The following is a 56449-nucleotide window of genomic DNA, read 5'->3' as shown; positions in this document are numbered from 1 at the left end:
AAGAGCAGAGAGATCTTTCCATTGGACTGCTTCCCATAGCAGTCAGAAAGAAATGGGTGCAAGAACAGAGAAGTGAAATCCTCCAGACATCTCAGAAGGAGGCAGTGCAGAAAGCTGAAGAACAAAAGGAGTAAGAGATGCAAGATGCAGAATGAACAGATGAGGAGCACACATAGAAACTCAGAGACAAAGTTAAGAGACAGGTAGACATCAGCCATACAAGGGGACTGCATCCATGGAAGAGTTTCAGTTCTTTGCCACCCAGTCAAGTATGTGAAATCTACTAGAAAACTGGAACCTTGCTTGACTATTTTAAAGAGGATGACAGGCTTCTACCACTGTAAATTACTCCACAGGGGAACAGACCCATGCCTCTAAGGCCAGAATATCAAAAATATGGACACTACTCAACTTACAGCCACCCAAGAGAAGGGTTAGCAGGAAGCATCTTTCAACTCATTCTTTGCTATATGACTTGAAGTACCTCCATTTTGTAACTGCAACAGGAGTAGCCCCATCATGTGGTATCTGATCACATTACCAAAACTACACTTCGTTTATGACTGCTTGATGCCCTACTGCAACTGAAAAAAAACAAACAATTTATGCTGTAGATGCCTAGGAAGAAGACTTTGAAATGAATTACCCTGCTACCTCCATGGAAAAAACCAAACCAAACCAAAAAAAATCAATCCTCAAGTTGGGCATCTAAAGGCTCCACGACTTTCCCATTTAGCCCAGTGAAATCACAAAAGGCTTCTGTACAATGGCATTTTCCTTCTGCTTATTACTAAGAGCTTGTACTAAGTCAAAAGAAGGCTGCAAATTTGCAAAGTTTACCCTTCTGTGAACCTCTATGAAAACCAGTCCTATACCAACTTGATAAGCTATTTCTTCCTCAGAGAGGGTCTGCCTCCCTCAGCATACAGCATCAAGAACTGCAATTCCCTCCCTGACAAATGACGTCGCAAACAGACTGTGCGTAGACCCCTGGCACGCTTACAGAGGAAGCAGGAAGACAGATGGAAAATGATGCCTACAGGAAGAAGATTCTCTCAATAAGGCCAACTTAAAGAAATACTGGTACAAGCTAGATCAGACCAGGTTTAACTGTCAAACAAGCAAAGCAATCAACTGTAGGTTACATTCTGTGCAAAACACTTAGCATTTTTATGGCACTTGAATTAAGTGTTTGAAGAAAAAAAAACAATTTCAAAAGCATTCCAAACCTTTGAATACTTGAGAAACTGGGGCCAAAATTAATGTCACTTTACAGACTAACATCACAACTTAAGAAAGCAAACTCAGACAAGCTTGTGAAGCATTCAAGCAATACACAATGTATCACAGCACTGTCCATAAGGACATTGAGATTGTATTTCTTAGAAGATATGAAAGTTTGCTGGAATTTTTATAACGTGACTACACATAAATGAAGATAAAAAAATACTGAACAGGTTGTTTTTGTAAGCACAGTCCATCCTGAATAAGGCAGGATCCTGAGGGATAAAATTTCATACTCATGTAAATTTAGATACCACTACATATATAAACAGAAGACAAGTTAGAGCTGCAAAGACAACTTTAACTGACCTTGCGATTTCCTTTTCAGGATACCATTCCTCCATCTCTGCACTAAGAACAAAACCTCCTTCCTCCCACATGGAACCTCTCAGTCCACTTCCACCTTCAGTAACATTTACAATTATATTACATCACACACATGCACACACATTGCATAATATTGCTACAGTGTATGCTGTATAAATTAGGTAAATACACTCCACTTTGTTTCAAAGTAATTCATCCGGATTTACACTTCTCTTATACAGTACACACAGTACCACATTCAAGGATATGCAGCAAATGAACAATGTATGTCTCACATACCCAAAAGCAAGTAGGTCACTCAACTGTTCATATTGTTTGAAGCAGTTATTTAAGCATCCAACTATATAACACAAGAGTATTTTATTTCTTAACAGTTGCTATAAAAAACGTCAACAACTTCTCAGCTCTTATGTTCTTTCTGTGTTATGAAGTTGCCAATCATGATTCCATAATTAACTTCCATGTTATCATGCAGCTCTGTAATGACTCCTACAAGCTTGATGTGGCAAGGCTTTTTAAATAGCAACCAGGGGTTAATATTTTGCTTTGGACATCAAGAGTGATAACTTGCTTCAGATATGATAGACAGATGGGAAATGTCAGGGTAGGTTTATTTTAGGAATGAACCAGCCATGCTGCTTTCATTTTCAATAATGGTTTTATCATGAAAGTTCAATGCACTGGTTGCAAAGTCTTTCCCAGATAATCCATCTTTGGCACATTTTTCAATGTTACGCATCCTCAAAAGGCATTCCAAGATTTTTTGATGGTCTGTACAGTGTAACAATCACTTCTTTTTTGACATTTTTTTGTAGATCAGGAAGAAAAGTGGAAAATGTAGAGTATGCAGAATAGTTTTAATAAACAGTTTTACATACAGTACCTTACATATAGAACAGTGTGTTTGCAAATTTAAATAATTTTTGAATGTACAGTGGCTTGTACTTTTATCAAAAGGTAAATTCAAGTTTACTGTCTATCGGTTCTAAAATGCATTTATACAGATAACTAGAACTGATAAACAGATGTGAGGCATAAAATGTTCAAGTATCTTAATGTCATCAGTTAAATAGCCTCCTTTTAACAGTCGTATTTTACAAATTTCAAAACCTGTACATACATTATTTTCAATTTTAGAAACTGCTTGTTAAAAGGTAACATTTCATGTTAACCACCACTTCGTATTGTCTATTGCAACAAAACTAGCCGTGTGTGGTTAGAAATGTATATAGTATGCATATATGCACATGCATCCCTATACACATATACACACACATACAAACATGGATGTAGCACTGAGTACAGCGGCAACTTAGAAGCACAGGGAAAGTCCTGGGCTCAAAATCCAGCAAGAGCTAACAGAGAAAGAAGGTTGCCTTTGGTTTTGTGACATTTTCTTCACTGAAGCTGAAAGATTTTTATAAAAACATTTTGGAGAAGGTATCATGTGATATTTATTCTAGTGGTTTACTATATTCACAGCCACAGAGATTTTTGCTGCTTTTGTCATTCCTCAACCCAGCTGAGGATGGTAAAATTCCAGAGGGCCAACAACAGAACAGAACTACCCAGGATAAAAATTGTACCTTGAATCCTGAATACTGCAATAGAACATAAAAAATATAAACCAGATACAGTTTTGGATGGATTGCTGGCACTAAGTAGGACTTTGGAAAAAAAAATACAAACCTTCATGTAAATCATAATCAAACTCTCATTCCAGTGTTTTTAATGCTATTTGGCACATCTGACTACTATTTGCCACTTGTGTTTTAAAGGAGCCTAAGGGTGCTGCAATAAGGATATCTATTTTAAAAAATATCTTAAAACGGAGACTGTGATAAGCAATTTCTTTCAAAAATCAAAGCTAGTATGCTCGTTTTCCTGAACATTCTTGAGAAGGAAACACCTAAAAAAACTTTCCTTGTAGAGAGAATACAGATCAATCTGGGTCTACCTTTTGCTAGCAAGACAAGAGGAAATCATTAAAAAAGCAGTTCCCAAGAATTTTTAGTCAGCTGAATTCTGCTGATTTATAATTTGTTGCCAAAGGCTTCAAAATAGTAGCATTTTTCTTCATAGTTTTTGTTTGTTCAGCTATCTTGTATGCGGGGATTTTCTTGTTTATCATCTTAAAACCATATCAACACTTCTCAGAATGCAGTGGTACATTTTGAAGCTTGGACACTGAATATACAGTAAAGAATCTGTTACATTGAAAATCCGAGAGTTTTCCCCTCCTCCCTCTAAAGCTTCAGGCTATTAATGTAATCAGAAATTAACCAGATAAATGCTCAGCTTTTTGATGTCTTCCTGTCAGTCTTGTGGCTAGTAAGAAAATTCACTGTAAAGAACCTATTTTTATTTCTTTATTCTTCTTTGTCATACAGAGCAAAGTGTTGCTATTTGCTGTACTTTCCCCATGTCAATTAAGAGCTGTTTGATACGTCGCTTGAGCTGAGGTAACCTTGCCAGAGGATCTGGTGGTTCCAGTTCTCCAGTGAAATCAAGCCAGCTTTCCAGCACTACAGAAGCAAAAGGAAGGAGTCAGTTAGAGTAAGTGTTCAATAAACAGTTTTCACAAAAATTAAACATTTGTTTCTTACTCTGACATTTATAAGAGGATGAAACACACTGAGGCTGTGACTTTTATTTAACAGAAGGAATTTTTAGTAGGAAAACACCAACTAATTCCATGTTTCACTCAAACAGTTGTTGCTATAAAGAAGTACCTGAGAGAAAAGTATATCCTTGGCTAACAATTTTCACAGTCTTTTGTCTGCTACAGTTCTGCAACAGAAAGGGCAATCCCTAAATGCAACGCTTGCTTCTGTCACTTTAACAGGCTCCTGTTTACAAGGTCCAGATTACAGAATGGTTTTACAATCTTTACAAATGTTTTCAAGAAATGTCTATGCTCATAGAGACAGAGAAGGGCAAAGGTCAATCCTGCTAGACTAGAAATATTGCCTAGTGCAAGCAGGAATACTGTCTATTACTAGAACAATCAGGTCAAACCCATTCCAAGTGCAGAAAAAAAATCCAGTGATTATCTGTATCTGGACCAAGACTAGACAAATTATCTAAGCTTTCTGAAGTCTGTCTAATATCAGAAACTTGAGTTAAATTTTCAGGGTTCCTGAGTGCTTAAGCTACTTCATTGGGCATTCAAAACTTGTGGAGTGGGGTGATGGGGTCAAGGCTGCAAGCTTTGGGGTACCCAAATTTGAATACAATACTGTAGAAAAAAAAAATCCATCTTTGGTGTCTCAGATGACCTTCAACACAATGGCTATGAAAGATGCTGTTACAGGTGTATTAATAAGTATTTGGCAATGCAGTTACCATCAACTTCTTTTTCTATCAGGTCCATTCTGCTGGTGACTTCATTCTGTACATTCTCTATGTGGGTAAGGAGATTTAGCTGCCATTGAAGATGTGTATCCACTTGTTCTTCTGAACCTCTTCTTTCATTACAAACAAACACAGTGTTTCCTTCAGCAGAATTCTTCTTCATAGGAGCAACAGAAAGAAAAAACAATTGCCATTTAAGAGGGTTTTATTGTTTTGGTTTAGGTTCTGGTGTTAATTTCAACACTTGAGTCACATGTTAGACTATGCTAGTTTTGAATTGTACTTCTGTCTACTTGACCCAAAGCATACTGAAAAAGCCATGTACCGTGACACAACAATAGACAGAACCAAACAAAATGCAAATTCCATACAATTGAGCATGTATCACACTGGAGGAGTGAGGCAAGAAGTAAAGTTTACCAGCTCAAGCACCTTAATGCAGTAAGACTGACTGCATTTCTATGCCCATTTTATATAAATTGTAACTTAAATCCTAAAGTGTTGAGCTGCATAGGAATACCACCACCACAAATGTGCAAGGTTTGTTTCCACTTTAGAGAAAGAATGAAGGAAAACTCCCCAAAACACATAAATATCCAAGATGTCAAAAGTCACTATTTTACACAAGTAAGCTGACTATTCTATTTGATTAAGACAAAAGACTTCTCTTCCTACCACTGCCACAGTCCCATGTAACTCCAAAGCTTGAGTTTCAGACAGAACTGAACATGTTTTCCACTTGAAAGAATTCCATGATTCTATGTTTGGGGATAGTTATCAAGGCAGTAACAAGCACAGTTATACAAACATAGTCTCTGAGGAAGAATGAATCAGTACCTTCGTAGCAAGTCAAACATAATAAATAAGGCTCCTGATATTTCTGTGACATTTCAACTAATGGGAATGACCAAAGAAAGTATACCAGATTTAATGAATTAGAACATTCAGCATCTCCAGTAATTAGAAGGATTCATAGTTCCCGTTTTGTATCAACTGTGACTTCATATCTAAGTTATTTCACTACTGATGACACTATTTTAGGGACTAGAATGCTGGGCACCTGTGCTCACATAGTGTCAGTTCATGGCCAGTACCTAAGCAAGGACTGAATTTTATCATATTAATACAGTTCTCTGCCTAAGTGCTCAGCTTATTTTTTTTCCAAGTCATGTAATAACAGACTTAACACTATTCCTTTCTTATTTCTTCCTCCAGACAAGAATGGAAGAGAGAGGAAGAAGAAAAGAGGGACTTCTTAAGTTAAACCCCCTAACTTTAAGACTTAAAATTAGTTTAAAAAACAAATCATACTGGAACCAACATGCTGGGAGCTTTATGATCAAGTTCTGGAGGACAAGCACTGTTGGTACAATGGTCAATAAAGGAGTTACAGTTATTTATCAAAACCAGAATACGTGATGCTTGAGCTGCTAGAGGGAAGAATCCAAAGCCTCCATCAAAAATTTGACAAGGAGAGGTAAAGGTGGCACCTTACAGAGAATTCAGTTCATGTAGAAGTGGGACTTCAGTGTCAGTGTAATCACGGTTTTAAGGCAAGTACAAACAGGTTCATGAAGAAATCAAGGACATTTTTCATTAAGTCTAGTCAGAAAGCCTTACTTGAGGTATCATGGCTCCCTACTGCCAATAAGGTGTCCCAAAGCAGAGTACCCTGACAATTCCCCAAACAAATCTCTTCACAGAATCACACAAAATGGTAGGGGTTGGAAAGGACCTCTGTAGACCATGTAGTCCAACCCTTCCACCAAAGCAGGATCACCTAAGGCAGACCACACAGGAACATGTCCAGATGGGTTTTAAGAGTCTCCAGAGAAGGAGACTTCACAACCTCTCTGGGCAGCTTGTTCAAGTGCTCTGTCACCCTCACAGTACAGTTTTCCTGGTTTAAAACAGAGAACACACAGCTTTTTAGACATACGCTTTACTTTCTAAAGGAATCATCAAGTTTTCTTTCACTGCTCACATATTTTAATTCTAAATGTACTCATACTGTGTATGATGACAATTTAAGCTACTGTTGGAAGGTAAGTGTATTTTACACTGCTGAGCATTTCCTTACTATACAAACTGTATATAATCAACATTTATTTCTAATTAGAAGAAGCTCAAATTTCCCATTCAGACTATAAAGGTTACATGCCACATTTAAAACTAAAATTAAAAAAGACGTGTCTTACTCATTTCTTCCACACCAGAAACAGTACATCAAAAGGGGGATGAGTTGGGCGATTTATTCTCAGACAGTTGGTATTGCAGAAAACAGAAAGGTTTGTTTCGCTTTTTTTTTTTGGTCAAGAGGACTCTTCACTAAAACCAGACTAAAAAGTTTCAGACATTTTCCACAAAGTAATAGATTTAAATTATTAATTAAACCCGAGAAACAGTTGTTTAAATAGCCAAATACAATCCTGACTGAAAACCTGTGAAACATTTAATTAGAAGAAATAAGCAATATAAAAGACTCAAAAGAAGTTGCACATGAAGACAAATTAGTTGTTAGTAAATCATTACTTGTGGACAGAATTCTAGATTCTATTCAAAGAATAATATGGTACAATAAAAAACACCATTACAAATCTCAGTTTAACGAACAACAACAAAACCACACAGATTAAAAAAACAGAATTGAGAGAGAAAAAAAGAAAACTTGTTCCTATTTTCTCACCTTGCAAAAAACCAAACCAAACAAAAAAACCTCAACCAAACCAACCAATCCATATGTTTTTTATCGAGGTCTAGCAATTTTAAACATAGGAATTTTTTTTTTTGCCTTTAAACACTGGATTGAGCATAAACAGTTTTAGTACAGACAGTACTTTAACCATGCTTTGCATTTCATCTACCAGCTGAAATGGGCTTACTTTACCTGAAATCATTTCAGTGATCAGCTTTGCTTCCAGTGATTTCTGCTAACTTACAACAATGAACATTTTTAAATATTTGTATGTGCTTATCACACTGAAGATACTTTTCCACTTAAGAAGCTTCCCAGATGAAGACAGACACTTACCTGCTCATTCATGCCACCATCTTTAAAAGAATATTGTAAACAGTTTTTATTCTCTGTGTGAAATTCCTGATCTTCCTCAAAACTACTTGAATCTTCATCATCTGAGCTCATAGGATCAGTGACTGTTTTGCAGTCTTGACCAAAACTCTGTGGTTTTTGATAACTGTGCTCACTTGTGATGTATGTTTCTTCCATCTTCTGGGGTATACTGGGTAGCTCTTTATGGTTTTGACTGTGACATGTCCTTTCAGTTGAATTAACAGAATCTGGCAAAGTCATTAATTTTTTCTCTACCCCAACAGTTACTTGTTCTTGCTCTTTTCGCATCCCTGAATAAGCCCAGAGATGAAGGTCTGGGTGATGCTTATTTCTGCAACAAAGGGGAACAAAGTAAGCAAGTTATAAAAGAGTATCACTTACAGCACTTAACTAACTCCTACTGAATCTGAGCATACTCTACATATTGCACTTGAATTATTTGAACAAGTAAGAACTTTAATGTGAGAGAATAATGCATATGGAATATTGCTAGTCTCTGCTACCTAACTATATAAAGATGGAGAATAAATGCTGGGCTGATACTTACTTTAATATCCCAATCTTCAACTGCAGTCCATGCAATATTTCAGTTACACCATATACATCTGCCAATAGGTGATGTGTTGACACAATCTTTTTGGCATTAAGATGAGAGTAGTTTTCTTTCAAAAATGATAATCCACACATATGTCCATTGTTTAGCCATTCTTTATCATAAAGATATTTGGCACTCCACCTCTGACCTGAGGAAAGCAATAAACAAACTGAGGTCCAGCTAAAGACACCGCAAAATTGCTTTTAAAAGTAGAGTGCTATAATTATGTGCTGTACTCTCCTAAATAACTCCTAACATCCATGAAAGAATGATCAAAGATTTTGCTATTAATATCTCAAAACCTAGTTTTTACAGATTAAAAGGAAATTTAAGACTTACAAAACCAAAAGTAAATGTGAAATCTCAAGATCTTTAGAAACAGCATTAGGAAAGAAAATCTAATCACCTTTGCAATCAAAATACAGGATATTAGGAACTGCACTATTGCAATCTTGTAGTAAAAGTGTTAAAATTGGTATTTATCTAAAAACTGCAGCTTACTTCTAAAAAAAAAAAAAGACAGAAAAGAAAACCCTGAGTTACCATGAGAAATGCTAGAAAGTGGGTTTTATATGGACATATCCAAAACACCTAGTTTGTTTCTAAAAGACAAATATTTTGCTTTAACACTGAAGTAAATAGAAATAGAGTCCTTAGACTATCCTTTGATACACCTTTTACCAGACACTACTAGATAGGATATTGATGTTAGTGGGCCATAGGGCTTCCATGCTATGGCAACATCTACGATCCTGACCCACAGGCATGAACGTGTATTTAGCTAACACTTCTATAGCAACTTCATTAAGTGTTTCAAAAAAAACCCCAACCAACCAAAAAAACAAAACAACAAAAAAAATCACAACCAAAAAACTAAAATGAAACAACATAAAAAAACTAAACAAAAAACAAAACTAGAAATGTACAATGCTAATTATTCCAATATTCTTGTTTACAGTGAGGGACCCAGACAAACAGACTGACTAAGACTGCAATATCTTACACTCAATGTCATATCAGACTATCATCATATACAGAACAAAGAATGGGTTGATGGAAGCCCTCCATACCTTTCAGGAGAATACCCTGTCTATCTCCTTTCTGCCCATTATCCCAATACACTTTAAAATACTGACATTGTGAATGACCTTTTTCTCCTGACATAGAAAGAAAAGAAGTAATGGTTAGGAAGGGAGAGAAGAGGAAAATTAGGGACACAGTCTCTGCACAGCAGGGGATAACAAAGTACCTAGTACAGTGCAGGAAAGAACACAAGACAGATTAGTTGGTTTTAATAAGAAAAAGCTTGACTGCTCAAAGAGTACACCACACAGAAGTACCGAATGAGACTACACCATCAATTTAAATTCAGGTTGGGGCAAATGGAAGAAGTCACATCTTTCCACCTCTATTTTCTTAAATTTTCTTCTTGAAAATAACTAATAAATACTGTGATATCTTACACCTCTACAGATTTTCAATTTCATTTTGTAAGTTCAGAATAAAATAAGCCTTTTGGAAACAGCTGGACTGTTGGATATTTCACCAGAAGACAGTTATGTTTGTTTGCATCAACTGTCAGGAAAAAATACTCAAAACTTTTTTAGTTTTGCTCCAAATAACTGCTAAGAAAAATGGGTTTATGGACAGAATGATTTTAAAATCAGTATCTTCTTAATCAAACATATTCACTTTAAAAGTAAACAGACATCTCCCAATTCTTGCAATATCCAACATCCTAATATAGCCTGTACACTATCATTTACCATAAAAAGTGCTGAGATTTTTTTTTTGTTATTTTACATATTCAGTTCCACATCTTCATCTACACAGTTCTGGACAAATGCAAACATAAAATTGCAATTAATATAAAATGACATCCACAGCATATTTGAGTGTACTGTAGTAATGAATCCTTTTTCTCAAAAAAAAAAAAAAAAAAGAACAGATGTGATTCCAAGTGTAGGCAAAATACATTGCTGAACAAGAATGATTTGCTTAGAAAGGCTTTTCAGATTACATCAACATAGAAAAGCACTAAGGTTCTGGGGGAATTAAATTTCAACAACTAAAGTGATGGTAATTAAGATTATTAATAAAATTTAGCATAGCTAACAGGAAAGTAAGTTTACACTCAGAGTCAAAGTTCAAATCACTTGCCCCGAAGAAGCGTAACAGACAACACAAAACACACAAAACTTTAACCACTTAAGCAATGCATAGTATCTCTGCTCAAAAATCCTAAGCAGACAGCTGCAGATTAAAGTGGTTCACCCGTACCTGGTGGATCTCTGCAGATGTAACAGATGTACTGGTCTGGAATACTGTCCTCTAACAGCCCCATGCATACACTGTGTTGCCAACACAGGCACTCTTCACACTGACATCAGAAAAAAACAAACACAAAAGCAAAAACTAGAACTGAGATAAGTAGATTAAAAAAAACAGAAGCTATTTCTTGTATCATCAAAATGAAGAGAATAGCAGTTTAACTTCAACAGCTGGTCTGAGTAAGATTATTTTAGTTGGGCAATTTGTGTTTGGGTAGACAAAGACATCAAGCTAAAAAAAGAACTCTGATGGTTACCTCGACCACAAATTCCAGACTGGGGAAAAAAATTGAAGATATAATTTTCAACAATATTTATTACAACATTCAGTATTTTAACACCTAAATATTTAGTAGTGAAACATAAGACAGGAGTATAATATTACAGTAAAGTAGAAAGATAATGTAATACATTACAGCATAACAGTGAAAAGTAGAAAACTCTTCAGTTTAATTATTTATATTTACAAAGCATCTCTCCAGTGCGCTAGAAAGATGTGCTTTTTATATCGCACCAATGGAAAATCTAAAAGAAAAAGAAAATGAAGAGAAAAAGAAAGATGAGAAACAAGAGAATGGGAGAGCAAAATAGAAGTGGTAAGATATAAGGACCTAGAAACAGCAAACTGCTTGCTCTCAGTGAAGCTAGGCAGCAAACAGAAAAATCAGGCTGACTTTGGATATTAGAAATGGGCAGGAAACTACCACTTAAAAATATCATTCCCTTTCTCAACTCAGTATTCACCTGTGTTCCAAATATTTGCTGGTTTAGTACTGTAAGTCTCTCCTCTCTGCTTTGAGAGCATCATCCTATTCAAAACACTGAGGTCACCTTTCCTCTTGTTACACTAGGAAATTGTAGCCATATTCTCTCTCCAAAGATTTCTACACCAGTTCATTGTTTTCATATTATTATCACAGCTGAACTCCTTCTTAGTTCCTCCAACACAGCATTGCATTCTAATATATTCCCAGAGACAGTCTTTGGGTCCTTAATTTTCAGGTCTTTCTGTCATTTCCAAAAGACTTTCAGTCTATTAACACAGAATAGTCATAACTGCTTCCTTCAAATATCAACTAGAAAGGTCTCCATATATTCCACAGAAACCGTATCTCATTAATAGTTGAATACAAATGTGGTTTTAGAGTGGGAAAAAAACAAAACAAAACAAAAAAAACACATAGGAAGTTCATGACTTTTAGAGTTATTGACAACTGAGTTCTTCCTCTCCGTTGCCTGCATCTGACCTAATCACTTTATTATGAATTACTTGAGACAAAGACTTCAAATTCTTCATCACTACATGGGAAATGCTCCCCTTGTTGGAATACAAATAAATAAGCAACAGGAGTGGCAATCCATCATTTAATGGCAATAGCAATCCATGATTTAAATTCTTAGGGCTGTTCAAAAGATGAAGCATGCACATCACACACACAGTTACTGACAAGATTTGCATACAGCTGAGGCACATTTACAGGAAGCAGAGTGGTTTCTATAACTGGTACTGCTAAGCACAAGGACCAAACCAAAAGGGTTGGTACAATCAGGACTGTCTGTGGACAGAAGCAACAATTTGTATGTGTGAGAAGAAACTGCACCCCAAATTTGTCAACTGGCTATAAAGAAAAAGATTATCTTTCCTTACAAACCTGTTCTACATATTGAGTTGTTAGAGAAACCCCATCCGAGAGCAACAGTTCTGCATACAAGAAATACTTTACTATTGCTCACTTCCACATGCTCTCTGCATAATTTAGTCTTCCGCACATCAGAAGTGCACCATGTCAAGCAAGACATTCACATGGAAAAAATAACCTGCTCCCCAAATTTCTTTACCTGAATCATAAAGCCATTTTCTTCATCCAGTTCACAGATGCATCTAACAATTTCATTGAGAGCATCGTCTTCATCCTGAGACTCTTCAAAGTTAGTTGAATCAAAATCCTGATTGTATTCATCACCACTAAGTAACAAACTCTCTGTAGAGGAATCATCCAAGAACTCCACATCTGAAAGGTCTAGTAAAAACAAATACATATGAAATGGTGCGTGCAGAGACAACAGTTTACAGAAATGTAGGGATTTTTGGCAGTTACAACTCTTAATTTGCATATAGCAAATGAAAAAAATTGCTCTCATAGACTGCTGGTAGATTTCTTGAGCAATTCTGCAAAATGCCTTTAATGGGACCCCCTCAGAAGCAGAGTAGCAACACTTAACCAAAGCAAGTACAATGCAGAACAGCGTGAGAATGTAAGCATTCTGACTTAAATAGATGAAGTATAAATCAATAATCACATTTATAGCTGCAATCTCAAACACAGACCAAATTATTTCTTTTAAAATTATCTTTGACGAATTAAACCTACAAACTGAAAGCTACTGTTCAGTCAACCTACTTTCTCCACTAAGGTCAACAGACAAGATAGCTCTTGGATACTGGTATGATGCATTCTTCTCTGAGAACATGCTGCGCAAAGTTAGAGAGCTCCCCGAAGACCGTGTTAATGGGGAGGAGCACCTGTCCAAGTATTCAACAGAACTATCTTCATAATCTGAATAATCTGGAAAATTAGAAGAAAACAAGTCAGTGCTACAAAAGACAACTACAGAAAAAAAAAGGTATACTTCAATATTAGGGAATCAACATTTTGGTATTGGGATGATGAAACTGTAAATATGAAATGGCAAAAGCTTTTCATAACATATTTCAGAAACATAATGAAGTCCACTCAGGGCATGAGTGTCTCTCTAAAGGTGAGAACCAGGAAGGCTATGGAGACCAGGGAAGTCCTGGCCAACTCCAGGAGTGTGCAAGACTATTGTTACAAGTGAGATGGGGCCACAGCTCCAGGGGCTCTTATCTCCAGATGCCAACAACTGGGAGGACTGGGATTCAGAGGCAACTACTGGGCAGACAGTCTGAGCCCAGCTGCTGGAGGGATCCACACTGTACATATATAAATCTCTATATTCTCAGTAGTGCATGCCAGAGTGGAGAGCAGGATGAGGCTGCCAGAGCATGCATACAAGCACAGATAGCAGTAAGGTAATGCATCAGTATAGACACTGACCACCAGCATCACGTATTTTCCTCTATCCTACACTATTTGCAACAATCTCAAGGAAAACATTTTGCAAGCCTGTTCTTATTCACAGTGACTGGAGAGCTTATCCCAACTAAGTCATGGAATCACAAAGTAGTTTGAGTTGGAAGGGACCTTGAAGATGATCTAGTTCGAACCCCCATGCCACAGGCAGGCACACCTTCCACTAGATAGGTTCCTCAAGGCCTTGAGCACTTCCAGGAAGGGGGCATCCACAACTTCCCTGGGCAACCAGGTTTTGACAAGAAAAGACAGAATGAGTCTGCATTTACCCAAGCTGTTATTTTTACTGACACAATGCTGCAACTAAGACAGCACTGGATACAAAAAAACAGGCAAACCAAGAACCTTCTAATGTAATTTTGAGGAAGGCTAAAATAACCAAAGAAACAGCACTGCTGCTGTCCGCAGGATCTTTTTATTAAAAAAACTGAAATATTGAAAAAAAGTGATCTGAAAGGTGTTTTTATTTTGTTAAAAAAACCCACAAGCTACCTAGAGCCTCATATCTAAAGACAATTTTTTTTTGTCCCTCTAGGGAATGGAAAGAACAGAAAAAAGATGAGAAATATGATTGAAGAATCAAAACAGGGAAGTGAGGCAAAGACAAATCTGTCAAGACAACAGACAAGCTTGTTGCAACAGAGACACAAACCTCAGCTGTTAAGAACTAACTGTTAAGGAGGGCTACATTTTATACAGTAAACCAGCAAAATTTAGCAGACTAAATACTAGAATAATTTTAATATCCAAGCAAAATAGTTAGGACGTATATATGGAACTTCAGTTGACGAATTTGAAGAGATGAGGGAACGTATCTTTTGAAGGAAGAAAAATCACCTACGAAGTTTCTGTGTTTATCACATAGAAACAGGCTACAAACACAAAAAGTAGGTCATAGACCTAAGTATCTTTCAACATTTAAGGCCAAAATGTACTCTCAGAAATTTCTAATATTTGACATTTGTATTGTTTAGAAACAAGTTTTAATATCTAATGCCAGAAATATCCTGAGTGATTTTGCTTATTGAAAACAGTAAACTGAATTTACCATGCTGTTTAGATTTCTTCTTTTTCTTCTTCTTCTTTTTCTGTTTTGATTTATGATCTTTCTCCTTTTTTTCTTTTTTCTCCTTTTCTTTTTCTTTCTTTTTACCTGAAATAAAAATCCAGCATTTTGAAACAGCAATACCATTCTAAATTGCTCACTTCAATTGACTTAAACATCACATCCCAAATTAAATATTTCAGTTGCCTAGACAAATAAAAATTATTCAGTCAATTTACTTGATATCTTGGATATGTCTCTCACTAATTGCTACTTCAAAGAAATCTCTCTCCACAAGTAACATTTTACTATTTTAAGTATCCCCAAATGAGGTATCATAGCAAAAGATATAGTAAAGCACACAAAACAAGTGACAGCATTTAAATAGCTTCGAGAATCTATTTTACTTACAGTTTACAAAACAAAACAAACAAAAGAGTTTGGGCAAGAGAAAAAGCTTTCAACATTTAGACAATTCAAACTAAAAAGATATTGTCTTAAAAACATCTGTTAGCCCTACAGAAAGTCATTTGAAGGACATTTCAGTATCACAAAAAAAGTGCTGATGCTGTCAGCACTTTCTACTACACAGCAACATCCTCAGAGCAAAATGATTCTGACTAAAATTTATGATACATATTTAATACTGAAGCACACTTCTAAGCACTAATGGTAATGCATGAGGACGAGTACTCTGTCTCAAATATTCTATGTATCCTGTTAATTCTCCTCAGACAAATTACATCCTTTAAAATTTTCACTCCATAATATTCTAGGTAATAAGCAGTGAGATAAATAATGAGGAAATTGACTTGTCACATGGGATAAATCCTTAAAGTCATTATTTAAGCATTGTTTCCTGCACACAGATTGGCATCTTATCATCTTCAGGGAGAATACAGAAACAGAACTTTTACCTCCTGGAAAAACAAGGCAGAATCACTTATGAATTCTTGTCCATCTCTAATAATCATTTTTGTGTTTTATATTTAAACGCTTGCTAGTAACACTTGACTACTTTCTTCTCCCCACTCCAATTAGTCAGTACAAGAAAATAAAAGCAGTATTCACTACTTCCACTACCAAAACAAGAAAGTTTTGTTGTTTTCTGTTTCTTTGTTTGTGGGCTTTTGTTTGGGTTTTTTTGTTTTGTTCCTTCATCTTCCAGGCATCTCACAAGTACTTTTTTTTTTGATCCTTCAAAACCCTTGCTATGGGCACTTGCCCTGTCTTTTATAAAATTATTCTTCTATTATAAACTTTTCATATATATATAAATTGTTTCTAAGACCTAAATAAACCAAACTGAAGAAGCACAGCTGGGCCCAGGAAATATGTTATGCTTTTACATTTGTTCTTTAGAGATATCAAGTGTTAGAGATTTTTTCCTTTTTTTCTAAAAAAATTGTTGCTCTTTACATACCATATGTTGAAGAAATTTTCTCTTCCAGTTTTCCTTTTCTTTCCATTCTCACTGCACCTGCAAATGAAGAAGACATGGCATCAGTGGAATGTCTGGCTGATGACCCATTTTCTCTAAAAAGTCATTAGACCGTAAAAAGTCCTAATGGTGCATAATAATAAGAAACATACAAACAAAATTATTATATAATGTCACTTTACAATTATTTTTATTGTTTAAAGCACTGGAAACAAAAAGTATTGTAGTTTACCAACTTCTGAATGCTTGTCCTTCTCAATCACGTTCTTTAATATTTTCTCCTTCAGACTCTCAAAACACTTCTCCTTTATGGGCACAGAGTACTGTATCTCTGTCCCTTCAGAGCTCACTGATGTGGAAGACCTCTTTTTTCTACTATTCCCTTTGGGCAACCTTAGACTATTGGTTAAAGGCATTTCCAGATGTAAGGCATGTACATGGGACGTGGGTGCTGAAAACAAGAAGACAGATTTACTAGGCATTCCATAAGGACTGCAGCCAGATCACTGGCTGGGTCAGATTACTGAAATGTCAAATACTGGTAATAACATCACCACATTTAACATACAATTATGGCATATGAATGCCTAGATCTTACATACAAGACAATACATGCCACAGAAGGTTTCTTTGTTTTGGAATTTGCACTCATTTTTAAACTGTTTGAACTGTTTAAACTTTTTGCTGCTACTCTTAAACCTTTTTGTTTCCTTTTTATTTCACTGTAATGGAAACCCAGAACAGCAGTAGCGGTTAGAAGGCACTGACATCATCAATATTGTTTAAGTTCATGTTTCATTGGGTAAACAGAGAAACCAAAGCCCTGGTACATTTTTAGTGCTATGCATAAAGTTTACACTTCTTATTGAATTTATTTTAATAATATTTAAATAATTCACCATCTTTCAAGTACTTATTTAATCCACATTTGAATTACATGTAAAATACTGTGATCATTTGTTAGAATTCAGCATCACATACTGACAATTATCTTGTACATTTCTTATCAGAAAAGGTTATTCAGTGAAATACTCAATAATTTTTTAATCTTGATCTGATGTAAATTAAAGAAATAACACGACAAAACTCAAATTGTAATTCTCATTGCTAATATCACAATCAAATTGGACAACAGAATTTTCAAACTATACGTTTTTTGCAAAGAATATTATTGAGGTAATTAAAAATTCCCCTATTAATGTTTTCATCAATATTGTAAGAGCATTAAGTTTCATTTAAATGTAATTAGGAAAGCCTAATTTTCATCAGACCACTGAAGACATTTCAGGACCATGCTGAGGACATACTGTACAAAAACGCAGCTCTGCAAAGTCCAAGGGGTTTAGATTTTTCAATGCCAGCTCTTAACACTTGGAGGCACCAATTGCCTTTGATGTCTATCAACTTGTATCCAAAGAAACTATTAGCATGTAAAAAACACTTGTGGATTACAGTGCTGAACTGATATCAAGATCAGATACAAAGCTGATCTAGAATGGGTTCTTTCAGCACTCAAAAAAAAACCACCCCAAAACAAACAAACAAACAAAACCCATCACCCACACAGTAATAAAACAACAAAAAACATTTAAATAAGCAATGTTGCAACAGTTTAGAAAATTCATCGTTCCTAGAAGGATTCTGGTGAAAAAGGCAGGAATGCCTCAGGTCTGACTCTCCAAGGCAGCCCCCCAGGTTTGGACAAACCAACCCAATACTACTATAATCTACTACGCTGCAGAGTGAGAAAGCTGCAGTGGTAGCAAGAGCAATAGAAATTGGTACATCACTTACTATAGTTCACAGTACTTTTAAATGCCAGATGTTACCAGCTGCAAGATGTAAGATATTACCATAGCATGCAATATACCCAGCACCTGGAAGTATCTACTCAGCTCTGCATGCTGGCTGCTAAACAAGACATAAGCTCCCTGACCATGGCTACCTGAGCCCTTCCCCTAGCTCAAATCAACCTTGTCATCTAATCCTGTCAAGACTGGTCCTCTATACAGGCTCTCGTCTTTGCATTTTGAGTGGACTTAATTTGTGGAGTACTTATCAACAAAAAATCTACCCAGATTATTATTGTCTTGGGTTTCTCAATTAACATTTCTCTCTGCTACAGGACTAAGCTGCTTTGCCATCTGTGAAGCAATGAGTATATTTTAGCACCTCAGTAAAAGAAAAAAGTGACACTTCTCCACATCATCATGCTATCAACATCTTGTCTAGTTTCTAAAAAGAGCACAAAAAGATCACCCAAATGCACTTAATTTGGTTAGGTCACCGCTGTTTGGATGAAATATGTGAGAATGCTCTATCCAAAGAATTTCAAGAGAAATTTAGTCTCAATGTTAAATGAGTTAGTATTTAAACATCATTACACAGAAGAAATCTCTACGTTAGACATTCTAATGTGCTCTGATACTGATAGCCACAACACAACAAACTTGAGCATCTCCACAGTTTTTAATGCAAGCATATCTGACAAAGCAATCAGCTAGTCACTATATAAGTGCTTGAAGGAGAGTTTATGATGGGCAGAAGTGTGCTACAGTCACACAAATACCCATCTCAGTGATAGAGCTCTCCAGACTGCTTTTCTATAGTAACCTGAGAAGAGAAATCGCTATTATGCCTTTATACACTGCAATGTTATTCTTGGCTTCTATTAATCAGAAATCATTCTAGATTGAGAATCCTCAATTCTCAAATCCTCAAATAAAGTGTTAAGGTTTGCAACATCTAATTTTTAACTGTGCAGTTGCTATGCCTTACAAGTAACCCCAAAATCAGTCAAAGTAGACAATGACAGGCTGAAGGTTAAGTAACAAATACAGCATGAAAAATATTAGTTTATAAAAAGTTTCCTTCATGGAAATACTATCTTTTATTTTTAACTGCTACTTTGAATTGCAATGTTACTCCTTCTGAGGAGTCTAGTCAGCCACCTCCCACACAGTGAAGCCTAGGAGGTCTGCAATTAATGTTCAGCAGAAAGATGCTTAGAGATTAGACTTGATAAACTGATTATGTGATTGTTCTAAGATCAATTTTATCACCAGAAGACTGATTTCAGATTAAAAGGAAATGCAAATCACAGCACTTTCCAGTCCAGTTCATGCCATGTTTCCAATGCCACATCTCCTAGTCTGGTGTGGAGAAATGACAGAAACTACAGAACACAAGAGGATGCTGTGCTAGGAGTGCAGCAGCACAGACAGACTTTTAGTGGCACTGCTTATTGCAGTTGAGCAAATTAAAACAAATTGTACCAATGTGAAGTGACTTATTTTGAAGCAAGATAGTCTGTTCCAAGGCTCTTGATGTTTCAACTTTCCTAAATAAGAGAAATATCATCATCTGTATTAATATACAAATTAAACCATAACATGACCAGCATAATTCATAGTTCTATAGTAACTAATTTTGTGTTTTCAATTCCCAGTGCACAGAATGAATTTTATCCCTTAATGCCCTTTAAATACATACTATAGATTAGTATCAGATTCTCCACAAAATATCTTTAAGCAGGATGAGGACTTGCTTTCCTTCACCTAACTATCCCAACCCAAAAACCTCGTGGCAACATCAGGGCAGAGATAGAATGGCAGACAGTCAAACTGGGGAGTAAACCTGACTGTCAACAGATGGGCTGAGTGAAGCAAACAGGTCCAAACTAACAATCTTGCATTCACTAGAGCAAAGATATTTCTTAAAAGCAGGGTAACCAATAGCACCAGGAAGAGTTTAAGAAAAGACTGATCTAATTTTCTGAAAAATTTTTACATCAGCCATTTCTTTTTTCTGATGCAGTAAACTGATATCAATAAAATTATGCAAAAGTATATAATGTTTCTTCTTTTAGCATAAGTACAAATTTCTCCCATATACTTAACCTAATGTTACCCTGCTAGCAAAATCATCTAGACTGAGCTAGAACAGGGAATAACAGATAATTATAATATTGCTATTACTTTTATAAATATCTTATTAATATTCCTGCATTAGTAAATGTAACAATATAAGTAAAATCCAGATTGTTTGCTGAAATTGTTTGCTCAATATGTACCAGTTAAACCAACAAAAGTGGTGCAGAGCTACAGAAATCAAGAAAAATAGCACGAACTTAAAGAAAATGGTAGCTGCAAAACTATTTGAACTTCATGCAGTCAGAACTGGAAACTGCAGTGTTTTGCATGTATTCAGATCAACTGCAAATTTAATGTCTGTGAAAATCTAAATGACAAAAAGGTCAATTATCTACATTTTAAGCAGTTTGACAAATAAAAGCAAGGATTCTTAGTTGTGTGTGCAGTATCAGGTGATCACAAGTAGCTCCATGCACCTATTCAGGCGAAAACAGCACCACTGTTCAATAATTAACTGGTAGTGTACCAGTGTCTACCAAAGTGCATAGTATTTCCTTGTAGGCTGTGGGCTGAAGGAATTAATCACAGTGCTTCTGTGCTGCACTTAAGAAATAAACTGTTCACTTTGAGCAATGATTTTTGAGAAGGAATCTACATGTTATTGAGTTACCATTATGCTTCTGCACCTCACCACACCCCATCCCTCCCCTCTGACAAACACCAAGTTAGTTAGTTTTTAGTAAAGAAGTCATTAAAAGCTTCATTAAGCTTCAAATAACACTATAAACTGTATCTTCCAGCATCGGTTGCAAGTGTTTCCATCTTCTCATTCTGGAGTCAAATAGTAATACCATTTAATTTTGACATGGTTTCCCTTGACACAAAGTATGTGGACATGTCAATGATTTTTGACTCACAAATAAAGGTGGCTATAAATAAAACATATTATTTCTTTAATTAGCTGTGGTCAAGAACAAGACACAGCTAAACAAATGAACATGCACAAGTGTACTCATGAATGCTGGGTTTTGAACCAGCTCACTCAGAATCCAAGCCAGTCCAATGACAGAAGCAGACAACAAAATACATACCCATCAGCATCACCAACTACACATTAAATGATCTAGAAAATATGTAAGAAAAGCCTAGTAACTGAAGTAAGTTCTAATAAAGAAGAAACAGATGGCAGTTCGAAGCTGTTAGTTTATGATCTTGTCCTATCAGTGGACATACAGAAAACTCCCGATGGCAGAAGACATGAGATTAAAGGACTTATACAGAAGCAATTTCCTCAGGAATCTATGATTCTACTGCTATGCAATGTAGCAAAGGCAAATGAACAGTCAGATTGTTTCACTCAAGAAATTAGTATTTTTAAAGCTTAAGTGGCAACTCATTAGAAATGACCTTAGTCCTTATTTTTAGAAGTTTAAGACACTAATAGATCATACTAATAGATCCATTTTTTGAGAGAAATAACAACTACAATAATCTATTTTAATCTACACAATACTGACCCAACAATCTTCCTATCTTTTGCTACATCTGATTAAATAGCTATCCTACAACTTCAACTGATCACCTTACAGTTTCAGTGGGAGTATGTGTGGGTACACATCCAAGGAGGTGTTGTACATACTGAACAAAATGCTTTACTGATTTAGCACTGCAGCTATACTATCAGCTTAATGCAAAGTTTTTAGCTTCTTTTTTTTTCTCTTCCTCCAAATAAGACTGTTATAGTTTTGAGTGTCATAATTACATATTTAAGGTCATGATGTCCTCCCTTACGATTGATCACACTTACCAAAACCTTCCTCTTTGACTTTTTCCTCCTCTTAAGTTTATTGAAAAATGTTCTCATTTATCATAACAAACAAACAAACAAAAATCTTTCCTGGAAGCCAATTAAAAAAATTCTCTGATACTCACTTACATAAGAGACTTACTTATGAAGTAAGTATATGGATACCTAACACACAATTGGATGAAAGCAACCCACTTTTAGAGTCTGCAAATCAGTATGTAAGCCTTTCATCCCATCTCCTAATTGCCTGTATCCAAATGATTCACTGGAAACACAGTAGCCAGTAAAGTGTTACGAACTGAGAGGCAGCACAGAGATCTAGTATGGGCTCTATGCTAATTCTACAAGGCTAAGACAAGTCTATCAAGTTTTACAGGATTTTTCAGAAATATTTTTAAGTAACATTCATAGCAAGCAATTGACAAAACTCCCACTGCAAATGGAAGTAGAAGAATGCTGACTGCCTTGCAATGTGCTACACATTTTTAAAACTGAAGCCACAAGACCAATGAGTACATCAAGATTTAGTATATTTAGTATGTTAGTAAACAACTTAATTTTTAGAAGTTTTAATATATGAAATATTTCTGAAAGCAATCTGCTTTTTATATTCCATTCTCTCAGATTCTCCTTAAAGTGTGTTAGAAAGTGCTAATGTAGCTCAAAGTCAGTGGAAGATAAAGAATATGCAGATGATGGACCCCAGAAAGAGCAGCAGGTTTGTGAGTGTGCAGTAAGGAATAAAGTACCCCCTCCATATTCCCGTTTTTACCCTACAGCTATAAACCTAACTGGTTGTATACCCAATCTCTTTACCTGACGCTGTTGTAGCTACTCTTCCATCAGTTACTGCTTTGGAAGAAAGATATGTAATCATCTGAATATCTTCCTTGTCTTTATTGGGGTATTCATTATGGAAAGTGGATTCTGTGGATAATGGCGCTGTAACTTCCGAACTACGGCTTAAATCAAGAGGGAGACACGGTCCACGCTTCTCAAGTGATATATGAGCAACAGCAGGTACTACATAAAAGAAAAAACGTAGTATTAAAAAAGATATATAGGCCCAGCAAACAACAGTTTGGTTTGCAGTTACATAACAAAAGCATACAGCTTTAGATACAATCAGTCAAAATATCCCATTAGATGAAAACCTTGAAAGGTCCAATTGTTATGATTCAATTTCTCTTGGGCAGTTCTTTATTAGATTAAGATACATTACCCTCCAATTTTGATGACTGTTGATTTTGACCACTGATGGAGAACACTTTTCCATCAGTAACCGAAGAGGGAGAAGAAACTTTTTCTATAGAATCATCAGGCAAGGAGCAAGTGGCTAAACGCTGTGATCTTCTTCTCCGTTGGCTATGTTTGTAGGATCTAGGGGAATTCACTGGCTGTGATGGACCTAAAAAGAGATCTTTCAATGTTCATGAAGCAGAGAGATATACCACAATCTTACCGCAGTATTTGAGATTTAAAGATGGGGAGTGCTTTAAATAGCTCTTATTTTTAAAGCTGGTAAATCACAGCACAGCTGGTAAAAGTAACTAAAAACTGTGACTACCAGGAGCACAAAAAGTTATGCTCAAGGTATGATTCTGCTTTTTGTTTTATATACATTATTAGGCCATCTACTTCCCCACTGATAAAGACTGTTGTTTTAGGCAAACATTAAGTTACAATAAGCAACCCCCCCCATATAACCCATGAGAGTAGGCTACTTATAATGGAAGGGGGCAATAGGATTTAACAGTAAACAGAACAAATGATCACAGTTGAAGATCTAAAAAGTTATGGATAGTGGTAATATACAACTTAAAAAAACATAACCCGAAGTCATGGTTAATTTTATATCCCACCTCCCATGATCTGCTAACCTGATATCAATACTCCAACTATATTTCACATGCACACATGGCACAGTAAGAAGGCTCAAGAAGCCTTTCCATTGTTTTTTTAAAGCAAGGTGGTGGAGGACTGATATAGATTAAAATAGGCCTGATTCATTAAAAACAAAATCCCCATGTTCCCCTACACTTCTCCAAAGTTTCACAAGCCTTTGCCTTAGAAAAACATGTAAGTCATTATTACCCAGTAAAACACTGCTCTCTCCTTTTCTTAAGTTGCTTTTGGATTCAAAGATGTACAGATTTACAAATAAAGACACAACAAAACTGAATTTCCATTAGAGGAGGCAAACACTTGGAAGCCAGAGACTAAAAGACAGCACTAGCAAAACCTAAACTATTAAGTAGCTGATTTTTTAAATAGCTGATTTTTGAGTACTGCTAGACAGAAGCCTAACTTGGTCAAAAATACAAACATGTTCAAGGAAAACTACTTACCATTATTTTAAGGGAGGGGAGGGAAGGCATATTACAATATAATGACTGCTAATATTTTGTGGGGATAAATACAATTTATACTAATGTGTCCTGAATAAAGATGGATTAATCTGCAGCCCTGTCTTGCTCATTCATTTAAAGTTATCTGTGAGAAAAGATTGAAGGGAACTTATCTCCTAAGGTACAATATCAAATCAAAAGTTAAGGGGAAAACACAATGCAGTTTTAGTCATCCATCTTCAACAACTATTCTAAAAGTGGAATAAAAATATGGCTTTTGACTTACTGGAACTCATGTTTATTTTAACTCTTGGCCTCATCATTTAATGCTTTTCAGGTAACAAAGAGCCTGACTAAGTAACACTGAAAATCTAATGTAATCTCAAAAAAAGTTAAGTCACACAAAAGACTACATTCATGTATGCAGTATGAACTTTTCCCTGGTCTTCCGATAACCAGTATTTTGCTACTTAGCAAATCAGTTACATGTCAAGAAAATGAAAATTATGGTATTCTTCTGAGACTTTTTTTTTTTTTTAATATTTCTCAACCACAGATCTTGAACATTCTTCTCCTTTACATCGTATTTGGAGGAATTATCACATAAGGTAAAGAATACCACAGCCAACAGGTACAGCACATGAGCCTGCTGAAGGCAAAATTTCTAAGAGGAGAAGAAGTCCTCACAATCAAGGTTAATTCTTTTCTTTTTAATGAATCAGGCCCCTTCAGAAGAGAGGTTAGATTTCTCTTGTATCACTGTTAATACTGAAGTGGAGATTTAATCTGGAGGGAAAGCCCCACATTAAAAGCTACATGTCTATAAATATATATGTATTATTTAGATTTATTATCTCTGGTAGAGTAATTCATATACCTTATTATATGATTTGACTTTTAAATTACTAAGCTACCCCTAATTCTCCCACTTGGACCTTTTATTTAAAGCAGATTAATTTTTAAAAGCAATAGCCATTTACAACAAAAAAAAAAAATCTCTGCATATCTCTTATATGTAATTACAGTATTTTTTTTAAAATGTCTGTGCTCACTAGTTTTATTTATCACAGAAGAAGGAAGCTGAGAGACCAGCGTCAAATCCTCGACTTGTATTAATTCTGGGGAAAGTGGCGATTTAGGGGGCTTTATACACCCAGAAGAATCTCCAGATTCTTGTTTGCATTTCTTGCTGCGAGCCTTTCCTGAAGACAAAGTTGAGGATAACAGTGCAGGTTTCTGATTGTTGGCAGAACTGCTAATATCAGCTTCATTTTTTTTCTGACTTTGTGGTTTAGGTGAAATCTCCTGAATAAATAATAAAAAATTGATACTTTTATTTCAGTTTCTTCGCTGTAGTTCTTGTATTCTATTTTGATCTTTTTTAAAGCAACTTCAGTATTCAAAACACATGTTAAAGCAACATTACTTGCAAAAGAAAACTATTTAAAATGTATCACATTAACATTTTTTTAAAGGAGCACTATCAATTATTTTACAGCATTCAGAATATCCTCATTTCTTACTATGTGAAATACTTGCAAAACACCCTAAAACAAAACATTTTTTTCTATTCATGTTTTAAAAATTCACTTTTTTTTTTTTTAAGTTTCTGTCCCTTTCATCTTCAGCAGACCAGGACCAGAGCTGTCTCAAAGTATAACTTGGAGAACACTAAGCTAAATTGCAATTACAACACAACACAAAATTACAAGCTAAAATATGCACACCGATGTACAATCACAGATTCATAGAGTATATGAAGTTGGGCAACAAAGACCAGAGTCCAACTCCCTGCTCCTCACAGGGTTACCTAAGCTATACAACTAAGAGAGTTATCCAGACACTCCTTGAACTCTGACAGGCTTTTGCACTGCTATGAACAAATGATCCCTGTTCAGAGGACTGCAGTTCTAAAAAGTTCTCAGAATTTTCCCTTTGCAGTCACTTTCCTGACCATAGCAAAAACCCATGAACTTCATTTATAAAAGAACCTGAAAAAAAATTGATAATGCTCCTTTAAGGAATGTCTGAAAACAGTAAAAAGTTTCTGAACTTTGAACACCACTCTCACACAACCCTTTTCAGTGCTGGGAGTCTGGATTTCACCACATTATATTTGTGCAAACACATGAAGAAATCGCAACTTCTAGCACCACAGGGTTAAATAGATTGCTAACTGCTGGGGAGAAATGAGCAGATAACAGTTAAAACGGTTTTTGAAGAACAAGAATTATCAACCATATAAAAGCTTTCAATTTCATGAATTCTCATCCTTTTTATACACAGATACTGAAATACTGCAACAATTAGCATGTGTTGACAGACATTAGTATTTTAGATTTTTAACTTGAAGTTCTTCCTGCTTTATGGAATAATCTGTGTGTGTGTCACAACTTGCCCAATCATGGCAAACTACAGTATCTGAAGATAATTTCTTAAATCTGTCCCCTTTCTTGTCCCAGTTGCATCACACAGCATAGTACCATCTAGTAAAACCATAACTGAGAAAGTAGAAAGCTATTTCTACAATGTGTGCACCACTTTAACCAAACTAAAAGCATCACATCTCTTGATGATTTCAGGGTATTACTGGGCTTTGTTATAAATTGCAATGCTATTTTCCACTGGAAATTTCCACGTTCCAATGGAGAAAAAGAAAAAAGGCAAATTAAACAAGCAACCAACCAACCACTCCTGCACATTCTATGTTTGTAAAAGAGAATCCCTGAATGCTACATGAATAGCTTTGCTGGAAGTATCATGTAAAGATCCGGTGTAAAACATCCCATTGAGCAGACATCAGTTCTACCTTGAATAACTCATTTACACATGTACTAAGTGCAGTTTATTCATTTAAATAAAATATTCCATGAACTGTCGAGTATACCTATGCTGGTTATGAGAGGCATTACCAGAAATTAATTAGAGTCGTAACTTGTAAATAAACAATTTTATTGTTCATCTTCACAGATGTGAAAGACATTACTACAGCATCCATTAATTTCAAATTACAAAGTTATTTAAACAAGATTAAAAAAATTAAATTAATATTTTGATAAGGTGCTTAACCTCTTAACAGGACAAATTAACATTAAAAACCTTAATGAATTAATGTTATTCATCTAATCAGGTCTTGGTCAAAAGGAAATAAACATGACATACCCTAATACAGTCAAATAAACTATTGTATCTGCAACTAATCCTCTGAGGTTCTGGGTTTAAGACAATTGTAAACTAAAAATATATAAATATAAATAAAATAAACTTCCATCAACAAAGTCAGTTTTCGGCTACTGGCCTGAATACTTCTACCATGTTCTGCATTACATTATTAAAAACTCCTACAAGATATTTTACCCATTCAATTTTATAGCAGTAGCAGACAAAACCTCTAAGGAATGTCAGCTTTGCTATTGGAAAATCTTTTGGGGGGGTTTATAACTCGGCCATTTAAATTCAAACTTGGGCAGGAACTTAGTGAAAAAAAAAAACAAACTTAAGCTTAAAAATTTTCCTCCCCATAGTAAATAATTCAAACGTTTTTGAGGTTTCTTGTTTTACTTAGAAGTAAAGGAATAGGACAATTTGGGATTTTAGATGCCTCTCTAAAGGATCTTAACTATTATTTCCAAAAATGAGGTTTTTCAGACCGTTAGCATGTAAACAATGACAGAGACATCTTTTTAAATATCTAATCCATAAAACAGAAACAGCCGAGTTGCTAAGTCTAAGTAGTAACAAAAAAATGTTTAGTAAATATGCACTGTAGTTTATCCTGTTGCATACAGAGTCTATGTAAACCACGAAGTCCCATTCACTGCAATGGGATTCTGCATGGTAAGATTTACATTGTAATGATTCCTCCAAGAACAACATGCTGTAAGCCATTTCACAGTTTTTTGCACATTGAAAATATCACACACAGTAGCAATAAAATCATAGCATCTTTAATATGCAAAAATTTGAGAAATGGAATGTCATGTCAATACACTGTAAACCTTTATGCAAAGTATTAGTCAATGCATTGACCCCGTAGTGGCTCCATTAGCCATTACAGCGACAGCATTAGAAACAGAAAATCATGTTCCATTGACAAGACTTGCATCCAATGCAGTGTCAATGGGAAAACCACAGCAATGCAATTATGTATGAGCTCTAAAAAAACAGTACAACCCAACTATCAAATAAAGTTTGGAGTAGGGGCTATTCATAGAGTGTGCCGGGGCTTAAGAACACAAGTGCTCTTTTAAAATTGCAGGCAGCAAGGCTGCTGTTGAAGACTGAAAATGAATACAAAAAAGCTGTATTAAAACTACATTAAGGCTCTGATTTAAATCACTGAAAAAAAAGATGTCCTGAATCAAGACTACTGTTCAACCTTAGCTTGCTTTACCGTGCTTAAGCATTCAGCCCTATTAATGCGCAGGACAACGCGTAACTCAGAGTCAAGCACTGCCTCAACACAGTGGAGTAAGCCAAAGATCAAATGGCAGCCTTTAGGTTCTGCAAATATGCAGGTTTAAAAATCAGACCCTTAACATCATTTAAAAGTTTCTTTTTTGTATTTATTAAAATACACACCCTTGCAAAAATGTATGGCTCATTGAGCGGTTCATAAAACACAAACAAGCCTACAACACCAAATTCTTACAGTATAAAAGAAACTTCTCTTAAAGGAAGTTCTGTAAGATGTCAAGAGCCCTGTTTCAAACACAAATTAAATTTGTGTAGGGGCCTTTTCCTAAGTCAGTCATGTTTCCAGCTGTAAAACCGGACCTTGGGACACTGGTCTCCTATTTGTTGCACAGAGACTTCAATTTTCTATCGTGTTCCGTTAGTTTTCTAACATAAAAGCTCATTACTGAAATTCAAGTCAACACCTTGCTTAGAGACAATTAAAATTCCATAATTCTAGCTCTGCCAGAAATGTAAACATAAGATCAATTTTCAGTTCCCTGTTATATCTGAAAGGGCAAATTTTAATGTTGTAGGTACTATATCTCCATGGCACACTCCAGTGGGAACCTTGCAAAAGAATCAAACGCTACCATTTCATACCTGCTCCAGGACTGGAGCTGTTTCTTTGTTGCCTTCCTTTTTTTCAGCACCATCCGCAACAACAGCTTTGGATGCCAACAAACCTTGGGAGAAAAGTGGCAAAAGTTTTTAGTTAAAAGCAGCTTGCAATAAAACTTTGTGGAAACTAAAGCAAAACAGTGAGAAAGGAAATACAAACTGCTTATATCTACTACATCATTCTCTCCGAAACAGCTGAACACAAAGCTGGACATTTTAAATTAGAAGGAACAAAGAATTAACGGTTGTTCCCACAATGAGTGTTCTCTCACAACAGATACTTCTCTGGCATTTCCACTTGCAAGATGAAAATGAAATTGAAATTATTAATTGCAAAATAATGCCTCATCGTTCTACTAAAGCCCAAGCACTTAGGCCTTAAAGCCTATGAAACTTAAATAACTTTTGAGAGATCAAAGTTATTTATAAACCTTTTCTGTATCTCCCCTTCACAGTCTTCAGGAAATTCCCATCAGATTTTTGTATTACTACTTCTAACACATGCAAACCTTTCTTAGAATAGAACAAGGGATTTAATTTCCAAATGAATATTCTCAGCAGTGAAGCTCCCCAAATTATCACAATAACAAGACCATATTGGCAGTAAATATATCAGCAAAATGTCTCTTCATTCATGAACTCATACAATTATCAGGACTACTATCACAAAAAAAAAATCTGTGTAAGACAAGGCAACACAAGTATGAGAAAGCTTTTTAATAACTTTAATTACTTAATTATGCACGGAAAGAAAAAGTTCTGTGTCACAAGACAAAGCAGAACTGAATAAAAACTGCAAAATGAAGATCTGAGTTAAAGTTACCATTACAATCCCTGAGAATATCAATATTGGGGGCAGAGAGCTTAAGTTCTCAAAAATAACTGCAGCTAACAAATCCACAAGAAATTCCTATAGTGTTCCATGAAAAATTAGATATGCTCAAAACTAATTTATAGTGCAAAATAGTGAAGCTCAGGAAGCATTCAAGACATTAAAAATAAAAAAAAAAACAAAACCAAAAACATGCACACAAAGAACAGTCTGGTATTTTGCTAGAGAGCTACCACATTTATTACCAGGTGTTTTGTTTCATTTACTCTTTATGTTAGATAAACTTATGCTTTACTTTACTGCAAAGCAGTTATATTTTAAATAAACTTTTTCAGAACACCATGTCCATAACAAGAGGGGTAAATAAATAGATTTTACAGCGAAACATGCATACTGTAGCCCCACTACATTAATATAAATAAAATTATCGGGTAAGATTTTAGTTATGCATCAGGCTTCATGTAAAGATTTAGATTTCATGAACCTAAACAAACATTTGTGACACAAATTATCCTGTTTCAACCAAGTTGTGCAATCAGCAAAGTTCTTTATACTGACAATGATGAATCTAAAATGAAAAGTATGAAACACTTTTCAAAACTGAGCACAGCAAAGTTTTAAATACTGAACAACAAACTGTCATCTAAGGCAGCTTTTACAGTTCTACAAATAGGCTGACCAGAGGTTGTGGATGCTACGTAATTGGCGGTGTTCAAGGTCAGGTTGGACAGGGCCTTGAGCAACCTGATCTAGCAGAATATGAACCTGTCCATGGCATGGGGATTGAACTAGATGAACATAAAGGTCTCTTCCAACCTATACCATTCTACGATTTTTATTTCCGGCTAGATGCTCAGTGCTCAGAGAGTAAAGCCATGAAACAAGCCTAGATTCTGCCAGATCTGTGAACACATAACTATCTCCTCCTTTTCTACCCTATTAGGTGTCTTTCTAAACAACTACCATGCCTGTAGAAAAAGACAAAACAAGTCCACAAGCTACTATAGCAGCAGGATTACACGACCACCATCCTCTACCACTAACAGCATGCAACAAACAAGCATGGAGGGCATAGCAAAACAAAGTGTTTTGTTCTGCAAGATGATATCTGTTCTTTTAGGTATCAACGCTGCAACAGATGTGGAAGTAAGCATTGAGCAGAGGCAACAACTAATTGAAAAATTATGTTAGTACATGCTTTGCAGGAGACACTGTTAACATTGAGGAAATACCATTTCCCCCTGCAGTGGCAGCAGAAGAAAAAGGGAAAAAGGAAGTAACTGTATTTTGTTGAATGGGGAACAAAGAACACCAGATGGCCCTTGTGGCAGACAAGAACCTTCTACAGCATACTGAATGCTGAATTGAAATCCAGAGAACAGGTCTTTTCAGATTTCTTCCCACAAGCACGCTATTTGCTTTACTTCCACAGTGAAGCTGTAAGACGCTTGGTAAATTAACATCTTCCTAACAGCTACAATGCTTTATGACTCTTCTTTGCCATTCTGATAGGTACACCAGCATGACACCCAAGCCTCCTTCAGATCAAAAAACTCATGCTAGAGACACACATGACAACTTCGAGCATGCATCAGCAGCAGTTAACATTTTCTAAATACTCCATTTTATGCAACAAGAGAAAAAAATCTATTACAACATGAGTTGCGGAAGTGTGTTGAGAACAGTTACACGAAGTAACTACCAAGTATGACATTTTGTGATTAAAGCATTGAATTCACTTTTGCAGAAAAGCAACATATTCTCTGCTATAAGAGTATTCTCTCATGGAGACACATTTAGAATGATAAAAAAGTCAATGGAGAAAATTGTACATCTGGAGTGAAAATATACTCAAGAAATTCATCAGTTCAGGGTGGCTACCTTACTACAAAACTAAAAAGATCAAGTCAAGTCTGAGAACATTATCAGAATTTATGAAGAAGGTAGGTTTTTCTACCATTTATAGATTCCTTAAAAAATTCTAAACAAGTAGAAGACTATAGTGAGCATCTGCCTCATGAATGTGCTTTTATCAATCTACTTTAGTAACTTATCTATTAGCATGTATATTTCATTATAACTGAAAGGAAAATTTTACCAGTGATCTTGTTAAGACGAGCTCTCTTTGCCTGAAATGAGTTGCCTAGATTACATTTCCTCTTGTGTGATAATGTGCTCTCTGCCTGCACAAAGGCCATCTTTGGAACATCCACTACAGGAAAACCTGCTTGTAAACAGAAGAGAAATCTAATAAACACACAATTCATAACTATGTAGCATCACCCAACACATCTAAGTATTTCAAAACTGCTATAAGAATACTGCAGTAATTATAAAATTCTCTTTAAAGTTTAAATTACATACTCTGAAGATTTCTTATTACACATTGAAGCATTAGATGCAGATAACCTTGACATTTGTAATTTTTACATGTATGATATTATGAGAAATCAGTATTAAAGGCTATTAAAATGAACAAATACTTATCAACCTAGAAATAGTTTCAGTCATCCCTGAATACAGATATACCATGTGTAGTGAATCATTTCTTTCTTAGAACAAGATCAGGGATTATGTCAAAGGTAACAAAAAATGTAGGAATACGAGTCAAAGCATACAATGAAGTAATTTAAAAAACACTATGTTCTGCTTTTGTTAGAGCCAGTTAGAAGTTTTGCAGAACTACTAAACACTGAGTGAATTAGATTCATCGGACAAGGTTTTTTTCCGAATTGATTAAATGTTATGTGAAGTTATCCAAATAGCAAATGAGACATTTTACTCTAGAAATACTAATTACTATTTAATTGCAAAATTAACAACAGGAATTCTTCAATGTTACTGAAAAATGTATTTTATCATCCATAGAATTTGTTTTTACCAAATGCGTCACTAGATGTAGGCTCCTCTTCCTTTTTTTGGACTTCCTGCATGATTGTAGAGGTTGAGGTTTCTTCTTTTTTTGAAGGAACTTTTAGCCATTTTCTGTCCTCTTTATCTTTATTGCTGTTTGCGCTGGTTCTAGGTTTACTTCCTGCTTTGTTCTTGGCTGCTGCTGCTGCAGCAGCTTTGACCAAAGCTATCCAATCCTCCAGAAAGGAAAAAATGTTAAGTAAGCATTATAAAGTGCCTGAGATACAAATAGAAAATACTTATAAACCCAGTGAAAATTCTCTAGAAATGTTCAGGAGCAGCTGAATTTATTTTTATGGCTACTACTCAAAGAGTGGCAGAATGAATTTCCCAAACTGCCTAAATAAACTCGATGTATTATCAGTGTGACACATGAATAAAAAGCAAAAAAGGGGAAAAAAATAAAAAAACCCAACACTGTGTAGAATTGTGGCTGCTACCTATTTTATGTGTCATAACTTCAGAAACCCAGAAGCTCCCAAACCCAGAATACTATTTTCTTACCCTTCCGGCTATGAAATTCACCATTATTCTACAATCACCTCAAAGCATGGTCCGGCCAGCTGCATGTTTGGGGCAGAGTTCTTCCTGAATTAAACTCACAAAGCAGAGATAACTCTTACCTAATTATATCTGTGTCTACAGTAACTAGACACAGGACTTTTTTGGTATTACATGTTACAAGTTTTATGTCAAATTTAAAAAAAAAGTGCACTATTAATATGATTGAATTTCACAATTCATATTTAGGGCAATATAAGTGCCATTTTTGGTAATGACTTATTCGACCATACAGACACATCCAAGGAGTTAACAACAGAACATGCAGCCCAAATTAATCTACTTTTTTGCACACAGACAAAGTCTAGCCACCTTATACATCAATGGAGAGAACCAAATACTTCTAAGGCTGAGCCAAGCTCTTTCCACTAGTTTGGAGTGATCAGACTCCTGCTTCACATCACCTAAACGCAGGGATCAGATCAATCTAACTGCGAAAACTGTAACTTGATCCTTTTTACTGAAATATTTTTTCAAAATTTCTGGAACACCAAGGGTACACAATTTTTCCACAGAGAAGTTATATGTGATATAAAACCCAGTAGCAACGTTCATCCTCCACCGGTAAGAATTAAATACCCAAGTGTTTTGAATGTTAATTAATTTACTACATGGCAATTTGCCTACAAAAGTATTTGCACATTTGTACTACTGCATATAAAAGAGGTACAATAAAAACTCTTTGTATAGTTTTGCATGACTGTTTACAAATATTAATTTTATTTTTTATTATTTTTCCCCCAAGTGCAGACAGACCACACTGATGGTTGGACTTAATGATCTTAGAGGTCTTTTCCAACCACAACAATTCTATGATTCTGTATTGTAACCTGGACTGTTTTCTTGTTATGATATGTAGTACCTACAGTATCATGCTTTTATAAATCTTGCTTCCATTCCCACTCATTGTGTGTTATGCCTTTCAAATTTCTGTTCTATTTCTTTGCCTTCTTCAGTGTATGAATAATAAAGCATAACAGAAAATACAGAACATTACTCTTCCTTATATTATACGTTCTCTTTTACATACCTCAATGTTTAAGTCTCTATTTTATGTGGGTTACGCTCCTATATTATATCAAGCTATGCACTTAGAAACACAAACAGTTCTGATTCCTCTAAGATAGTGTTCCATGTCCAAACTGTCAATGCAAGATGCATACACTCAGTCCAGCTGGCAGCAGAAAGGTTTGGAAGCACTTTGGCGATGCTTATGCAACAGGCAACCACCAAGGCCATTTGGTGACAAGTCAGCCACAGAGAGAGTGTCTAACTGCCAGCTGCATAGTCAAAAACACAGATACCTCTTTTTGGCCAACCCAAACAAGCACACACATTAGCTCCAGTCCATTCAGAGCGCTGCCCATCCAGCAGGACAAAAATAGGATGGAGCGATTTGTGCTGTAGGGGAGTTTGGATACCTAAGAGTAGGAGTTTTACACTGTACCCCAGCCAAGTGATGAAGAGGATCAGTAGTACTGCTGGAGCTTGGGTCTTTTGAAAAAAGTGGGCAGTAAAGGATGAGCAATTTGCATCAAAAAAACTCTGAACCAGCATTTTAATTTTCAGTCAAGTTGAAAACCCTGAAACTGGAAGCTTTGCAGTGATAGAGAGCTACAAGAACCACATTGAACTAAGTATCCTGTTCAAAGAGTAGCAGTTCTTGTGCAACATGAATGGCTTTTTGTTTGCATTTTATATTGTTGTTTGGCTACTTAAGATGGAGCTTAAAAAGGGTAGCAGGACACATACAACAATGAAACAAACAAATATTAAACATTCAGAAGCCAGAGCACACAGACATTAATTATGGCAATAGCTACATTATTTTTTCTAGATTTACATGTAAATTCAAACTCAGGAAAGACAACTTGAGTGGGGGTGTGGACAAGGTTATCTCAAGAGTTCCCTTCCAACCTCAATAATTTGTGATCCCAAATTTGCCAAAACTCTGTGGGTACATTTTTATTTTGGCTCCACAGGCACTAAAATGACACAGACATTTCCACTTTTTAAGCTTGAACTCCTACTGAGCTGATATGTAAAAATATTTAGCATCTGAGATGCTAAGATGACTCTGTTACTGAAAAAGCAGAGAAGTCCTCCTTCAGAAAGATGCATTTGTGCCCTTTTCAGAATTTTTACAAAAAATTAACAAAAAAAGGGAGAGTAACAGTGGGAGTCTAAAGCACAACGAATTCTGAAATCTGTGTCAGGATTGTTGTACAATATTTACTCTGTCAGCGATAACAGCAGGACACTAGATATCATAAATATTACAGAAAATAACTGTAAATCTGTACTAACAGGACTTTCCCCCAGAGCATTTGGTATACACAAAGCCAAATATAAACACATTACAAATCAATAAAGCAAACCCAAAAATCCTCCTGAGAAGTTTTTCCTGCTTCTCCCTTGTGTCCTAACCTTCCTCTGGCTGTGGTTTTGTAACTCTGTAGCATCCATCCTGATTTCCCTCTTCCCACAGCATCTCATCCCACTGAAAGTTTCTCATATGCGTATATACATATAAACTTAAAATACAAAAAAGTGCATTTCTGTTTTTTATTTTTTCTAAATTTTGTCTTTCTAGAATGTTGAGAAAACTTACAAGAGAGAATATGACACTGTAGTTAGAAGACAAAACATTGCTTTATCACTGCTGAGAAAAAAATGGTCATTATGCTAAATAGGTTCATTAAATCAAAGCATAGGAAGTTGCATTATCAAGAAATACGTTAGTGGAAATTACCCAACAGCCTTACACATCTATTGGCTCAACACTTTTATTTTAAAATATTCCTTTGCATAACTTTAAACCTGCAACTGTGGGAAGGCAAAACCAGAATCGTTTCTGAAATCCAGCCCTTGTGTCAATAGGAGAATTCACGCATACATGGTTCTCCCTTCACCTGCCTACAACCACCACCTTTTTGCTTCTCTAGAGTACCAAAGATTCAGACGTTTTTCCTCTCCTGACACATCACAGCTCCCAACTCCCACACATTCAAGCATACAAGTACATAAAAAAATCCATCTATTGACTGGCTGGTTCCGCATCAAGCCTGGAATCCTTACCCTCATCTTTCAAATTCTAAACAGGCTGCCCCACCTACATCTTGGCTCACATTGTCTCCTGTCACATCTTCTTTTAAACTCTCTCCAAATTGCAAACCCATGCTTTTTCCTCAGCTTCCTCTTCCTGTGTGCCAAGTCCCCTCCCTCTCCTTCAAAACCCTCCTCAAAACTCACTTCTTTTGGTTCGATTTCCGTGACTAATCTCAGCTCCGGCGCTATCTGCTCCCTCTCGCGCGCCTAATTACATCGAAGATAAAACAAAAAACATGAAACAGAAAAAGTAAGTTATCTGAGTACTTCACATGTGCTCTCACAGGGCAGTCTCAATATCCCCATCTTTATTTTCTCTCTATACTACATTAGCCACATTTCTGTGTGATTTCAATTAATTTGCGCTTATCTGCAGAGCAATCTAACCTACAGTCTTGTTGCATTACATCCCACCAATATTTTCCACTCTTTAAATATTTTCCCTTTCCACCTTCACAGCTGAGTCTTAGGAAAACACACTTCTGCTGCAACTCAAAAATGGTTTGAGTGCTGCAGAGTTTACAATACAATCTCTTCCTTTAAGACACGCTATGCTCAAATCAAAGAATTAACTAATCTATATGCCTCTTCCTCCATGTAATTCAATTTCTGTATGCTTAGAACACATCTTCCAAACAGATCCTTATTTTTGTTAAATTTGCTAATACACTAGAACTTGAGCTTACACTCATCTCTGAAAGGTATTTTTTTTTCCTCTGGGAACAGATAAAGAACAAGACATAGGTTCAAACTAGGCATGAAGTTTTGGATCTGCCAGTTCAACCATTTTTCAAATCAAGTTATATTCTTGACCTTTTTTTTTAAGATTTATATATATTTTTAGGAAGTATCTTCTTATTAAAATAAATAACACAAAAATTATAAAAAAAACATTTGAGTTCTAGGCTTGGAAAAAGCTCAGTTTCAGGTAAGTGATTTTTCAAACCAAAATATCACAAAATATTTTGAAAAACAGATGTTTTATCATAGTTTAACAACATAGGAGATGCTGCAGAAAAGAAGTATCTTTGCTACAGAACTTCATGCTGATCCCTAATTTTGCAAAACGAAATGCCAAAATTAGTATCAATTAGCATTATAGAAAGCATAATTAGTATTGTTGCTGCAAGACAACTTAAAAACTTTAAGTTCATCTCAGAAAGCATAAATTTGGCCCCCTTACTCTTTAAAGATTTCACTGAAGCCACCTACATTCAGCCTGAGATGCACAGGACTGACAGAATAACTCTCAACTACTGAGAAAAAGAGATCATAGATGAGCCGGATTTCTACCAAGCATGTCTGGACATCAAAACGCTTGCTAAGAAATGGATTTACTTTTTTTTTTTTTAACTGAAAGTGTCTGTGGCCTAAGAGTAGTAATCCAAGATTAGACACAACATATCTCCCTAGAAAAGTACAGGACGGAGTAAGTGACTTCTTAACATCACATCCACATTATCCAGGTTTTCCTTTTAATGGAGCAAAATAAAGTACTTTACCTTTCTAACTTACTATTATACTGAAAGAATTCTTTGACGTATATACTGGTTCAACTGAGTTACTCTAATACTGCTGCAAGAAGCCAGTGTTGGCATAATTATGGATTTCAATATAATCTCTTTAAGGAAACAGTTTAAATTAAACTGCAGTGTTGCCTGCATTAAGTTCCAATGTTCTCTGCATAGACAGGTAATCAACAGTCAAACAGAACTACCTGCAACCTGGAGGCCACAATACAGAAAAGCTTTCAAGCCATTTCACTTATCCATTTGACCTTGTCACAGTATGGATAATTACAACAGTAATTATGAAATACATGAATTGCATTGGCCAAGTTAGGAGTATTCTGGAAAAAAAATTTTGGAGCAAACTTGAGCAGGTTTTTTTTCACATTTCTTATCTCTGAGGGTCAAATAGTACCAGTGGATTAGCTATGACACTATGGTTACCATGCAAGATAAACGCAGTGGCACTTCCAGGGTTTCAATGTTGTTTTGCAAGTAAAAATGTGCATAGTAATTAAATCTTCTCTTATACTTCATAGCCTCCATCAACTTCTTCTCACCATCTCTTCTTTAACAATAACTGGTTACCAGAAATAAAGAAACATTTCTCTGTCTGAATCCTCAAAAAGTTCTGGATATAGGGGAAAAAAATCCCCACAGAGCAGTCATGTTAATAAGAACACTGGGGCTAAAAGCTACCACAGTAATAAATGAAAGAGATGGTGGGCTAGGAAAAAAAAAAAAAAAAAAAAAAAAAATCAGCAGCACAGACTACTGACAAGCTAAATCTTTTTTTGAAAAGACAACAGAGGAAAACACCTCTGGATGGCCCTGGTTTTGTAAACTTGCCAGCCAAAAGTCTGTGAACAGATTAGTTGGCAATGAAGTGTATAGCACTGAGGCATTTCAGAAGCAAGACAACTTGAGCAGCACACTCTGGGATATCATCCACAAAACTGGTGAAGCAGGCAGTGCAGGACCTAGAAAAGAGACTACAATCTAAAACTAGTGGTGCTAGATGACCTTTTTACCATCTCAAGACATTTAAAAAAAATTATCCATAAAACCTAAGAAAGACATACCCTAAGTATTCTTACCTGCCCTTTTGCATCTTCTGGCATAGATTTGATATGCATCCTCTTAAGACATCTAATAACACCATCATAGAACTGTACTGTGAATGTTCCTAGAAAAGGATTGATGTAATTACTGTGAGTAGTCAAGAAACAAACACACCTTGTTACTATGAAAGCTTTAGCAAAACATTTTGTAGGCTATACGAACAAAGCAACCAGGTATTACCTACAGTTTTGAAGAAAAAGCAAATGACAGCCTCCATGAAACTCTGCTTTTATATTGCTCTTTGCCCATTTGGACAATTTCAAGCATATTTATGATACTGTGTCACTTTCACCCATAATTCATTGAAAGATTTATGTAATATTTAAGTTGTCACAATAGGGAAACAATCCAATCCACAATAAATCCTTGTTTGCTTTAAATTGCAGTAATAACTCCCACTTCTACTTATGTTCATCAGAAATGCCATCACATTGTAAAGTACTGCAACTGAAGTATTCCTTTGTTCCCCCATTTCCATTGTTTTTCTTTAATAAAAAATTTTAAAGAGACCAATCACGCCTAAAACAATTACAAAAAAATAAATATATTGTTAGCTCAAATCAACAATAGTACAAAATATTCCTAACACTGTGCACAGCATTTTCTTACCACTGAAGAAATATTAAGCATTTTGTCTTCCAGGACAAATTCCAATTTTCTAATTTCACACACATAAAAGATGAACCTCTTAAACAATTGTTAGAAGAGAAACACTTTCACTTAATACAGAGGCAGAGAATAAGTTTTTATACCCATGTAATTTTCTGAAGGACACTACAGCTACAGCATAGCATATTCAAACAATCCTTACCAAATGGACCATGCACAAATACATACCCTCTTTATTAATTGCTTCAATCTTTGCAGGGTAGTATCGACAATCTGTCCAACGAGCTAGGACTTCTTCTCCAGGTTTAAAATCCTATTTTATACAAATTTAATCATCAATATTTAATCACTTAGGTTTTTTTCCTTAAAAGAATTAAGCATTATGTGCTAGAGAGATTTAAGAAAGGAATACATGTAGGACAGTTCACAAAAAGAGTCAAAGGAAAAATAAAATGTTCTGCTTACAACAAATTCTTCATCATCTTTCAGCCCTTCTTTCCTTAATGCTGGTCGCTCCAAGGGTCGCAACCTATTGCTGTCCCAGTAAATCCACTCATCATAGCGGTGACTCCAACGTTCAAAATGAACCAACATCTTCCCCTCTTCATAATCTATCTTCTCAATGCGAGATGGATACCTGGAAGAATAAACATAAACAGATAATGCTCAATTACCTTTTTTCATGCAATAGTGCTTACATGACCATTCAGAAAGTCCTATTAATTAAGAAATTAAGAAATCTCCAAGTCCGAAAGTTACTAAATTGTTAGTAGGATGACATTTAGTTTAAGAGTTATCTATACACATTAGTGGTAAGTCATTAGCTTCATTCTAGTCAGATGATTACACAGAAATTGAAGCCTCAAACTCCCAGACCAAAACTGTCTGAAATTGGCATTAGTTTGTGCCTATCTGTTTTAAAACCTGTGATTGTCTAAACCAAAGTTCTTCAAGAGTTTGTTTACTCAGAGATGGAAAAGATATAAACAGTAATTAGAACATCCACTCCTAATTATATGAAAGATTTCATCAAACTATACCACCATTTCCAAAGAAATCCAAGCAACTATTCAAACCTAGAAATCAATACAACATTCTTATTTAATCTAAGCCACTTACTAACTTATAGATCAGCTTCCACGATTTCATTGCCATTAATTTTGATTTGTAGCAGCTATTTTTAGCAGTAATCTCTCTTTAACTTCATATGCACTAAAATAATTATTTCATGCTTAACACATGAATTTTACTCTCAAACACTGTATGTTCTCAGTAGAACTAATCAGGACTGAGCTGCAACAAGATCAAGTCTTAGTTTTGGGTGTGGCATGGATGTAGTTTAGGAACCATAAAGGTTGAGCTTACACTTGTAACCACAAATTTCTCCAACTTCAGCAAATACTCCAGTTTTACTACATATACACTGAAGTGATGCATTTCACAAAACTGTGGAAGGAGAGGGGAATAAGGTACAAACCAGCTTTGTCACACTACTTCCTCCACCAAAATTATTAAATAGCATTAATTCTGCTGCATGAAACAGAGAAAATTGGAATGAGGAAGAATGCAGCTCCTTCTGCCCTTCACGAAAGCACTCAAATGGATTCAAAAATGTGAAGAATCGCCAAAAACAAGACTTAGATATTAAAATTTTTCTACAGTTTATGTTAACTAGACATATTGAAATGAAAGACCACAGCAAAAGGACAGCTGTCTTTCACTTTCATTAAGAGGCAATCTGTTTTCTTAACAAAGTGCTATTGTAGAGCACTAGTAAGAGAGTGGAGCTTGAGCAACCAATTTCCAGTTCTGCTGCAAATTCCATCAGCTAGAAACACAACTAACACACAGGAAACCTGTCAACATTTTCCATTTTGAATACTTTCTCTCCAGAATACTGATGGTGCTGACAAAGGAGTCTGTAATGCCATGTTCTGATTAAAATCTAAATTCGCAGGAAGTACAGGCTTTCCTTATTTCCTGGTGACTTAACAAGGCATTAAAATAAAAAGGCATCAATCTCAATTTGCTCCTTACTTTCTTCAGTTCTACCTCTTCAGCTGCAGCAGTGCATAGAGCTTCTCAACATCTAAATATCTTGAAAGCTGCTAAATGAGAAAATCTCTCGCATTTTCTTGGTTACTACTGCAACCATTTCAGCCACATTTCACTCTTGGATCAGAATGTAGAGTCCAACCTCTTGCAGCATTTCTCTTATCCATATATTTCAGAAATGCAAAATATTTTCATAGCCATTCTTTGACTACTCAACTTCTTCTTGCTGAGCTTTAAAACAATAGTCTTAGTCTCATACCACAGACTCATTTACCACCCTAACAAAATCTTTTCAAAGATAGAACTCCATGGGAGAAGATCAATCCCCTTCCCCCCCTCAAGCAGGCTGACAACAACAATCTACCAATTAATCTAACAATGAAGCTGAAGATATATTGTATGAATACAGAAAGTAAAACTCCTAGATCAAAACCTGTATCACCATGCTGGCTTCAAGATGAAAGCCAAGGGATGGTTTTCTATTACCCTGCCTCTGACGATGCTTAAGTCCACATGCTGCCACCAGTTTGTTCATTTTTCTGAGTGTTTCAGTTTCAGACTTCTTAGAACTAGATACCAAGTCCCTGAGTAAGCAGGAAGATAGCAAAGCAGACAAAAAAGTAACACCACTATTACCACAGTAAATGTATGAGTGCCTATATAAGTTCCAAATAGATGTCAAGAATAACACACAAAGCATTTAACAGAGGGAAGGAAGGAAATCCATCTCAGAAAAGCAAGAGGACAGGAACTCCACTTTGTAGCACTCAAAAATGAGATCCTGTGTGCAAACACTGCAGTTAAGACAGTGGTTCCAAGATGCAGAGAGCCAAAACCTGCACTCAACTCCAATCCTTTGAGATGAAAGATTTAGCAAATCTCTGAACCACTCAAACTATATAGGATTGGTTATTAGGCAACCCAAAAGTAACTTTGTATGGATTTAGCAACAAGCTATTACCCTAAATACTCACTAAGTTGAGCCACACAATGTGCCACAAATATGTATAAACCAGAAATATTTCACAATACTGGTTCCACAGTGGAAAAGAGCGGAGCATACATATTGCAGAATTTACTACTGAAAATTTTGCAGCACACAGAAGCATTTTTCTAGTGTTCTAGGTTTGGTCCTTCTACTGAAAATAATCAATCTCAAAGTGCAAAATTATACAAATATTTCAAAGACAAATATGCAGTTCCTGCTAATGAAAGATAGAATAGCAACATAATTTTTTTAATACACCTTTTGAAAGATTTTACTATGGCAAACAACACAGTGTATTTTTATTCTTTAGAAAGAAGATTAATATGAAGATAGTTATGTCTCAGACACAAGAGACTTTATATAGAAAGCTATATAAAGCTATATATCACAAAGCTAAGAGCAGGCATTATAGAGTGCTACAAAGGGGGATAGAAACATCACACTTTCCAATACCAAAGTGTAATGATGTCCAAGGCCCAAACAATCTTCCAGAGAAAAAAAGTCTTTACTCTTCACTGAAGAAAAAGATGAAAAAAAAAAAAGACCACCACACTCCAAAGAAATAATGAAAGTGCTCTTTTTATGTGAAGAAACAATAACCTCCAAGATTTGGATGAGTTTTTTCAGAAGCATGCTGAAAATAGCATTTAATAACCTCAAGCAGTCTTATCCACATTTCAGAGGTTTTTGGTTTTGTTTTTTGAAGAGAACAAGAAAACTATTGTCAGCTGATGGTATCTGCCCAGTTCATATATTGCACACTCTCCATTCTCAGTGGAACCCAGTGATTCCAACCCATAAGAATTACGCAACACTTCTGTAGAGCTGCAAATTTTAATATGGCTTACAAAATTTACTCAATGAAGCACTGGTCAGACAACAATAACGCTCCACAAATACTCTACTGGTACCTGTAAAAGCTGCAAACAGCTATTTCTGATTCCCTACTTTTTGCTGTATATATTGTATTATATCATTATAAAGCAGCATCTTCACAGTCCTTTCAAATTTCTGGCTCTCAGGCAACCCAGTCAACTGAAATTCAAAGCAAAGATTGTACAAAAAAAGATTTCACAAAGTCTTACATGAAAAAACTTCCACACTTGAGGAAAAAAAAAAATCATCCAGGTAATCACAGAATGCATTGGGTTGGAAGGGACCTTTAAAGGTCATCCAGTCCCATGCCCCTGTATAAACAGGGACATCTCCAACCAGATCAGGTTGGGGATAATCTAACATATCAAGTGAAAGTGCTGCTGTTCTGCTAACGTATTTTAGCGAGCTGTTTCCATTCCAGAACTGCATCAAGTGCCATGTATCTCTACTTCCTTCATTACCTAACCTATAGTTTAGATCAAGCAGATTAATGAGGACTACGGTCTCAGAAAAATAACAGGAGAGTCTAGCATCTATAGGACAACCAGAAGACAACAAAACAGAAAAAAAGGAAGAAAAACATCTTAAAATACAACCGGTTTGCAGAGACTATGTCCTACTTGTGGGGGCTAACAGCTTAAGAATCAGTCTTACACATGGGTGTGTACCTGCAGATAGGTGAAATTGTTCTGCTGCTACAATCGTTTTCTTGGTGAGAGGCATAGGGAGGTGTACACACATATATCAATTTTGTTTGAGATCATAGGATAATTCAAGTTGGAAGTGACCTCAAAAGGCCTTTAGTCTAACCTCCCATTGAAAGCAGAGTCAACTATGGAATCAGACCAGGTTTTCCAGAGTTTTATCCAGTTCACTCTCAAAAACTTCCAGTGTTGTAACACTCCACAGATTTTGGGCACTATTTGACTGTCCCATGGTGAAAAAGATTCTCTTTACACCTAGCCTGAATCACTCATTTCAACTTGTGCCGCCTCTTGTCTCTTGCCCTCCAACCATACGCTACCGTGGACAGCTTGGCTAAATATTGATGACATCCCTGTAGGCACTGAAATGCTGCTAGTGGGTCTCCTGAAGCCTTCTCCAAGTAAGTCCAGTTTCCTCATCCTCTCTTCATAGGTCACACCTTCCAGACCCCTGATCCTGTATATATATCCTATACATTTAATAATTTTCTGTTGTCAGTCAATCCCATCTCATTTACTCTCTGCTGACAGATGATCCCATTGATTTCGATCAGAGTTGCATCACATAGTTTGCTTTAGTGAATGTGAACAATTGGTACAAATCCATTATGGAAGATGACCTCCCCTCCAACTGCTGCACTTGACAAAGAAGCGACTGCAGTTACCTCCGCAATACAGAATAAACACTCTCTCTAAAAGTCTGTCTTTGCTGATCAGTTTGAGCAGGTTCTCTTCTACTCAGTAATTATAAACATCAGTGATACCAATGGGGGGTTTAAAGCAGTAAGCACATTAAGGTTCAACAACATTCTCTCCAAAGTCTACAGAAATTAGAGAAAACACCAGATTCCATGACATGAATATCAATTCAGATGACAATTTAAGAACTACCTTTCTCAATTAACATCTCAACTGATCACAAATACTAGATGTTTAAATTACAGCAGGCTTTCAGAAAATAGAGGAAAAGAATTAAAACCCTTTCAAAAACTATTTTACAGCAAGTGTTATAAATCTGTCACTTGAAGAAAGGCTGGGCTAAGCAATACTGTGGTACTTCAACTTTGGTTTTGTTCAAATATATGAAGAAATTTCATGTAAGTCCAGCAACTTTCTTTTCTCTGAAGTATGTACAGCTTATATTTAGACTTTAAAAAAAAAAACAAAACATTAACCACCCCCTTAAGCAACAGAAAGTTAAGAAATAAAACCACATTGACTATTATTCTGGCCTGGGACGTCCCAGAAACAACATAACAGTAATCTTGCTCTATCAAGCTCTTTGGATACGTATATGGATATTCATTCAAGACAGAGTCATGTTTTCAGTTACTCTGTAACTGCAAAATTTTAGTACTAATGCCTCTACCATATATGTCACCACAGAAGTTTACATGCATGGTGGTGCTGGTGGACGAGAAGCTCAACATGAGCGGTCAATGTGCACTTGCAGCCCAGAAAGCCAACCAGAGCCTGGGCTGCATCAAGAGAAGTGTGTCCAGCAGGTCAAGGGAGGTGATTCTCCCCTTCTACTCAGCTCTGGTGAGACTCCACCTGGAGTACTGCGTCCAGTTCTGGAGCCCCTATTACAAGAGGGATATGGACATGCTGGAACGTGCCCAGAAAAGGGCCACCAGGCCACCAGCAGCACCTCTCCTATGAGGACAGACTGAAAGAGTTGGGGCTGTTCAGTCTGAAGAAGAGAAGGCTCTGAGGTGACCTTATTGTGGCCTTTCAATATCTGAAGGGGGCCTACAAGAAAGCTGGGGAGGGACTTTTTAGGATATCAGGTAGTGATAGGACTAGGGGGAACGGAATAAAGCTGGAAGTGGGGAGATTCAGGCTGGAAGTGAGGAAGAAGTTCTTCACCATGAGAGTGGTGAGAGCCTGGAATGGGTTGTTCAGGGAGGTGGTTGGGGCCCCATCCCTGGAGGTGTTTAAGGCCAGGCTGGGTAAGGCTCTGGCCAGCCTGATCTAGTGTGAGGTGTCCCTGCCCCTGGCAGGGGGGTTGGAACTAGATCCTTGTGGTCCCTTCCAATCCTGACTGATTCAATGATTCTATATAAACCTGATCTGTTCTACCTGGTGGTCCAGATGATAAATTAGTTCATAGAAAGATCACAATAAATTCTAATTGGCCTGAAAATACCAAGCAACTCATCTTCCAGAGCATGCACAGGACCCATGTTTGACAAGGCGAAACTTAGACTTTCCAAAAAGGACAAGTAACCCTTCCCTATGAAAAGGCTGGGCAGATCAAATACAAACTATATACTGGTTATTTATCAATTCTTCTTTTTTTTTTTGATGCGATTAAGCTGAAGTTGGTTTTATATTTTAACTTTCGTTATTTACATTAAGCAATGACTGCTAGTCACAGAAGATGTTATAAAAAGTTCTATTAAAATTAATTTTTCTAGCACTATTCAGACAGTTCATGTTCTCAGCGTTCAGTTATAGAATCAGCATGTCGAAAACCTACTCTACAGCAACAGATAAGAACAAGAACTATTCTGTAAACATTAAGTTCCTTTAGAGACCACTTTTGCTATAATTAAAATCAAAGTAGTACAGATAAAAAGTTCATCCTAACTTTTTATACAGAGTATATAACTGCTGTAATAAACATGTAAATATCACAGACTCCTCTAACACTTAAGTTTGAGTTAGCAGGAACAGAAATTTACATGAACATGCTTAGCTCTCCAGCAATGCAACAGAAATGCTGGTACAGGCCTCCAGATTTTCTAGCCTAAATTCATTAGAAAGCAGCTAAGATAAAACTTCTGGGCAGAAGTACCAAGTTCCTCTGTCATCTACTTTAACAAACCCAGAGATTCTTGAAACTGAAACAGCATGGCCAGAACACATCATGAAATTAACTGCATTAATAAAATTTTGACTAACAATTTTTTAAATATCTGCTCTTCTCACAGGCTTTGTAACATGGTCCTTGTGCCTACAAATTTCCATTTTATAGTTTTGGCTCTTAAGATATGGTTGGGTGATGCAGGATCAGAGTTCTGAGCACTTCATTCCTCCAACTGTCTGTTAACAATCATACTTGCCTATTTCATTTTTGTGAACCTATTAAGTATGATAACCCAGTTTGCTTGCACGCCTTCAAACTAAAACAGAACAAACTTTTAGTCACAGAATTTTGTCACATTAACACATATGGGTGCGTTTGCACATGACCCTGCATTTCGCTCTACTCTGAAAAATGCTCTCCTTACTATGAAATGCAACTAAACCAAACAAAAGCTTAGAATATTTTCATTTCTGTAGAGAGAGTATCTTTGTAAAAGCTCACAGTTTCAACAGAGTTGTGATGTGTAATTTCATAAAGTTCACACGTGTAACAGCCAATAAATAGGTGAAGTATTTTTTATAATTAGACACAGAATATACATAAAAAATTATGCTTTTAGCAAATACTGCACAATGTCTTTCATACCATTTTTGTAAGTAGTCCAGTGCCTCCAAACGAGCACCAATCTCAAATGTAATTCCAGGACGATTTGGAGGCTTTTTACTCATCTTGATATTTTCTTTTGCACAAGCTTTGGAGAAAGGAAAAAAAATAATTAAAAAGACGTTAACACACATGCCTAAATCATGTTAATGACAGCAAATACATTCCAGAGGATGGAAAAAGATGTGACATTCCTATCCTGACTTTCCATTAACTGCTTAGGTATCCGGTGTGGAAGAGATTAAAACCAGGAAAAACTTACCTTCCCAAAATCAGAAACATAAAGAAAAGCATGGCCTAGAGGCACTAAGATAAAATTCACAAAAGCAAATAAACAAGTCACCTTCAGCATTTCCATGCATTCTCCAATATCATTCACAGCACTATGTTTCATTCACAAATGCCTTTTAATGTTGTTTTTTGGCAACTAAGTCACTACTAAAAAAAAAAAAAAAAAAAATCACTTCTCTGTCTCACTACCACCGCTGTTACCGTGACTTTCTAATGTACTGCCTTTATCATCCAGAAGCACAGCGTGGCTTGCTGCCGGGGCTGCAGATGTCTGGTGCATGCCCACTGAAGCACAGGGGGGCCAGGATGCAGGGCCACTGCCTCCTCGGTTCGGATCGCGACAGCGGCGGCATCCGGACCCCAGTTTTTAGGAGAGGATCCCCTGTCAGCGCTGAAAGCGCGATCCGGGGCAGCTGCCTCACAGGCAGTTGCCGACCTGAGGGAAGCCCACACCGCTCCCGAGCGCGGAAGACACAAAGGGGTCCACCTCAGCCAGGCTCAGAGCGCGGGCGGGTCCCCGGCCGGCGGGGGCTGCGTGCTCCTGCAGGCCCAGGGGAGGACGAGAATGCCCGCGGCCCGCCGGACCCCGTTCTCGGCCGCGAGCAGGACTCGGTGTGGAAAGGGCCGCGGGCACCGCCCCGACAGGCGGTGGGCCGTGAGGGGGGCGTCGGAGCCCCGCGCCGGGCCCGCCCGGAGGGGGCCATGGGCCAGGGCCGCCCGCCCTGCCGCCCGTGCCCTCCCCGCGCTCCTTACCGCCTCCTCCGACTCGCAAGGCAAAGCGGCGGGCCTGTTACGGCCCGCAACCCCGGCGCGGCGCCTGTTGCTCCCGCTCGGCGCGGCGCGGGGTGTCCGGCGCGGCGGCCGCCCTCACAGCCCCATCCTCCCCGCGCCCCGTCGTGGCGTCACCACCTCGCGACGAGCCCGTGAAGCATCGCCTGGCGCCGCCATGCCACCGCCCCCGCCATGTGACAGCGGAGCCGCCGCGTGATGCGGACGAGGGCGGGCACGCGCTAAAGCTAGGGAGACAAAGAGGTAGTGGGGTGGGTGCGTGCGCGCGGGCGAGCCGCGGCGGGCCCTGAAGAGCGGCCCGCGGGCGAGGCTGTGGCGGAGGGGCGCTGGCACAGCGTCCCGGCTTCTGCCGCCGTCACTCACCGGCAGCCACAGCCACAGGAGAGGCAGAACGGGGTCGGGGTGGTCTCTGAGGTGACCGTAGCTGCAGCCGGTGGGCGCCAGGGTGCCCGTAGGCACAAAACAATAGCCTCCTCGTGGCCTGCGTTGAGCTCCGTCTTTGCCCAGGAATCTAGCTTGATCTGGAGCACGGTCTTTCTCGTATTTTTTCTTACCGGTTCCCTCCAGCTCGCTGGGAGCAGGGACATGAGCAGCTGGGTGGGAGCTTGGTTGGCTGCTGGCAGGATCGACCCATTGATGTCTAGTTGGCACCCAGTGTGGTGCTGGATATAGCTCAGGTTTGGTCGGAGTGTGCTGGTTTCCTGGGTGATACGGCTGTTCAGCTGCTATTTGCTGGCCGCAGTGCTGAATTATTTGCTTGTTACTGCACATGAAACTGCAGGGTTTCTTAATGGTGGCCGTCAGCTTTTGCTGTTTGCTGCGCTGCTTATCACTCTGGTTTGCTGTGCCTGGGAGACCTGCGATAAAAGTACTGGCCATGAGCCGAGTCTGGCCTTTTGCCCTTGTATTGCTGCCATTGTAATATTCTGGGAACCATCTGTAGACCCTCCTCTCCTTCTCCAGAATAATGTTTGCAAGTTTGTTGTAATGGCAAGATTGGCACCATCATACCTCCAGGGATGTCATCAGTAAGAGAACAATCAAGTCTCCACAATCTAATAACAAAAACAAAAGCTTTCCTAGACAGTGTGTTTCTGGAGACTTGAATGTTCTGAGTCAGCTTGTGAGTCATTGTTATGAAGTGACCTGAAAGAACTGTTTCAAGTGTATAAGGTTTGCCTGGCATGTTTTTGGTAGTGAAGATGACTAGAGGTGGCTTTTGTGAGAAGCTGCTAGAAGTTTCCTTTTTGTCCAATAGAGCTAATGCCAGCTGGTTCCAAGACTGACCCACCACTGGTGAAATCTGAGCCCATCAGTGATGGCAGTAGCGCTTCTGTGATTAATGTATTTAAGAAGGTGAAAAAAACTTCTGCACAGCAGCCAGAAAGAAAAGTGAGAAAATGTGAGAGAAATTCTGCAGATACCAAGGTCAGCAAAGGAGGTGCTTCAGGTGCCAGAGCAGAGATGTCCCTGCACCCATATGAAGAGCATGGTGATGTAGGCTGTCCCCATGCAGCCTGTGGAGGTTAATGGTGGTGCAGATATCCACCTGCAGCCCATGGAGGGACTACATGCTGAAGCAGGTGGATGCACCCAAAGAAGGCTGTGACACCATAGAAAGTCCACACTGAAGCAGACTCCTAGAAGGAACTGTGAACCCATGGGAAGAGGAGCCCACACAAGAGCAATCTTAGTATCAGGATTTGTGACCTCATGGGAGACCTATACCAGAGCAGGTTGCTCCTGAAGGACTACACCCCATGAAAGCGACCCATGCTTGAGCAGTTCTTGAAGCACTGCAGCCTGTTGGAAAGAATGATGTTCATAAAGCTTGTGAAAGATTGTGTCCCATGGGAGGAACTTCACACTTAAGGGGAAGAGGTAGGAATGTCAGAAACAATGTGTGATGAACAGACCACAGCCATCATGCTCTGCCTCCCCATGCCACTTGAGGGAAGGAAATTCAGAAAATCATGAGTGAAGTGAGGTGTGGGGAGAAGGCATTTTAAGATGTGCATTTATTTCTCATTGCCCTGCTTTGACTTTAGATTGGCAATAAATTAAGTTCCACGAGGCAAGTTTGGGTTTTGCCCATGACAGTAGTTGGTGAACGATCTCTCCCTGTCTTGATCCATCAGCTTCTAATCATATTTTTTCCCCTCTGTCCAAAAGAGGTGGGGGAGTGACAAAGCAGCTTTGGTGGGCACCTAGTGTCCAGCCAAGGTCAGCCCACCACAATTCCTAAACAGCAGCAGGATAGACAGGACATATTTTGTGTGGTATCCCTTGGGCCTGCCCAGACAGGACCATCTGTGAGAAACATCCTCTGCACTGTAGCTGTGTAGCCTCACAGTGTATCTTGCAGAAAACACCCAGTGAGACCCAAGGTCAACCTTCAGGGTTCTGGTGGTGGGCATATCAAGGATCCAAGGTGTTTGTGCTGCACTAGATGTTCATAGGAAGAGTTATGCAACTGATACTATATGGAGTGAGTAGCATTGATCAAAAAAGGGCTCAAGTGGGGAACCCCCATTGCCTGTGAATCCTGAAAGAGATCGTAGTTTGGTCAGGAAGCAGAGATTGCTTGCACTTGCACAGCATCAAGACTTGCTTTTGTTTTTTCCATTCTGCCCCACCAGCAGGTAGGCTGAGGATGGGCAAGAGACTTGGAGGGGATGCAGCTGGGACAGTTGACTCAAACTGGCCAAAGAGATATTCCATGCCATAAAACATCAATCTTATGAAAAAACAAAATAAAACAAACAAACACAAAAAAAAACCAACATGGGGCAGAGGAAGAATAGTGGGGATTTTGCCATCCAAGGTGAACACTGGCTAGGTATGGATCTTCTGGTGGGAGGGGGTGAGTGACTGCCTTTGTATTGCTTGGGGCAGGGGTTCGGGTTAAGTTGTTTGATTTAGGTTTTTTGGGTTTGTTTTGGGTTTTTTTCTTCATTTATTAAACTGTCGTTACCTGGGTCTACAACCATTCTCAAATTTGTTCTTTCTCTTCTCTCTCCCTTCCCACTGCTGGGTGGGAGGGGGAGCTGGTGACTGTGGGGGCTTTTGGCTGCTGTCTGAGGTCAGCCCATCCACTTTGGTTAGTCCCTGTGACGCTGCCTCCCACTTGAAGACTCTTTACAGGGAGGCTGTGGGGTGGGATACTTCAGGGTATTTATTTGCTGTGGAGTTTTTTTATTCTTCCTTTATTTTTTCCTGTTCCTGTTTTCTGGATGGTAGTGGCAAGCAGGAGAGACTAAAAAAGGAAGGAGGCTTGAAGAAAAACAAAATAAACAAAGCAACAAAAAATTAGGGTGGGGGAGAAAGGAAAAAGAGCTTTTTTACTCTCTTTAGTAAAAACGTCGCCATTGCATTAATTTCAATTCTCCAGCACTTATCACCATGACTGTAGTTTTGATGCAGGCTCTTATGGTAGAGGGTTTGTTACAAGATCGTGAGAGTTGGGTTGGCAGTGAGAACTCTCCTGAGTGCCAGTGAACTTGTAGCAGCTGTTGCAAAAGTGAAGATGCTCCCATCCAAGTAGAAGGGAGATGGAGGAAAGATAAAAGAAGTGTCAAGAATGGAGCTGGGTACATGTGGGAGGTTGAGTCATGCTCTGTTGCCTACTGGAAGCTGTCTGGGCTATGCTGTGGTATCGGAAGGGCTCAGAGTAGTATGTGGCACCTTGAACATCACCTCACTGCTGAGGACAGAGGCAGTGCTGATGGCAAATGGCAGAAACAACAAGCCCCAGATGTTTGGTAATACAGGCTAAAAGCTTATCTGTACACCCACAAAGGAGCAGAGAGAGAACAGCAGGAGAAGCAGCCCAAATAATAACCCGACCCTGTCAGCTTCCAGGAGCCATGAGTCCATCAAAGGACTATTCTCACAAGTTCAGAGGAGCACAAGGGTACAAAGGAACCCAAATTAAGGATCTAGAGGAAGTGACACCCCAAGGCAGGGTGCTATGTGTGACTCCTACCACACTGCCTTCAGAACAGCAGAAGTTCACTCATGGTACAGCAGGACATGGCAACCTTTTATTGCAATACTATCAGAACAGTTAGGAAATCAAGGAGTCACAGCCAGTGTCTCTGTTTCTTTGCTGTCATTTCAGTTATACCCACCCCTGCCGTCCTGTAGCCCTGAGGGCACCCACAGACCTTACTGGCTCTGACCTGCCTACCCTGATGCCTCCCATGTCCTGCCTATGACTCAGGACCCCATTTCAGCTACTGTGTTTCATCATCGGACCAGTGAGGAGTAACTTTAGCCAAGGACTTTTTTTTTATTCTTTTAGCACAAAATTGTCTCTAGCACAAAAATGTCTCTGATACTTAGTCTTGTCTCCTAGGAAAACAGGACTTACATGGCTGCATTGAATGTCTGCTTTCCCTTTCTCTGCTTTTACACTTCTAGCTTACTTCAAGCTTTACAGAAAGACAAAGGTCCATCAGGCTATCCCAACTGGTTTTGTTAAAATGCTCAAATGGGCAGGGAGGGGTGACTGTGTCAACCTCTCCATGATCGATGGGCTCAGTGCTTACTCTTCTTCAGATAGCAGAACATCTGAAGGCAGAGATGCAGGAAGGGAGATTTCATTACTTCTGCTCCTCATGAAATCTGGTGTTTAATCATGTCACAAAGCATGTCTTTAGCATTGTGAATATTATGCAGACCATAAATTGGAAACCAAACTGGAAAGGAGATTTTATCTTGCCAGTCAGTGACTCACAGAGACTTGGAGGAAGGAGGATTTCATAAGCAGCTGAGCATGAGCTCATGATGTGCTGTTGATGCTAAAAAGACTAATGCAGTCTTTGCAAAGCACATGCGCATGGAAATACTGAGTAGGAGTAGAGAGGTGACATTATCTCTACACTTGGCACCACTATGTTGTTATTAAAATAACTTACTGTTCAGAAAAGTCATCCAAAAACTGGAAGAGTTCAGAAAAGATCTTGGAGAATGATCAAACACTTGGGAAAAAAATATATTATGGAGAGAAACCCAGACATTATCTTGTTTATTTTGCCATTTATTTTCTCTTGTGGCCAATTGGATTGTTCCATAAAAGAACTACTTCAGATGTCAGATACTGCAATGATGAGGTGACAGTCAACAGAATAGAAATTAATCTTTTTTTTTTTTTTTCTTAACCCTTATTATAGTAGAAAGACATTTAAAGTGACTGCTGGTGCTTGTGTTTAAACAAGCTCAGCTGAGCAAACATGCATCAGCACCTCTAACCCGCTCTATCAGTCTCTGTAGGGAGCTCGTTCTCATTCTGCTGTCATCATCTGTCCTTTTCCTGCCACTTCCTTGGTCCATTTAGATACCCTGTCTGACATCAGTTCCAGTGTCCTCTGCTTCAGTTTCTCTGTCCTTCTTTTTCTTTCATCGTAAAAACTCCCTTCCAGAAATTCCTCCCTCTTTTAGTGAAGATTTCCACTATCTCACCAAAAACATGTCTTTACTTTTGAAATCTTATATTTTCCAGATGCTGGGAAATATCCTAAAGTGGCTGAGTTCTGGAACATCATAGGAAAAGAAAGTAGCTAACACCCAGTGTCATGGACACCAAAGAAAATAGTAATCCCATAGATTTGGTACACCAACCCCAGCCTTTTCCAGTTTTAAAAGACACTGAAGCTGGACATTTTCACTCAGTTGCTCACTGGTTCTTTACAGGATGCCTTTGACTCAATAAATGATTCCTCCTGGAGGGCTGGCTTTGCTGACAGGTATTGCAGCCACTATACTCTATTTCACTGTATGCTGGAGAGGTGACATGGAGCCATAAAACAGAAGTAAAGTTCCCAACTAGCAGTATTGTAAGGGTGATGTGCAGTAAGATGATGTCGCTAAGGAGTGAGACCTGCTAATGCCAGGCGGGTTACAAGTTTGCATTTACGCAGGTAGTTCCAACATCAGTGAGAGTCCCAAGTCCTCACAAAGAAACAGAAGGGGCAAACACTGACAGTTGATGGAGGTTAAAGAAAATCCTGGGAGGCAGGTGAAGTTACTGCTTACCACAGTGGTACCTACTGAAGCTCTGCATAGCTGGAAGAGAGAAGCTGCATAGCTGGAAGGGAGAAGCTGCCCATTCTGGATGAAGGCAGCTTTGCTGTGCCACATTACAGCCTGGTTAAACCATTTTCTGTGTATCCATCTGATATTTCTTGGGAGCATACTCAACATCCACTGTGCTATAAATATTTTGCAATGAATGTTAGACCTCTTGAAATTTAATCGTGATTTTGCCTCAGAAACAGAGCTAAGCAATTGTTGCTTACTTTGGCTTACAGATTGCAGCCATATGTCTTGGATTGGGTTTTGGTTTTAGGCAAGATTCTGTAGATTGGAACACATCAGTAAATATTTTACTGAAGTTTCTTTTAAAGCCTTGATGAGAACAATACTGAACAAAGTATTGTAGTAAAACCTGCTCTGATTATGCACTGATTTCCTTGATTATTTCCCTGTGAGATTGAAATTCATCATACACTCACATCTATCCAATCTGCTGGAGTCCAGCAGTGAGAATGAAAAAGTCCACATCACATCTGCCAGCAGGCATCACTAATTGCTTTGTAGAACTAAAGTGGCATTTTCCTGTCTACTTTGTGGTCCTGTGTAAACCAGGGTGTCTTTAAGGGCTGAAAGATAGCTGTCAATTAAGAGATTATGCCTGCCTGTAAAATGCTTACAAAGCATTTTTTTTATGGGAGGAATCACTTGTTTCTTGGTACTTGGCCATTATGTCTGTGCTGGCATTGCATGGACAGGTTCCTGGAAGGCTATCAGAGTTCTGGTCTCTGTCCTCAATTGCCTTGTGGGCCACGTTCAAATCCTTAATCTTTATGTAATGCTGGATAGCATCCAAGCCTCTAGTGTTTCATGATTCTCCACTGGATACAAAGGCTGCCTGTGCCTGCAGTTGAATCAGTCTA

The 56449-nt window shown here is 37.6% G+C and overlaps 1 protein-coding gene across 2 annotated transcripts; it reads right to left on the bottom strand.

Annotated features, from left to right (window-relative positions):
• Nucleotides 1–3991: 3991 nt before the first annotated feature.
• Nucleotides 3992–48478, bottom strand: PHF20L1 (PHD finger protein 20 like 1). Of its 2 annotated transcripts, XM_054385323.1 has the most exons (20): nt 48396–48478; nt 40781–40952; nt 40544–40628; nt 39682–39770; nt 37221–37283; nt 33376–33583; nt 32593–32718; nt 29645–29727; nt 25639–25891; nt 23461–23646; nt 23055–23261; nt 16542–16598; nt 15122–15226; nt 13363–13527; nt 12800–12981; nt 10911–11010; nt 8583–8778; nt 7997–8366; nt 4957–5119; nt 3992–4136 (listed from the first exon to the last, which is right to left on the bottom strand). In XM_054385323.1, exons 1-20 carry the CDS (start codon nt 48476–48478, stop codon nt 3994–3996), a joined length of 3036 nt encoding a protein of 1011 aa, XP_054241298.1. In that variant the 3' UTR covers nt 3992–3993. The 2 variants fall into 2 exon arrangements, with proteins under 2 accessions (XP_054241298.1, XP_054241299.1); XM_054385324.1 differs by lacking the exon at nt 37221–37283.
• Between the last annotated feature and the right edge of the window lie 7971 nt (nt 48479–56449).

Source organism: Indicator indicator, chromosome 12 (genome assembly GCF_027791375.1).
Source record: "Indicator indicator isolate 239-I01 chromosome 12, UM_Iind_1.1, whole genome shotgun sequence".
Taxonomy (NCBI): Eukaryota; Metazoa; Chordata; class Aves; order Piciformes; family Indicatoridae; genus Indicator; species Indicator indicator.
This window is presented reverse-complemented; position numbering and strand designations above follow the sequence as displayed.

Bases quoted from the DNA above. Each gene is read 5' to 3' on its own strand.
- PHF20L1 (XM_054385323.1), bottom strand. From the start codon at position 48,478: ATGAGTAAAAAGCCTCCAAATCGTCCTGGAATTACATTTGAGATTGGT. The intron at 40,953-48,395 runs GTATGAAAGACA...TTATTCTTCCAG, and splicing joins CTGGACTACTTACAAAAATG to GTATCCATCTCGCATTGAGA. The intron at 8,367-8,582 runs GTAAGTATCAGC...CCTTTGTTGCAG, and splicing joins TTGAAGATTGGGATATTAAA to AAATAAGCATCACCCAGACC.